The 72,089-nt window shown below is 38.1% G+C and overlaps 1 protein-coding gene across 1 annotated transcript; it reads left to right on the top strand.

The window, feature by feature from the left end:
• The first annotated feature begins 35,816 nt into the window (after positions 1 to 35,816).
• GUCA1C (guanylate cyclase activator 1C) lies at positions 35,817 to 65,758 on the top strand. Its single transcript, XM_009993364.1, has 4 exons — positions 35,817 to 36,020; positions 59,551 to 59,700; positions 62,419 to 62,506; positions 65,628 to 65,758. The coding sequence occupies exons 1-4, from the start codon at positions 35,817 to 35,819 to the stop codon at positions 65,756 to 65,758; spliced, it is 573 nt and encodes a 190-aa protein (XP_009991666.1).
• The last annotated feature ends 6,331 nt before the right edge of the window (positions 65,759 to 72,089 follow it).

The following is a 72,089-nucleotide window of genomic DNA, read 5'->3' as shown; positions in this document are numbered from 1 at the left end:
TTTCCTCATCCTATACTACTATCAGAAGTGTGCTTTTGGGGAGGGGCTTTTGTGTGCCTCAGATGAGATGTCTTTTGTACTTGAGCTTAGGTTTGCCTGATAGCAGTCCCTTTTCTACCTGGGGCACAGAGGTGCCGTTGCAATACTTAAAAGCAGTCTCAAATAGATTAGATGTAAGACAACTCCCCTAGCTCTCTCTAAAAAGCTTTTTGCCCTATTCCCTTCTGAAATATCACTGAAGTGGTGTTTGACAGATTTGTGTAGCTATAAAAGCTCTGAATTGCTATTATTACACAGGTGTCTGGAAATAAATTGATAGGCTTAAGTCTCCGTATTTCTGATTCCACTCAATAAATACTGTCCCAGTCTATATCTCTGGCTAACTGCCATTGTCCTCTTGTCCAGACTCATCTGTTAGTTTGACTTTGGGAAATAATAATTAAAAAAAGAGTTGTTATTGCCTTGGCCTGGGAGAAAGGGTGGAAGGAATTAAATATTTCCAGTGCTCCAGTGTATGAATCATAGAAGCTGAAGCGGGGTACCTGCTTACTTCCTCAGTCATTTTTGAAAACAGGAAGTCATCTGAGCATGAACTGAAGCAGGGAGTTAATCTACTCTATAAAGGGAACCATAGGTTCAATTTCTGATAGTATTTTATGCAGCTTTCCTTCTCTTTCTCATTCCATTGGCCTTTCTTTTTGCTGTGGCATTTAATTTACCAGCAGTTATACACAAATGAACCATTTTTTCTCAGTGGTGATCTTGGGTCTTTGGGATCACTGTGAAGCTTGTGCTCACGTACAGCACGTAAGTACCATCCTCTGGTGACTTTTCCACAGCCCCTGAACTATGTCTGAGAGACTCCATGCCTGGACTGAGGACATGTTGAAATATCAGAGACAGTAATGTGGAACAGAGGAGAACAAGGTGCTTCTCATCCTTTCAGGCCACTAATACCTATAGGTGCAGTACGAAGGCTTGTTAGCTTGTTGCTTTTGGGATTTGGGAAAACTGGTGATAGTTGCTGACTCACATGGATCACCCCAAATGCAATTTGTGTCTGGCAAAGCATAAAATTAAACAAAAGCCCCTGCTTCTAAAGATGCACGGAGGCCCATAGCTAACCTGGTGAGATGTGAGGGGCAGCATCTGAGGATGCTTTAATAGGAGAGGGACTAGGTCAGGGCAACAAACTACCAGTTCTGCAGTCACAAGGAGCAAGGTTGACAATGCCAGGAGAAACAGTTACACAGGGTGTGATGTCCTTGAAGTCTTCTGCCTGTGCACCCCATCATGTCCCTCTCCAATTGTGCACTTTTTGTGCTGAACATAAATTGTACAGGACTACCTAAATCATGACATCCAGATCACTGGGCATTCAGTCCTCAAGTCTGTTCACCAAGGACCAGGACAGCACTGTCAGCAGCTCTCAGGAAGCTTAGGACCTAAGTAAGAAAACTTAGTAAGAGTAAGAAAACAGGTTAGAACTGTGTGTGCCATCTCCTTTTATTAATTCTTCCCATACTGTGTGCTCCACATGTTTTACCAAGACAAAATTGTCGCTCCATTATTCTGAAACAAATTATGCTGAGCACAATGAGAGTACAAGAAATATTTTCTGGAGGTTTACTCAGCTCTATATTTTTGACAACACAGCCATTATACAGAACTGATTTAGCTGGTTTAGCCAGCTCCACATAGCTTCTCTTTTCACTTACCTCTCTGTGCACTGTCATCTCTTCACCATAATCTTTGCCTATGTTGTTTGTTTTCATTGCCCTCAAGCAACATGATTCAACTACAGTATTTACACCTTTAGACCACAATTTGTGGCTACTGCATGCGGCCCAATGAATTTTTGTTCATTTGCTGTTCCTACAGGATACTATAGTGCTGACTGATATTCTGTGATCTCTGTTCTCCTGTTCATGAGCTCTAGTTTCTCATGTATTCAGCAAAAGCAGGGTAATACATTTATTTTGTAAACACTTCTTGTGTGATGTCTTTCATGTATCTCTATTTATGCTGAGAACAGCATCTGGATTTTCTGACTGGTCATACCAGTGGCCAAGAGGGGATGATTAGGGGAAAAAAAAAAAGGGACAGGACAGGACTATAGAATGGCTTTCCCACACCATTCTCCTAGCCTCTGACAACTTACAGCTCAGCTTGATCTTGACCAGGAGCAGTGTATTTGTGTTCAGTGGCCTTTGAGGCAGCTTTTGAACTCTTGCATAGCTTCAGCATCCAAGACAGTCTATGGGAATATCCCAGGCAAACTCTTTGCACAAACGTGTACTTCCTTTATGATTTTTGTCTACCTGCTGCCTCTTGGTTCCATTTGAGGTCCCACGATTCTTGCTGTCTTCTACATGACTCTCATGTTTTCATTATGTTTTTTTCCCCTCACCTCCCTCCCCCTCAGCCCTTAACTTTGTTTGCAGGAAAATAAATGTGGGGACCACTATATGTTCCCCTTATGGTGGTTACCTAGCATTGACCTGGATGAAACAAGCTATAAAATTCACTAGTTCACAGTGTAAAAAACTTTGATACTTAGACCTAAAAGGAGAGGAAACACTATTTGGGGCTTTTTCATAATTAGCTTTGTCACATAACCCATGCCTATTATATGTGCCTGATAGTGACATACCAAAAAAACCCCAGACTGTTCTTATATCAATCCCATGCTGCAATAACCTCTGTAATATCCTCTAGGTTAGAGCTGTGTGTAAGCATCTGTTACTGTCTGCAGCAATTCTGGGAGCTGGAGCTGGATTATCCAGCTTTGGCATCAGGAAAAAAAGGATTGGAGAAAAACCTGGTTAGTCCAGGGATCACGCTACCAAAGGTGAGCAACCTTTCACTGAGCTCTCTATTATAAATGCTGGGTCTATTGAACCAAATCTATGACAAAGATACTATGATGGAAAATTCCAGAATATACAGAAAAGCATGCCAACATTTCCCAGAAACAGAACATGCTATAGGCTTCTTGTCATATACTTCTGGCACTCTGACTTTGTTTCCCTTTGTTATATACAGAGAATAAAAAAATCTTGAGGAGTAAACGTCTTGAAAAATGAACTAAGAAACTCATGGAAATAGATGTGGGTATGTGAATGTTGCTTTCTTTTTTTTTTTTTTTTTCCTTTTTTCCTTTTTTTCTGTTTCTTTTCTTTTTCTTTTTTTTTAAATTCATATGTGACAAAATATGCTTTAAGAAATTTTTGGGAAAAACAACAACAACAAAACCACAACAGAACAACCCCTCTTATTTGCTCTAAGTGTTCTTTTTCTTTTTAGTTACTCTATGTGGATTTCTTTGGATTCTGCTTTATTTTATTCTGCTGTTATATATCCATACACTTCTACTTCTGTGGGAGTGTTGTTCAGAGCTTGAACAAAAGAATGACAAATCAGCTTCCCTGATTTTCTGTTTTCTTTAGATTTTCAACAATTTGTTTTTCAAACCTAAATGCCAGCAGGTAGGTTTATAAATCATTTGAGTTAGAATCTGTAGAATAAAAGCCCCCCTCAAAAAAACATAAAAAGCATCTATATAATTTAAATACTTCATTATTATATGCTTTGATAGAGTCATGCTTATTAAAATAATAAACAGTCCTTAAAATTTTATTTTGAATAAATCAGTAAACTTTTTTTTCAGTAAACTTTCCAGCACCTCAAGAATATACTGCCACACTCTCATTTGCTTCTTTCTAAATATGCTATGTTTTATTTCTTGGTGTTTTCTTGCTTAATTTTTCATCTTTGAATAAAGAATGTATCAACATTTTGTAAGGCCTGATTTGCCAATCTTATTTTTGTCAGTTTTTGTTTGTTCGTGTCTAAAGACATACAAGAGAAAACGCAGCAGTTTGGAACATTGTGGTATCCCAGACTCCATTATTTCAAATAAAGAAGAACAGAGGTGAAGTTTTAAATCTAAGTCTGCCGGTTAACCATCATTTTGAATTAACTCCCTAAACTCTTTTTACAAGTATTATTATACAGTAGTATGTTCCTGTTAAAGTTGGCTCACTCTTCCTACCTTGAGCACAAGGCACATGCAAGGCTGGACTCTTTATGCTTTACAGCCAGGAGAGACCAAGTCTGAAGTAGGTAGGCTTATATGGCTGGTTTTGATTTTGTTGTACTCTTCATATCAGCACTGTGAAGAGAGGTCTTGACAGTATTTTTGCTTGCAGCTTCCAATTATTTCATGGTAACATTTATTTTACAGATGGTCAGCTTGATCTTTTGACTTTATCATAGAAAATGAATCCCATGTCTCATTTTGTCATAATACAGTTAAGCAACTACAGCACAAGTCGTTCTGAAGAACGGAGGAGACATGTTCCAAGTAGAAAGTTTAATAAGAAGTGTCTTTACGGAAAAGCTCCTGTAACAGGGATTCTTTTTCCCCTTCAATGTCTCTGAAATACAGTATTTTCTTGATTTGTCTGTTTTCACAAAGGAGGCTTCAGTAACAACAGTAAGAGCGAAGGACATGGCATTTAAATTACCTTTAGATTTAAAAAGGAAAACAACACCGATGGTGTATCACATTTTAAATTTCTCTATGTTCCCCTGCTTTAGTGCAGAGTTAAAAATACCAAATTATTTTGTTTACCCATATATACATATATCTTCATACAGTGAATATTGCAAAATTGTTACCACAAAACTGAGTATTTCACTTGCATGAGCAATAGCACTTGACACTCAACCTGGATTTGTGCCAGGCAGGCCTGCACTCTGACAGAGAAAAACTTGATAAACATTAAATGAACAAGCCTCACCAAAATTTGCCTTAGATCATCAGAACCTCATGCTGCTTGACATCAAAGCAGCATGCAGGGTACTCATTTTCAGCTTTGGAAATACATCATGTCTTGAATAAATAAATAAAAAGTTCTAAAATATAACATCTGTCTGACTTCCCTAGTGCATTTCAGTTCAAATGTAATTGATCACCTTCTGGAGCAAAACCAGTGGAACAGAAAGGCAGCCAGAGCTGAAGCCATCTAGAGCTGCTTCTTCAACAAAAATGGTACAATTTTTTGTGTATTTCTGTGACTGCTTACAGAGCGTGTTGGAATTCTGTGGGGTGGAAATGAAAGCTAGCAACATGAATTGAATGCAGAGTAATTAGTTGTTTTCTTGCCCACAATATGACATTTTGACAGCTCTTTTACTGCTGGTTACAATCCTTAAGATGCTGGACTGATAATTAGAAAAATATTGACTCCTGTTATATAAGAAGCAACATTTAGAAAACATTCTACCCACTTTATTACTGCTTAGGTCATGCAACCTACTTTATACAAGAACAAACTATCTCAGGTTTGACCAAGTAAGAACCAAACTATTGCTAAATGCTGAGTGAACTTACAGAAATTGTACCAGAAAATAAAAATCACATGATTGAGTCTTTTTGGTTTGTTTTTAAATTTGGATGGGTGAGGGAAGGGAATGATGATTGCTTTGAATAACACACATTAAATTTGTAAAATCCTGACATGAAATGGCTTCTGTAAGCAGAAATGTATCTACATATTATTACCCTCAAATTTTACTATGGGCAATGCAGAGGGGGTGGATCTAGATGATCTTTAAGGTCCCTTCCAACCCTAGCCATTCTGTGATTCTATGATTCTATGTTATATGTAAAGACAAAATTTATTTTAAGTCCAATTGAAATCCTAACAGTCTAATTAAATAATCCTTATTACTCCAGATGAAGTCATTACAGGACCAAAAAAAAACAAAACCACATACTTAACAGAAAAAATGTTATGACATAGAGTTGTCACAGACATACCTCCTAGAATTTGTTACTTTTTCTTATATTGTACTCAGTCTCCCGATGGCCCCTGGGGTCATAGCACTGAAGTTTTGAGAAAGAAGATGGGATAATGCAGCTCAAATCTGTAGCCATGGGGAACCTGATGTTGATTTCTCCTCTTGTCTTAGAGGCACTTGAAGTAATATTTGTTTGCTGGCATGCCATGCACTTTGCTCACTCTATACTATACAACCAAGTGGGCATTTCCTGCAAATTGGGTGATTGTTCTATTCGTACCCTTTAATGTGGTTTTGCTCAGCTCTGAGTCTGCATTTCTTCAATGGGTAATCAAGAAGTTTTTTGTAGTGCTGGGGCCTTCAATGTCAGCCTATGTCCCATCTCTTACCATCCCATGACTGCACTTCTCTAAACCACAATCTGTGTCCCCACTTTTCAAGGCCTCTCCTCTCATTCCACATCTTCTATAGAGAGTATGTTTATAAAAATATGGTTATACCATACAAAGATAAGCAAAAATAAACGAATTAGGCATAGCCACCTAGTGATTAGAAGAATAGCTAAAAGGTGAGTTGGGAAGTTCCAGACAGCTCAAGAGAAGCTGATAAAATAAACTTAACAAGTTGTCCGTAGGCCCTGCAAACTCAGCACTGCTGCTAGCATTGGCAATAGAGTATTTTCTGGGCTACAGGGTTACACTATAACAACTCTGAAATTATATATGTTGTCTTCTTTCGTAATTTGATTCCAGTAAGGCACCTTACTCTTGGAAACATTTTGGAACTACTTCTGATAGTTTTTATATGTCATTTCTACAGTACTGTATTTTCTCTCCTTGTAGGATTTATGGTCCCACTTCCTGCCTTTTAATAAGAAAGCTGACAGCACGTTTAGGTCATTCCTACAGTGGATGTGCCATCTTCTCTTACACTTCAAGCCACTTCATCTACCCTGAGTGCTACCCATTCTGGGATCTGGAGGTAGCTTGGGGAGCATGAAAAGCAGGCTCCTCTGTGATGGCCTACTTCGAAGGTTTGCTTTTTGTTTGAATGAAATATATTTGTGTAAATTTATCTTAATACCTTAAATTGATACAAACTCCAAGAAATGGTTGTGCATGAGGAATGCAGTTATGCATAGTATCCAGAAGAAATGGAAAGATGTGGCACAGAGTTAGACATCAGGTCCCACAGTTATTATTTTGTTTGCTCTCTCTGGGTTGCCTCTAGTTACATGCTTTACATAGAGAGTTTAAACACATTCCTCAAGTGTAGAAACTAGAGGGTCTAAGGACTTGCACAAAAATCCCTAGTGTTTGGGAGGAAAGCAACCCTTCAATTAATCACTCAAGCCCGTTTGATGTCGTTGTTCCTCCATTCGCTACCTTGAATGTTGCTACAGTAATATATCACACCCAGTAGAAGTATGTTTAGAAAGCAAATGTTGAATGACTTCTTGTGTTTGTGATTTGATCTGTTATTTTGTAGATATATTGTTATATATATAGGTAGTTATGGAGAACTAAATATTTAGCATCTTTTTGCAAGCCACAGCTGACAGCTAGTTCCCTAGGATAAGTTCAGTCTTATTAACGTAATAACAGTGCATGGCTTTTGTTCCATCTCTGCAAACATACACCAAACATTGATGGTATGCTCCTACTGAAACCAGCCTAATAGTCAACTTAGCTTTTGAGTCACCCCTCTCTTTGTATCATGTTCGTGGTTTCAGTTCCCAGGGCCTCATCCTGGTAAGAGCACACGGGTGCATGACTGAGAGCCAGGCAGCAATGGGATCTTGGCAAACTCTTGTTCTGTGGGGGAAGCAGTGGAGACATACATTCCCATTTCATGTACGTGGAGAGAGCTGGGGACCCTTTACTCTGGGCAGAGGATACAAACCATACTGGGGACCTGCATGCCAGATGCAGTTTTGCTCTGAAAATTCACTTTTTAAAAGAAATTTCAAATTCAACTTTACTTCTGGTTGCTCTACTAAAATAAATCAAGTGACAAGGAAAAGCTGCTGTACCTGTGATGCTGAATCAGATTCTTCACATTAGTGCTGTGTTCTGGCTGTATGATTTTAGCATAGTCTTTACAAGAAAGTGGCTTTTACCTGTCTTCAGTGCAATTAGCAACTAGCTTTTTTTGCAGATCTAGTAAGCAATGCCACTGCCTTTGTGTGAGTAGTGTATGCTTCCTAGAGGTAACAGCTAAAGTTAAAAATGCCTGTTATGCCATTTGGTGTTAATAGGAGTGATACAGAATGCATTCAGAGAAGGATCTACTGTATAAAACAACGCCTTTCTTAAAGTCACTCCGGAGAACAATGCCATATGAGAACAGTGCTGTACTTGGTATCATTAAAGACAACTTCTTGCCAGGGAATGCAAGATAATGATAGCACACAGTATTCCTCTCTTGATACTTTTTTCTCATTTATTGATTGGTCTGTACTACAGGTGTGACAGACCAGGGTGCTTACCCTCTATTCCTCTGAGCACTCTGAAGATACTACTACATTTGTCAAATGACAAAAAGAATCACCTTGGAGAGTAAATTGAGAGACATCAAAAGCAACTGGGAAATCTGCAGTCCCAGAGGGACTGTTACTTGAAGATTATACAGGTTTCAAGTCATCTGTGGTTTGTCTTTGAAAAGTTCTGATGAACGCAGTCTAGATTTGAGAACTAAACACTGGGGTTTCTGTTTGGTTTTCTGGGCTGCCTTCCCTCCCTATCTCCTGCAGAAAATATATTAAAAAGCAGCATGGTTAAAGGGATTGTGGGCCACATGGTACTTTTCCTATGACAGCTATGGGGTTACTATTGCCTGGTTAATTATTGGTTTATACTTTGAACCCTTTTTATAAAAATAATTTTAACACTCCCCCCCCCAAAAAAAAATAAATGTCAAAATTGGTCTATTTTTGAAATAAAACATTCTCACTGTAAAAACATTGAAACAATCATGCTACATTAGAGTGTTTTTTCAAGTTTGTCTTGACTCAGAATTTGTCAGATAAGTATTAGGATTCTGGAATCTGCTGCTGTTACCTCTTACTCAAACGTGATGGATGATGTACAAGCTAGTAACACCTGAAATAATTATACATTTTTGCTGAACACCAAGCTTGCTGGGAACTGAACAGAGTGATGGTGTTTGAAAGATTTAGACCTTCTTCCTCAAATACCTGGAATAGAGAAATCAATGTTTTGCTTTGAAGTAATAGTACCTTTAGGAATTGTAGGTTGTAAGGAATGGGATATATCAGTAGTTTACAGGCAAGTTGTTTGCTAAATGCTCTTAAGGATTTACCTTACTTAGTCCATGGAACAATGGTCAGCAGGAGTGCAAATGCAAGTAAATCTTTTAGGGTGTTGAGCCTAAGCCCAGCATTTGGTTTCCGAAGAAAATTCCTGCATCAAGTATTGTTGCATTAGGTCAAGGGGCAGAGGGTAAATAAACATCTGCTGTTCACAAGAATTTGCATCACAAAACCATGGTATAGTGCTTCTTCAGATGACAGAGTGCATGTTCTCAGAAACAAACTTCTCATAGTGTGAACAAGGACATCTGGTTGTTATTGCCATGTTTCAGGAACAGAAAATTACTGTTTGGTCAAGTTATCACTTTGTGATACTTAATATCATTCTTTTCATCCTGATTTCCAATTCTGTCTTGTCTTGATGGAAAAAATAAATTGTAAGACTTTCGCTAAATATATCTAATCCCTGTCTTAACAATTGAAACTTTCCTTATCAACTACACTTGCAGTAGTAGCATTGTTCTAAAAATTACTTAGCATTTTCATTTTCAGACTACCTCATTCCATCTTTCTGTCATATGATGCTCTTTATCAAATTATTCTACTATTTTGCAAGAATGGGCTTGGTAGACTTATTACTAATAATCAGAGATGAAAACATAGTGCCTCACATGTAATTTCTACCCTTTGCTGTGTACTGATAAAAGGACAGGAAAATGTTCCATGTTTTATTTTGCTTTATATGGTGCATATTAAGCTGATTTTTGTAATTCCAATTCAATAATTTCTCATATGCCTATTGTGGTGTTTGTTCACAGGCTGTGCAGCATCACAGCCCATATACCCTTCTGCCCCATCCCCAGCATCTGGAGCATGCTGTGACATTTGGGTTCATAGAATCATAGAACATCTTGGGTTGGAAGGGGCCTATAAAGGTCACCTAGTCCAACCCCCCTACAATAAACAGGCACATCTCACACTAGAGTAGATTGGTCAGTGCCCCATCATGCCATGGGACAACCAGCTTCTCAGCTGTACAGGGCTCTGCCTCCATGGGCGTGGATCTCGTGTCTCGGCCAGCTCTGAAACACAAGGCCATCTATTGGAGTTTTCTTCTAAAAGTGTGACCTCTTCCACCCTAGTGTTTCCAGAGTGGTAAGCACTCAGTTTTCAAGAACCCTGTTCCATACCTGAGGCTCCTTTGTGCTTTATCTCCTTGGGCACATGATAGTTGAGATGACAGCTTTTGCGTAAGATGTCTAAAACATTTGTTTTTCTTCCAGTTCACTGATGAAGTGAGAATTAAACAGTGCACCTTCCTGCCATGGCTCCCTCACCACTTACAGTTGTTCTGCCAGGATATAGTTTGGTGTCTTCTCACACTCATTTTCTTTCTTGACTCAATTCACTCCACTATGTATCTCTTTAGAAGATCAGGCTTTTTTTTTCTACATCACAGGGCTTCCTCTGTGTCTCACTGTTAACTGCATCTTTGGCTGACTCTGATTTTTCAAATTCTCCCTTTTTGCCTGTCCCCAGTTTCACAGCCAACGTGCTTTGTATCTCTGTAGTGACATCTGTTTATTCATTGCTTCATTGTATTTTCCATTCAAATAACTACATTTAGGGAAGTGAGGTTTGTTTGGGGTTTCACCTCCACGCTCTGTGTACCATGTGTTTGGTTCATTAAGGATTTCTGACCACAGTTTATGTAAGAATCAGATGCTTGGACTCATCTCAAGTTTTGCAAAACCAACAAGCCGAAGTATGGTAACACATGGATGGTAAATAGTTGTGTGGAGTTTTCAAAATAGGTTTTAATAATAAAACTGAAATCCCTTAAACTTCAGGAAAGCACATCACTCCCACCTCTTGCGATGTTCTTTGCAAGGTTGGTAATACTCTTCTCTCTTTTTCCCCTTCAGCTAGTATTTTTTATGTTTCCCTTTCTTCTCTAGAGATTTGCAATCAAGTTCCTTGATACCAAATATTATTTCTTTCTTTTCTAGAACAAACTGCATCTCCTTACCTAATTGATAAATTAATCAGAAATTGGAACTAAATTAATTTACAAGTTAAGGTTTTTGTGATTCCACCTTTCTCCTTCAGTATGCCCAATGCACACCTCTCTTGTTCTTACTATTATTTTCTAAATTTTCTTCTATGAATGTTGCTTCTCAGCAAGCTAACCAATTGGATTACTCTTGTCTTCAACTAGTTCTCTTTGTTTTCTGGAGTTTGTCTCTTCCACCATTGTTTATGGTTTTTTATCTTCTGTATATCTTCATTATTTTGGTATTTAAATACCTGAAAGTATAACCTGTGTTCTATTTAGCCCAATGCCTGTGGTTCTTACTTGACCCTGCTTCATTTATGTTAAGTTCTAAGTTCTTCTGAAAGGAATATGAGACAAGATTTAGTAAACTTGAGAGTTTAGAACATATGAACTCACCTATGGTTTGTAAATGGAAGAAATAGATTTAATGAGTCACCATGAATTTTATTTTTAAATATAACTTTATAAACTTGAGTTACTACCTTACTGGATAATTGTTTCTTATAATGTCTCTCATTTATCTAAACTATTGGCTTTTCCTCTCTGGCAATCTCTAACCAGCTCCCAGAACTGCCCCTCTGGAAGACAGAAAGGTAACAGGCATTGGAGTCATCTCTGCCAAACTGAATAGCTTCCAATTATGCAGCTTTTCTTTTTGTTCTTCAGACAGCTTTTTTACCCCATATTCTATTGTACCTTCTGCTTCTTCAATTGAAATCACTTGCCAAGTGCTTTGGAAAAATCTAAATATAACTACATCCTCTGAATTTGCCTTTATCTTGGTGGTACCACCTCGAAAGGACTCTTGCAGGTAATATAAATGTTCTTTCCAGGGTATAAATGAATATGGAATAACACTTCAGTTATGCATGGATCCTACAGAATTTTGAAAAATGTACACATCTTATTGTGGCAGCTTTACACTACTTCTTTATACTGCAGTCTTTTCAAGTAAAGCATCCTTGCTAACATTACAGTCCATTTTTCCAAAATTTTCACTCAAACTACAAAATCTTTTGAGGATTTGCAGGTGAAGAGGTGAAGAAGGGATCAGCTCTTTTTGGCTGCTTCTTGAACTTAACTCACCTTCCAGAGAATATTAAAAGAATTCCTAAAAGGTAGAGATATCATGATGCAGAAACGGGACGTATAATACATACCTTTCAAAATATTCTTTAAAAAAATAAAATAAAAAAAGAAGAAAGAGGAAAGTAAAAAAAAAATAATTGCCATTGTTACACTGTTTAAGTGACACTAATAACTTTTCCAAGAAGGATATATAAATGCTTTAATATTTTTGAAAATCTGTATTTGTTTTCATGCATAAACATACTTCGCTATTTGGAGAAAACATACGAAAATTTCATGTAAAAAAATTCAGCTGAAAGTACCTGAAAGCTGTTGCAGAAATATTACATATGGCTTATCCTGTTGCTGCTCTCCCTCAGTATTTTCTTACAGCACTTCTGGGAACAGAATAAGTGGTGAGATGGGCCCTTGCACTGACCTGGGTAGATATTTATGTCATATTTCAACCTCACACTGATGAAATTGATATATCAATTTATTCCATCAAGAAGGTCCAAATGTAATTTGATGCTGAGTCACCACTCTTACAAAGCCCTCATTCCTTGTGCAAAGAATATTCTGTCAATAATTCCTGCATGTAACACATTTTATATGTCAAAAACGTATACAGAATAGCTCTTAAAGAATTACAAGGTGAGCTACAGTTAGGGGTTGAACTGGTGTTGTCTAAGATACTTTTATGCAAACTGCTCCTATTAAAGCATATTACTATTCCTACTTTCTATATATTTTTTTAAATAAATTGCCTTTTCCTTATCTTGCAGTCTTTTGGAGAGTCTAGATAGTGCCCAAAGTCAAGACATTTGAGAAGCAAAGAAATGAATGGTCATTTAATATTCTCATATGTTGAGTTTCCTAAAACCAGAAAATACAGTTCAGATGTTTGGTGATGTTCATTAATGCTACCATGAATTGTCAGCAGATGGTAGAAATTACATGCACTCACTCTGTATGTTTGCTCTGCATGGGGGTGGCAGGAGCTGATATAATGTCCCCTGAGCATGCCTAGAATACATCGTCTCCGAAAGAGCAGGTGCCCATAGTTGAAGTGACATTTTATCTCCACAGGCCTGTAATAGCAGTTAGAAGCAATTTTGAAATGGGGTTTTCAGCTTATTTCTGTAGCTGTTTCTTTGTGCAGCTACATCAGGGGGCAAGCTGAATCTGAGCATTAACTGCAAATGCCAGTTGCTAACCTTTTGAACAGTCATTCAGCAAGCCTTTACCACTCAATGGCAGGCATGTATAATTAAGTGCCTGAGTTTCATGCACCTTTCTCCTAGAGGTCATTTTTAGTAGGACCACAAACAGCTCTTCATTGTGGAGGCAGCACAGCCCCAGGAACAAAGGTATTTCATTGTTTGGTTTCATGCTTTCTAACAAACACCTATGGAACAGCTCTAGAATAGAAATGAAAATACTCCATGCACACAGTCAACTTTTGGCTTTACATCATGCAAAAGCAAAGCTTGCCCCCAGAAAAACGCATTATTTGTCTTACAGAAACAGTCTACCTGCTTGGAAACTCATTTAGAACTAGTGGGGCACTAGAAAAGGTCAAACTTTACACTTATTCATGATTTACACTGTAAAATCAAACACAGACAATTCTTAAATAGATTAACCAAAGCAGGATAAGTACAGGTTTCAACTTAGCTGGCCTCTTCCTTTCTCTAAGGAACAAGTGACTGGTCACAAAAATGTGCACCAAAACTAATTTTCTTAGAGGAATCAGATCTGTCATTTCTATGCCTAGACAACTGCAGGGGGCAAAAAAGGCAACATGCAAAAAAGCAGGCTCTAAAAGGTCCTGTACTTCACAATAGAGAACTGCATCCCCAAAGAAAACTAGGGGACTTAGGTGACAAACACACTCGCTTTCCTTTTTGAACCATGGGGAACATCCCCATGCTCCTGAGATACAGTATTGCCATCTTTCATTCCCCCCCTTACATCAGCTCTGTTTGCAGAGTGCTTATTCTATAACAAGCTATTTTAAATGTGCTTTCAGAAACACCAAAGATTGTGCAAATACTATCAGAAGTGATTCGCCAGACCTAATTTAAAGTAAAATATTTATCCTTTCTCCCCAAGCCCTGTTATCTCTGCATGATGGCTGACACACCTAGTGGGAGTGTGTGTGTGTAGAGAAGAATCACACAAGTGTCCACACAGCAGCTCTGGCTGTCTGCTGTGCTGTCATCCGAGTTGTGGTTTTACACAGCTGCTTGTGGGCTCTCCAGTGACTGGTAGTAACCAGTTTCTTCACTAAAGCTCTGAGGTCTAAATAACAAGAGATTAAGGCAAGACAAATGTCAAAAAGAGGTTTGTTATATAGCAGAGGCATAGCAGAGGCTGATGTGAAGGGACACCAAGTACAGAATCTTGCTTGCTTTAGATACATTACAGAGTTAAGTTTCTTGAGGGAAGGATTGTTCTCAGCCCCCAACCTTAAACGAGTACTTGTCCCAGAAAAACCTGCCTTTAAAATGAACGTTGTTGGAGTGTGTATAGTAAATGATCTTGTGTTTTCCTCTGTGACAACATGAGAAACCTTATTTCAGATGCTGAGGCAGTTTTTAAATAAGTCAAGAATCAAAGATTTTCTCCGGGGGATCTGGCTTTGTGTGCAGAGGCCACAGTGCCACTGAAAAACGAGTTTTCCCTTTGTCATTTGACAGCTGGAGGCACAAAGAAGAGGGGACATGATAAAAAAAAGTCTATTCCGTTAAAACGCCACACTGGGAAGACTCAAAACATGAGATCAAACAAAAAGGAGCCTAAGGTGCAAGGAAGTTACAGAAACTTGGGCACACCCTAAGTGGCACTTCATTGTACAGAAAGAATTAACACATTCGATGTTAAGCTGCTTTGGATAGGTTTTAATGTATACATGTTAGTATTGCTTAGCATTACAATGGTACTAGCTTCCTCAGAACAATGTGCGAGTCTGCCAGCAGTAAGTATATAGTCCTACTGTTGATACACACCTTTTCTCATGTAATTCTCCATTTTTTTTTACTCACATTTACTGCACACCAAAACACAAATGTATGGTTTGTTCTTGTTGGTGATTTTATCATGGTTATGATTCAAGGAACCTGCAATATTTTTCCCACAAGCATACAGAAGTTGCTGAGTTTATTAAAAAGTTACTTTACTAAGATCTTTATCCTTTGGGGGTTTTTTAGAATTGTAAATACGCTGATTAAATTTTACTGTATCTCATTTTTCAGTGAAGGGTTTCCTGGCAATTATACATACTGACTACAGGTTTTAACATCTTCATTTTGAAATCAGTGTAGCAGTTCAGAGCAAGATGATGAATTTTTTTACTGCCCTTGACATTGTCTGTATGAAAACCCAGGTTCAGGAGCATGTTTGGAATATACAGTATAGTTAGCAAGCTCTTTGGAAAAGGACATTCATATGCTCAACCACAAATATTTCCACTCATCTTTTGCTCATGAATGAGGATGAAGCTCATCTTTTATGCTGGTAATTTTATTACAGTGATTGGATCAACTGAGAATTAATGCCTCTTGGATTCAGCAATATCCTCTCACACTGTGATACTGCAGGTCATGCATTTGACAAGAGGACTAATTACATTGCTTCTGTGAAGGTTTGTTTATATTTATGTTTTTTCATTAGAATAGCTCCCAAGCTATTTTTCAGACAGTTAGCTCCTAGTACTTTATTACAATTTTTTATTCAGAATAAAAAAAAAAAAAGTGACTTTTCTTGAATTAGATTGTTCTCACATTCCCTCAAGCATCAAAAAGACAGAACCACTTTTATTTCATATGGCTGAAAATTCCACCCCCATATACATCTTCAAAGATTAAAGGGGAGGGGGAAAAGTCAACTAAATAAATGGCATTGCCTCGGATAAAGACCAGGCCTCTAGCACTACAGATTTAATTCGCAAAAGAAAGGGATCAGAATGTTAATGTATATACAATTGGGAAAATAACATTGTGGTGTTATGGTTCCCGTAAGTCAACTCGTTCAAGATTTCTGTGCTGTGATAGAAGAAATAGAACGTCAGAGAGCAGTAAATAAAGCTGTATGTTAATACAAGTCTAAACTACAAGGCAAGACATGAGTAATGCTTGCAGGTAAACTGCCTGGGATAAAAACTTATTGGTGCTGTCAGTCTTCCTTCTTCAGGATGTACATCAATCTCACAAAAAGGTAGGGAAAAAATTCATCCCCTCACAGCCCATTCTTCCTCCTTTCACTTCAAAGTTGTTGAGTATGAGTGTGTATTATTTGCGTCCTGCTTTATTTTCTTGTCCCTATTGTTGACTTCTGCTGAAGATTACATGAATGTCATATCCCACTAGGTTGGCACGGCTCCCCAGAAGTGGGGGCACCAATTAAATATCACATCCTACCAAGTGGGTATGGCATGTCCCACCAGGTAGGCACTGGTAAAGTTCCCCAGATGTGAGGGTTGATCCAGGGAGATTTGGATTGGACCCCTTTGCTTTCCAAACTCCTTCTCAGAGAGGAGGCTAGGTGCAGCTCCTCCTCTCTTAATTAAGCACTTTTAACAACCCATTCAGCAAGATTAACCTCTGGAATTCTCTGTGCAGTATTCTAAGAGTAAGACCATTACCCAGGAGGCTTATAGAAATCACTACTTTACTTAAAATTGAGTAAGATTATAAAGCTTGTCAAAAAGCACACTACAGTATCATTCTCAAAGAAAGAGACTAAAACTAGCAGAACTTAGCAAAATGGTACTCTCAAAACAACAGTTTACAACTGGAAAAACTTAGTAAAATTAGAAATTATGTTACCTTTATGTACCAGGAATGAGGTTAGAAACAGAAAGAGAGAGATGAAGACAGAGAGAGAGGGATGATAGGAAAGATATCACCACTCTTGGATCTAGCAATGATCTTGGCATGACACTGTGGTCCTTGGATGGCAGGCAAGCATGCAGAGCATTTTGAGTCTGCCCCTTTTGTCTGCCCACCTGGCCCCGCCTCTCCTGGTGAGGCTCAGCCTGCACTGCATGGACTCAGCACTGGACTCAGGAATGTTCTGGCAATGAGTCAGCGGGGCATGGGAATCCAGGTGATCACTTGCACCCTCTCCATCCAGGTTGACCAAGCAATATTATGGTCAATATTAATAGTGCTTATTATTATTATAGGCATAGGCTGAGGGAGCTGGGGTTGTTTAGCCTGGAGAAGAGGAGACTCCAGGGAGACCTTATCACTTTCTTCAGCTACCTGAAGGGAGGTTGTAGACAGGTGGGAGGTGGGCTCTTTTTCCAGGCAACTAGCAACAAGACAAGAGGGCAGGGCCTCAAGCTGCTCCAGGGGAGGTTTATGTTGGATAGTAGGAAGTACTTCCTCATGGAGAGGGTGATTAGACATTGGGATGGACTTCCCAGGGAAGTGGTGGAGGCACCATCCCTGGATGTGTTCAAGGAAAGGGCTGGATGTGGCACTTGGTGCCATGGTCTAGCTGATGTGGTGGTGTTGGGTCTTAGGCTGGACTTGATGATCTTAAAGGTCTTTTCCAGCCTTGGTAATTCTGTGACTCTATGATTCTGTATGTGCTCTGCCCTTAAACTGCAAAATGGTCTTTCGCAGGGTGGCACTGTGCTTCCATGGGGCTCCTCTTGTAGGCACTGTTCCTTAACAAGTAAGGACAGTGTCCCATTTTTAGGGTGACTGTCAAAGGAGGGCTCCCCTTTCAAGGACAGTGTCCAGTTTATCAGGGTGGTTACCAAACGAAGGGCTCTCCTTGCAAGAACAAAGTCCAGGTGTTTATCGAATGATGCTCCCATCTGAGCACAATGGCCAGTTTGTCAGGGCGGTTGTTTTGAGACAATTACTCATTCTGGGACTCTACGATGTGTGTCAGATCTCAGTCTTCAGAAGATGAACCGTTTAAGTGTTTGTCGGTCAATAGGCTATTTATTGAAAACTTGGTTATTTCTATGACAGTAAATCAGAGAAAGGTAAAAGCACCCAAGTTCACCCACATTTTTCTACAAAAACCACAAGCAGGATGTTGCTCAAGAAAGTGGTTCTTTAAAGGCCACTTTCTTGAAAATTTGGCTGAAAAATCTGAACAGTGAACCAGGCTGTTTTAACATGGACGTATGTTTGTAATTTACTCTATGAGTGCAGCAGTTTATGAGCCAATTTAATGATATTTTTTCTAGACAGATGAATCTTTGTGCTGCTAAACAGGTATGAGGCAGGTCTTTGTCTCTGTGGTCCTGCTCAGCTACAGTGGAGCAGGACACAGTCCAGAAAGGCCTGTGCAACACCTCTTCCCTGCACCCCATGCACAGGGATGTAAGTCACATCTGGAGCAAATCATAACCAACTCAAGACCTTTTAAAAAAGAAACATGTTTTGCAGCATGACAGAGGAGACATCCCAGGGAATTATTTCAGAATGTGAAAAATACCTCCAGCCTAGTTGTTGCCTTCATAAATTTTCAGGTAGCCCTTCCCAATCTAAAGAAAAGCATCTGCTTGCTGAACCATGGATGTTGTTGCAATTGGTGCCTGAAAGACAGTGAGCCAGAAATTATATGTGTGAGGAATTTCTTTCAACCAAAACTGTCGTATGAGAAGAGATCATATCAAAGTTGAAAACAGGGGTGATTGTAAAACTCCTGCTGCTTAAAAAACCTGGTGTCTTAAAATATTGTACTATCATTAAGGATTGAAAGTAGTTGTGTATAAATATGAATTTAACACATTTCTTGCAAACCGTGGTAAAAGACCATGCTGTGGCAGGAGAAGTGGCATGGTCAAACTCTAGCATGGATGTGCTTTCAGTGTATTAAAGACAGTAATACTCTTAACACAGTGACTGAGCCCTCCAAATCTCTGGCTTGTGATACCATTTGCCTTAATTAGTTCTGGATCATCTGCCTTAAAGTGCTGATTTGTTCTTGACAATATAACGTTGCTGATGTAGTGAAAGTCAACCTACAAATCTGCTAGGTAATTTCAATTAATATTACCTTATAATTAGTTACATAAATATAATCAACCTAAAATAATAGCAAACCCTTTAAATAGTAAGGTTTGTCTTTCAATCTCTCCCTCTCCCACTCTGAAAGAAAAAGAAAGAACAAAAAGAAAATACAGAAAACCCACTAATACCATACACAGGAGAAGACATTTACTGTGTATTAACTTTCAGAAATGGAAATTTGATAGCCATTGGCTAATTTGCAAAATTATGAAGAATTACAGAAAAAGTGATTTCCTGAAAACAGTGTGAATTGAATGTCCCAGAATCAAGAAGGTGAAGTATCAGTAGAAGATAAACCAGGCAAAACTTAGAAGGTACTAGTAAGTTATTTTAATGAATTTGTTGTAGCACTTCACTGCAGCACACAACAGGCCTTTTAGAGTACAAAGACTATTTTAAAAATTCCTAATGTCATTTTTAATTGAAGAAAATAAATCTGCACTAATTTATGGCACCTCTGGTGGAGAAAGAGAAGGACTTTGAAATTAAGGAGCAGGTTGATAGCAGGCTTGCACTAAGAATTAGCAGTCAATTTAAGAGCAGAATACTCCTGAGCTGATTGAAAGCAAAATAATTTTCTTCCATTAAACTAAATGTCAGTAAAGCTTTCAGTACTTACAGCACACGACTGTTTCTCATAAGGGATACAAAGTCTGGCACTGAGCACAGCACTAAAGGTGTGTGTCATTTATTAATCAGTCAGACCTTGGAATTCATCCATTTGGGGGTGATATCACACAAAGCTGTTTAGGTTGCAGTCCTTTTGCTTACAAGATGAACCACAGTTGTATTGTTTTAACTTACATCGTGTTCCATCTTTTTCCTGCAAATAAATACCTGCCTATATGCAAATAATGTAAATTTTAAGAGGGAGGATGTGTGATAGAACTGGAATATAAGTTAGTATCATCTGGCCTGAGTTCACAGGTCACAGGTCTTACCAAGTCATGTTACAAATGATATTACCTGCAAGCTCCTTCCTCTCTGTAATAGAAGGTCTGTGCTGCTGATGTGCAAACAAAAGTTGAGTCCATACACAGTACTTAATGCTGCTAAGCCAATTACATCTTGTGAGGACACTTACATTGAAATGTGTATTTTATTGACCAAAATTCACCAAGATACAAGTTCTATCCACTTTGTATCATTTGTTCCTAATCTGTCTTTACTGCTTAGATACTAGTCTCATTGTCCTATAAAAGATTAATAGCTATTATCTCCCTACAAATAGTTCTGTTTGAAACATTAACTTTTAAAAATTACTGCATTATTCTCTTCAGGTATGCCACCCACTATAATACTTAACTTTTCTGATTCTTTTTGAGTTTCTTTTAGCTCATATGCCAGTGTCACAGCTTGTTTAAAACAACATATATATGGTTTATACTATGACCTGACCAAGCCACAATTACATGATCACAGCTGACAATCTAGACTCAGATTTCTGCTGAACAAGCAGGTCAGCTGATCACTATCTTATATGCCTGTGGTTGCTTTTCCACTATGCTGTTCTGTGATAGAAAATTAACATAAGATTTAACTGTGTTCCCTTAGCAGCTTCTGTTACCCTAAAGCTGGCAGTTTTCAGCCTGCTTTTTGTTCCTCTTAACCCAACTTTCTCTGCTTAGCTATCTGCACAATCTTTCATTTTTATATTTCAAGCCATGAAAACTCTGACATTTTCACAGATTAAAGGCAGGCAGTCATTTTCATTACTACTAGGCTCAAACTCTTTGCAAAAACTGGCCTGGGTCTTCTTAAGGTGCTGGATATCTGGCAATTTTACATGCACTGAAGATCAGCCATTTAATCTGTCAGATGGAATAATGTAGAATAGGATGATGGATAGTTTGCAGAACACCTGTTTCAGGACTAGCTGAAATGTCTGATAATCATACATTATACCATGGTTTTCCTCATTTTAATGTGTTTGGATGGGTAGTTTGTTATCTTTAAGACTTTTCATCATGCTTGAATATGACATATGTGACAATAATAGCTTCAGTATTTCTTTCTATTTGTAGGAATGTGATGCTTAGAACTGGAGTAAGTTACATGTCTTGATCCGTTGTTTCCTTAGAAAGCATGACATCACTTCCTTTCCTCATCTCTAATAATCTGCCTTGTCATTAGCTGTGTCAACACACTTCAGGGAAATGGAGTAGCTGAGGTTTTTCTAAACTAACCTGGGGACTTACTATGTCCACACCACAGAGATGAACAAGACTGTTTCTCCTGCTGTCCCCTTCTGATCCACTAACAGCACCCTGTACTTCACAAGCTCTTTGTTCTCATTTCTTACATCTTTCTTAATTCTGGGGGTTTTGGGGTATTTGTTTTGCTCTCTCCTATTTCCTCTATAACACAGGTTTGCTATTAGCTCTGTTACAAATCCCCATTCTTCCAAAATTTGTAATAACCCTCAAAGTATACTCCCAGATAAAGCTTGTATAAAAAGCCTAACATCTGACAGCACATGTGAAATTACCCATGCACAGGCAATAAAACAGGGCAGTTGAAGAGATTACATGCTATATATCAGTGATGGGAAATCGTAGGCTGGTACAAATCTTTATATCTGGTCAAACACAAGATTCAGTTTCTGCCTCTGATAGAAAGCCTGCCTCCAGCTGAGTACTTTCCCTTCAAAATCAGTCTTGCTTCTGCTGCTTCCTTTTGGACTTCGCATGTAGAAAGGCAGAGTGAGTGAAGACGCTGACCTGCCGTTGCCTTGGACTGATGGATGGGAGGTTTGGGATCTTTCATCTAGCTTTTCATAGCAGCTGTTAATGGGGTTCTTCCACTAGATCAGCTCAACCACTTCTCTTCAAGGTCTGCATATCTGCTTATTGTGTTATGATGTCAGGATACAGACATATTTAAGATAATTCAGTCAGAGTTACAAAAAGCTTAATGTTTGTCTAGCTCTAGTAAAAATACTTTGTGTGCACACGCATAATTTTTTGTTCTGTATTGTAGCCAGCAACTGAGTGCCCACCAGCCACTTGCTCACACCTCCACCCACCTGCGCCTCCCAAGAGATGAGGGAGAGAATGGCAAGAGCAAAAGTGTGAAAAAAATGTGGTTCAAGATAAAGATAGTTTTATACTTTGTTTCATAATAATGAGCTTGTGTCTGAAAATGTATTGGATTGAAAGGGTGAACAACTAGCAAGGAAGTATTTATAGCTCAGCTCTGCCATTTGAAACCCATTAGCATCAGTGGGCTCATTTCCGATGAAAACAGAAGCTGAGGTAAAGTAGGATGCAATTGCACCTGATGAACCAATAGCATCTGACTCCTGTTAGCTCTATCCATGCTTTTATCAAAAGTTTGGTAGATTAACACATAGAAAACTTGACTTTATTGTGACATTTTATAAACTTCGTTTCAGGATGAGACTAAAGACTTCAGCATGAGGAAAGTTAAGAACAGGCTTTACTGATGACGGGAAAATTTCTACTTTGAGCTTTAATTTGCATCAATGTGATTTTATTGATTTTTAGTGGTTTTTAACAAAACTGTTTATATAACAGGACTAAAACCTTATTTTGCTTTTATGTCATATGGAACAGCAACTAACCAATCCGAATGCCATCTGCCTGTTACAGATTATTTACTTGACAGAAAAATCATCCTGAAGAGCTTTTTGTTCTGCTTGCATTCAGTACATAGCAGTTTGAGTCTTCTATGTAAGCTCTTTTAAAGAAATTATTGCTAGTATTTTTTAACTAATAAACATGTACATCTTTACTAAAGGCGGACATGCAGTACTCATCTTGCACACAGAAACTGTTATCTTTGCTAGCAACCTTTTTCTAGACTTGAGTATGATCTTAATTTAATCATGTATGGGATTTTTTCTTCCATACCCATTGAAATGATTATTTTACCCTTTTAAAATATTTAAATAATAATTACAGTAATTTTTAAGATCTTAATAATAATTTTACATGTAACATTTTCCTGTAAAGAAACACCTCTTGATGTAAATTATATCTATACAGTTCTTATTTATTCTTGTTCTTCTTCATTTCCTGGTACTTTTATTTGATAAATATAAGGTTAACACAATAAACCTGACGTCTTGCTGAAAACACAACCTCTGTTCTTTTCAGAAAGAAGGCTTTAAAAGAAGTGATTAAACACTTATTCCCTATGCTGCCAAAAAAACAGAAGGAGTTACTCTAAGCCCCTGCTGTTCATCCAGTATATTAAAGTCAAGGACTTGTCCAAGTTTTCAGATGGCTTAATCACCATAGCTTAGCTTCAGTTGTTCATTTTTAGCATGTAGTTAGACCAATATAATTACTACTTTATGCAGCTGTGAGAAAATATGTGTACCACTGTAGCTGCTTAGCTACAGCATGCCAAACTCAACACGTAGTCTTGCAAGGCTTCGAGCAACATCTGCTCTCTAAATTTGCTATAATAAGGCTCCCTAGGCTGGGCTCCCTAGTACTGTCAGGAGGGTTAAATGCCATGTAGCATTCAGCCAACTGTCTTGGCTTTGTTGGTTGAATGAGTTTAAAGACATGTAGAGTTTTTGCCACACAGTGGCAAAATAAATGGAAAAAGCACTTCAGTAACAATAATGCAGGTATTAAAATAATGCTGTATCAATATATGGTAGTATCTGAACAAATATTTTTTCTGCAGTACCTCAGTCATGTATTGTTATGTGATTTCTTGGATTTCTGCTGTGTGCAGTATCAATTTCTGCACTTCACAATATGTATCAAAGCTGGGAATTACTGCTGTGAAGGGAATGGAACATCTCCCTGATGAGGAAAGGCTGAGGGAGCTGGGTCTCCTTAGCTTGGAAAAGAGGAGACCGAGGGGCGACCTCATCAATGTTTACAAATATGTTAGGGCGAGTGTGTGGAACATGAAGCCAGGCTTTTTTTCAGTGATGTCTAGTGATAGGACAAGGGGACAAGGGGAATTGGGTGCAAAATGGAACATTCTGTTCTCTGCTTATTTAGTGTACTGAAGAAGTCTGCAGAAGTCTGCAGAATTAGACAGAATGCCGATGCTGATGCTTTTATGGCATCTTCCCTGTGTGTGGAGAAGGGCATTTGAAATGCCAGCCTGTCCATTTACAGTAAGCTTCTCTACAGTGAATAGCTGAGCAGTCCTGCAGTACTCATCTTGCACACAGGCAGGTTTACATACAATTTCAGTCTGTGATTCAGAGCCTTATGCAGAAATAGAAACAAAGTTTTAGCACTGCATAAATATACCCAGAACGTAATGTAGGTCTGATCAAGTTTTAACCAACCTAGGACGTGTGCCTTGCAGTTTTACAGCAAGCAGAAATTCTCAGGTGCACATAGGTGTACAAAGATCACACTTGGAGTGTGTTCTTTTATTAAGACTGTGTGGGTGAAAATTAGTTTTGAGGCTTTGGCTTCTCTGTGTTGTTTCTTCATGCTGCAGCAATGCAATTCAGCTGCTTGAGCAGAGGTTTTAATAAGGCAGGGAAATGAGATTTTTTTTTTTCCCTTTACAAGTTGAATTCCCATTTTATAACATTATGTAACTCTAATCTTGGTTTCAGCACTACTCTTTTCCTGTCACATCACCATAGTGCAATGGTGGATTTAGCAGGGTGAAATGAGGATTTTCATCTCTTACTACCTCTTATGTCTGTCTCTGAAGCCAGTAATAGCCATGCTCCCTGTGGGTGTTCAGGGCTATTTTTCAGGGATTGAAAGACTGTTTCTTCTTCAGGACAGTGAATGGAATTAAAAGTGAAGCTGAAAATAGTTTCTTCTTGGATGAGGGAGGAAAACTTTGGTTTAGTGCTGAACTTCGTGGTCAGGAAATTACATAAACTGAATACATAACTTATTGGCAGATACTTGTTTCTACCAGGTTTGGATGAAGACTGGGGGGATGAGAGTATAACTTTGAAACATCATGCTTAGAATTCAAACTAGATGCATTGTGGCAGCAATGCTATCCAAACCCTTTTGGAGAGACTTTTCCATTTTTTACTGCATTTTTTATCTGGCTCGTCATGTATTATGTGTTTCACATAGAGAGTAAAATACAAAACCAGTTCACTTTTAGATTTGGCTTCTGAGACTGCCAGCTCTGTAGTAAAAAATAAAGTGTTATGTCAGATTCTGAAGACAGAATTGAAAAGAGTTTTAGATATTTTTAGAGCATTTATCTCCTGAAACAAGAAGGAGTGACATACTAAGCAAATGACAGAATTAGGAACATATTCTGTACTCCTGTTACATCGATCATTATAACCAAGAACCTCTAGGTCAGGTATAAAGAGCACCTGGTCCCATAGAAGGCTTCTGCTCTACAGGAGTCTTTTACATTGAGAAACCATCAGATAAAGCATAGCTTAGTAGATTCTTCTCAAATTAAAGAAAAATATATAGGCAGGAACTAAGATTAAATAGACAAAACTTAACCAGATTTCTTATATAAGGATTATCAACTTGTGAAGTGAAAAAGTAAAGTTGTAAAGAATTTTTAAAAATATTTTTTAGCAAAATGACAGCATTTCTCTTTGAGTGAATATAGTTGCTGTGGTCAGCTACATCACTAAGATTGTTATTATAATTGCTCTAAATCAATTTCTGAGAGGAGAAAACTAATTCCTAAATTAGAATACATGTTGAAATGCCTCAAAAAAGTTAACAACTTTGACAGAGGAAAACCTGCTGTGTTCTGTTTTGTTGTTCTTTGATTCAGTAAATGCAGTTTGTAAAAGAGCATGAGCATGCTGCAGTTCAACTATCAGATTTTAGTTCATGCATTAAACAGTATCTTCGAATGTATGTTGTAAGCATGATATAGCAGCCTAATCATTATTATGTGCCTGAAACTGAGAAGATGTCCAATAAAATTGCCAGAAGTACCAGTGGTTCCCTAAGGTGACTTTTCTGCCAACAGGGAGAAATACATTAAACACAGCCTTTCAATGCTGTTACGTGGGAAAGCACAGCTGCCTTAATACTAGAAGAACAGGTAGCTGAAATGCTAGAGGTGTCAGACTTTGCAGTCAGACTTTTTGCAGGGAAAAGTAAGCTGGTAAGAAGACAGCTTCCCTTATTCTCAGTGCAGTGGCACAAAAACTGAACATGCAAGGTAGCGTGTTCAAAAGCTTGCAGTATGGTTTCTAAGTGAGTTGAGCCTCTGTCTGTGATTTTAGGCTGCACTTCATTTATCGAAATAGCATTCATTACTGATTTGCATCCATCTTAAGGCATTCAGTAATTCAGGCAGGGTTTTTAGGCAATGCAGCCTTGGCAACATGAATATTCTACCTGAAAAAAGATCCTCCTTCATCCCCTTTCTCCGTTGGTACTCTTACCTTCCTTACTGAACTCACAACCACTGCACACACAGCTAGAGACATGAGTAAATACTCTGCACGTTGTTGAGTTGAAGCTGTCACATCCCTGCAGCAGAAGGCAGCTTTTCTGCACCTCTCCAAGGACAGAGGGGAGTGGCGTGGGAGGGAACTTCATTGCTGAGATGCCAAGAGACTAAGTCAGGTATCAGATCTGCACGTGCTATTTCTGACCCCAGCACGGTTTCACTGCAAATCTGAGACAAATCTGTTTCTGTGCCGAAATACAAGTAACTATAATACATTTTGTACAATAAATTACTTATAATGTACTTGTGCATTATTTTGATTTTGTAAATCAAAATGTACAAGTAAAATACTTGTAAAAGGATTTTATAAAACATGGACTTTTCCACCATCAATGTAAAAGAGCTTCCTGTTCTTCCACTGGCACTGTGTGGAAAACACACTAATAGCATTGGATAACACAGACACATAGTGAAGACATACTGGATAGCACAAAAAGTTGGCCTACAGTCCAATTCTTTAATTTCAATCACAGTAAATTACACACAATGGCTGCCAGATGGTTTAGAATCATCTTACACAGCTGGTTGAAAAAACATAATTAATATTCATAAAATGGAAATGCTTTCTGTTGCTTAAAAGTCTACTAAATTGGAAACTGCCCACCAAGTAAATCATCTTCACTCTTATCCTCTTTTCTGATGTTTCTTTATTCTAATATCCTGCTCTCTTAAGTACTTCTGAAGCTGTGATACAGAGAGGGTTCCCATTTCAGTGGAAACCGCAGAGACGCCACCTGACATGTAGCCATGTGATGATGTTACAGAATTGATCTCAAGGACTGCAGTGACACAATTTTTCCAATGAGTTTTGTAAGGGAAGTGATTGGCTTCTCCTGTTTTTCAGTGCAGGCCACGTCTGCTTTGTCCCCATACTTAGCTGCACTGAAATTTTGGTTGAAGTAATGCACGGGGTGCTGGTGCCCAGGGGCTGGCTTCCCAGGGCTGAAGGCTCCTCTCTGAGGAGTGGCCAGGTCTGCCCTGTGCCTGTGCCCAGCCAGTTCCAGCCACCTCTGACTGACCCCCCAAGGGGCACAGCTAAGCCAAGATGGTGGCACCTCGGGGAAAGGCTGTGTCAGAAAGAGAAACGGCTGCAGAGCCAGTGAGGGGTGAGGGGATGAGCGTGAGAAACAGCCCTGCAGATACGAAAGTCAGAGAAGGAGGAGAGGAGGAGGTTCTCCAGGAACTGAGAAGAGATTCCTCTGCAGCTCCTGGAAGAGACCACGCTGGAGCAGGTATCCGCACTGCAGCCCAGGAGGAGGGCCATGCTGAAGAAAGGGGATATGCCCTGAAGGAGCTGTTGCCCATGGAGAGCCTGAAGGACTGCAGTCCATGGGCAGGAGCCACCCTGGAGGAGGGGAAAAGAGTGAGAAGGATGGAGGCAGAGAGGAGCTCTTATGGACTGACCACATTCCCCATTCCCCATCCCCTGCATCGTTTGAGGGTGGAGGGAGAGGAGTCAGTATTGAGAGGGTGAAGTTGAGTGTGGAAAAAAAGAAAAAAAGGAGGGCTCCGAGGAAGGTGTTGTTTTTATTTGTTTGTCTTTTTCAGCATGGTGTTCTATTTTAATTGGGATTAAATTACATTAATTTTCTCCAAGTCAACTCTGTTCTGCTCATGCAGAGCAAACAGATCTCTGTGTCTTTTATCTTGATCTGTGAGCTTTTTAATTTCATTATCTCCTCCATCCTGATGAGGAAGCAGAATGAGAGAGTGGCTGGGTGGGCATCTGGCAGCCAGCCACAGCCAGCCCACCACAATAATTTACAACAGAAACTGGTACATTTTAGAAGTCACTCTTGGTAAGTACAGCTACTCATCTTGATTATTTTTACCAGTCCACATTATATGTGCTTAGTTTCTATGTGGACAGCTGTTACCCACTTGTTTCTAAAACTTTGCAGATGTACAATTAACTCAGAAGGCAGGACTACAACATCATTCAGAGAAGCTGCAGTTCACTCTACCCTTGTTAATCAGCTGCTTCCTCTGGCTTCTTCATATTGTTGATCCAATTTAAAAAGGAAACACCTTCCAGACACCTTTAAGGTGAAAGTCAAGATCAGATATTTTCATGCAAAGTTTGACCAGCTTCCCCATCAAGGACCCAAGAAACATACAGATTTGTTCTCAGGGATCTTTTTCCTATTTTGTCTTATGTTGTCTCACAGCATCAGAAAACTTCACTACCTATGCATGTTTATTGGGGGCTTGTGTTACTGGAAGATGTCCAAAGTGTATTTTCACATTCTCTGAGGTTTTTCACAGCAACAGACTTCAGTTTTTCAAACTTTTTCAGGAATTGATCTGCAGAATTAAGCAGCCTGCTATGGTTCTAGTGAGCTTCATTTTATATCAAGGGATTTTAAAAGTATAATAGTATCAGAGGGCAGGTTTAGCCATCCTGGTCTTTATCTCTAGTGCTTCAGACATACTATTTTTAGATACACTAATGTCAGCTTTAAGGCATAGGAGGATAACTCAGGTGGGACTATGTCGCTACTCACTAGCTGATGGTAAAGAGCTCAGCTTTAGCTTTCAGTTATAGTCATAAAATATTGTGTCAGTCAAGACTATAAAAGATTAACACAGAAAAACTTAGTTCACTTAAATGCTTTTGTGAAATTTTAGTGGGGGGAGAGGGTGAATACATTGATTTCTCTGATAACAGGCTAGAAAATTTGTTCTCAAATGTGTTACTGCACAACTAGGATTATTATCTTTGAGAAAATTGTCAAATTTGTAGAAATTGTTCTAGGAGGTGAACCCTGTGTCTCAAACCATATCAATGTGATGAATTTTAAGAACTGTGAGAGAAGAAATATGAGAATATGCAACCCCCACTTCTTAAACTAGAGAGCACTTTTTATTAAATCAAATCTTAAAAAAGCTCTGGAACCCAAACCCCTTTTTCCCCTTTATTTCTTTTCAAATTTTGTTTACAAGGCTGAATCCAGTTTTTCAAGGTTTAGAGTTCAAGTGGTTTACTCTTAATGGTGACATAATAAAAATACATTAATGCAAAAAGAAATCCGTAATACATCAGCAAAAATTCCTGGAAACAGTGATCTTTACTTTCTAAAGACTACCAGATTTTCTGTGCCTTTCTTTTAATTGCATGTGTTGATTAAAAACAAACATTCTGCTTCTAAAAGCATCAAAGCTGTCCTTTTCTGTTCATAGGAGTGCAACTTCTTCGTGAAAAGTAAATTCTTTAACATACTTTCATCAGCTTTTCAGACTGGAACACAGAAGAATACTTGTTGTCAATATTTGGTGAAGAAGCACTTGAATAAATGCTGTGCCTACTGATATTTTTTCGTATCTTAAAATTTGTGAAGAATTACAGTAGTCAGGCACTATCTTAAAGATTGCTGTGGCGGTGTGAGAACTTTGCAGGGCAGACAGTGGTGCATAGCACAGTGGTAATGAAATTCCTTTTGTGGAGTATAAAAGGCTGAAATATTTCCCTGTGTCTTTCTTGTAAACTAAATTTCATGCTGGTTTTATTTTTCTATGTTGCCTCTCAGAATGTAATAACAAATGTTGATAGTAAGATAAAAAGCTACCAGTTGCGTTTTTGTTTTCTTTGTTCTGTCTATTAACAGATCTTGCTCTCAACTCTTTGGGGTTCTTCTGACAGAAAAACAGGAGGAAGAAAACAAAACTTCCAAGCTTTTCAGTCTAACCTCAAGAATGTAAAAAATTGGCATTGTGCCTGTCAACCAGCTGGCAAAAGTTCAGATAAAACTTTTTGGATATGCTATAAATAAGTTACGGCGACCAGCTGAGTTCATGAACAGACATGATAATCCCAGATTCTACCCAAGCAAGGGCTGACGGATTAGATGTGATTACTGCTGTCAAATCAAATTATGACTTATTAAATGTAAGATTTCTTTTCAAGGCTAGCAAGTGATAAACATGTTATGTAGGTTCTTCAGTTTAAGTTTGTATAATCACCTTACAAACAGTAACTGTTATATTGCTATACCATTTGGTGAATTTCATTATATTTAGTAACCTTCTGAAGGAGAAGTAACTTTTATTTTGTCTATCTCTTTTTTCCATATAGGGTGTTATAAAGGACTTTAGTTGCATTAGAATATTACTTTAGTAACTTTGCCAACAAGTTAGAAACAATGTACAAAACTAATTTTGAGGCATCTAAAAAAGTCTGTGAGAACCACTGCAAATTAATAGTAATAATAAAAACAATAGAAGAGGGAAAAACTATAGGTTAATTGCCATCTACTAATCTCCTCAGTGTAGACTGTCACAACTCTTTCTGACTTCTTTTCTCATATTAGCTGCTATCAGTAAAACTCTCTTTTGTCCCTGTATGGGTCATGGCTTTGACAGTAGATTTCTGCATATATATTGTCACTTAAGAAAACAGATACAGAACAAGACACTAATTTACGGGTTTATTACTCTGTCTTGAGATTTGCGTATTTTCACATACAAGCACGCTGAAAATCTTGAAGGTAAATTAAAACAGAAAGGGTTCTAACAAGGAAGCACGAAGCCTGTGTGAAAAAATGATGGGAAGATGCAAATAGAAACTGTATGGAAAAAGTAATTTACATGAATGCTTTAATAATAAATGTGCAAATTACAAATAAACTGGGTTTGCCTGCATTGTACCCAGACATCCATTTCAGACAGGACTGTAGAAATAGAGTAATTTTTTCCAAAATTATTGCTCTTCAGTCATTACATCTGATCACCAGCTGGAGAAAGAGAAACCAATTCAACACTATTTGGATCATGTCTGGCAGATGAAAATAGCCATACTTCACTAGTCAGCTCAAAAGTATTTTTGATCGACTCTCCTGTCTCTGGCAATAACCAGGAGCATGTGCTGAGGGAACAGGTACCCTCTCTCTTTCCAGCAGCCTGTGGCTGTGGCTCAATCAAATAACATGCTCATTAAATGGGTTTTAATGGACTTTTCCTCCATGAAATTGTCTAATTGTTTTTTGAGTTCATGTTTACTTTTAGTCTCCATATGACCTTGTGGTAACCGGTTCAACAGTATACAGACATAAGCATTTTTTTCTTTTTGAAAGAAAACTGAGTCATCTCTGTCTCAGATTATTTTGCAGGAATATTTCAAAGTTTTCCAGAAAGGCCATCTTAAGTTTAAGGCAAAATAAGGCTTTTCACTTCAGAGACCTGTGATTTTTACGGCCGTAGTTAAGCTTGTTGCCTTTCACCATAGCAAAGGTATCAGTTAAAAATTCTAAATTGCAGTGTTTTCCTTGAAGTGCAAGCATCTCACTGTTGTGGATTGCAGACTGGTGGTGCTAATATATAACACTGAAAGAGACTTAACAAGAATTTTGCTACAGGGAAAAAGTTTGGCTAGAGTTTAGTCCCTTAAAGCTTCTGCATAAAATAGCTATTGATTTATGTGTCTTGATATCATCCTCATTGTCTGTGATTTTTATGTTTCAAAGGTCACATTTTACCCTATATTTTATAGCATCATGCACAGAAAACTTAAAAATTTCCTAGATAAATTATTTCAGAGCCTCAAGAGCCTTTATTTTAGAACCTGTGTCAGTACCCTTACCACAAGGGGTAAAACGTGGGGGAAGAAGAGGTCCATGGCTCCTCACAGGACCTGATCCAGTTGGATTCTGGAGCAAGAACGTGGAACCAGCAAGGAACCAGCAGCAGCCCCCTCAAGGGAGAAAATAGCAGGAAGGCAGAAGGGCACAGCTTTCAGCTTTCCTGGCTTTTATAGTTTGTGACAGGAAGTGGAAGGGAATACTGACCTTTCCAGTCTTTCAGTGTCCTAAGGACTCTCTCTCTCTCTAGGGTGTCCAACACTATGTCAGGGACTCCCAACATAACAGTGGGATTTAAGTCTTCAGAATTAAATTCTGGCTTTCACTCTGATTAATAAGTCCTGCTTCTTCTTTTCAGGCTTCACACTTCTTTTATGCTGGAACTTTTGGGGTTTTTTTCATCCTTTCTTCAAGTGCCTTGCATTCAGTCCTGTGAGCCTCTCTGCTCGGTGTTTCTTCTCCACTCCTAGCTGCTTTCCCTCCCCTTTAGAATACATTGTCTCCAATGTCTACAATGCAAGTTCTTCAAAACTTCTGCGTTCTCCCTCATTCTACTTCTGGACTTTGCTTGTAGGGTCATACACATGGAGAAATATACTCCCCAACTACTCTGGATATGCATACACAATAAGCCTGAGAAAATTGTACTTTAACTTGAGAAGTATCTTTTCCTCAGAGTGAAAGCAAGGACAGCATGAAATTGCTAAAAAGAATCGTGTTGCCTGCATAGCCCTTCTAATCTACAAGCATTAATCCCCCAGTTAATCTGTCCTAAAAGGAACATGGCCTACAAACTCCTTTAAAAGCAGTTACTTCTCCTATTTGCACTTAATTCTAGCTTCCATGTTTCCATTTTATTCTGTCCTATTGCACTGCTTCTTTGAGTCTTCTGGGTGTTCTTTTTTTAATTATGACCTTTGCTGATAAGCATTTCATGCTTGTTTAATTGCTTATTTTTCAAATGCTGCAGTATAAAAATCAAGGTTTTTTCAGGTTCCTCAAATAGCTAATACAGAACAGCTTGATGATTATCTAAGTAAACTAAAATTTAGGTAACTAAAGAAATTATCTAAAAAAAATGTGAATTGCTCTGGCATTGTAAACTTGTTTTCTGTAAGTAACAAAAGTTAGGAGATTCTTCCATGCCATATAAAAGAAATATGCATGCTTTCGAGAACTGAAATGGCTTAGTTGTCAATAGTTGTCAATTTAGGCTGTCGCTTTTTTCGGAAGCACATTTAAAAATGAAAATGCACAAGAAATTATTGTAGGCTTCGGTATCTACAGAAATCTAATTATCTATGGCTTCTGAAACCTATGGTTGAAACCTTTGATTAATTCTTTTTTCTTTGAATACTGCTGCTATTTCTGGGGGGAAAAAAAAAAAAAAAAAAAAAAAAAAAAGACATCTGAGAACCATCTGAGGTTTACAGCAGTTCCTCTTTGGCTGAACAAAACGTTTGGTCGGTATACACTTGCAAAACTCTGTGTCAGCATTTTCAGTTACTAGCTATTGAAAATTCACATTTGATGACCAAAGATAAAACACTGAAGATTGCTGCTTCAAGCCACCTTTCTTTTGTTTGCTGTTCTTGGTTATGAAAAATACAGCATTCTTTGTCTGCTAGTGATACCTTGGAGTGTTTCCACATACCACTTCACATGTTTCAGATTTATTCTGGTTTTGTTCAGTATTTTACACAGGTAATCCCAGCTGCTTCTCAGTATTGAAGGCCTCGATCCTATAACTGAGAGCATGTTAGCAGACAGCTATTTTTATGCTGGGGAGATTGTTCAAAGTGGTTCAAGACGAGACTAGAGATTAGAAAAATCACATTTTAATTATAGCTACAATATATGTTGCCATTTACATCCTCCAGGTATCCAGGTGCATTTTTTATCCCTGTCTCTCTGTCCTTAGCAGCATTGTCCTGACAGGCAGGTCAGACATCGGGTTATGCAATGCAGTTAGGAACACGTGCTGAAAGCCTATCCCAGACACAGCCCAGCTTGCTCCAGCCCCATCACTTTTTCAGTGAAAACTTGTACCAATTTCTGAGAAATATGTTGCAATTCTAATTTTACGTGATTAGTGCATCCCAGGTCTTTATTTCCCTAAAGAATTAAACAGAGTGTAGAATAATGCCTAATTACTTGACCATGCATGCTGTGACATAGATCCTGCCCTAATCTTTCTGACACGGGCAGCATGCCCAGGTTTGGTTACATCACCCAAGGAATGCACTCACTGCTCATTCCTTCTGCCACCTGAAAACCAAGTTTTGTGACATATCCAACAGTAGCATTCAGTTTCTTAGCAGTTTTGAGATAAAATTTGTCTCTTGTGGCTGCTGATACCACTTTTGCAGCCTGAAACTTGGCCCAGAGGAACATTCAGCTCATGCTGCTGTCCAGGGGCAGCTGGACTGCATTCTGCTCTGTAGAATGGAGTGGAAATACTGCTCAGATAGTGCTCTCTTCTTGTAAGACCCACCAGAGTGTGATTAGTGAGACAACATCCTTTGGGTATGCTCAAGTATAACATTTGTATTTTTACCGTCTACCAGTTTAGTCTTTAACTGCTGCGTGCCATAGCAAATGCTGTAAGGCTATAAAACATGAACTGCACAGACAATCTGATATTACACTACAAGTTTCCACAAACAATTTAAATCAATAAAAGAAGTAGTCTTACACACCCTCTACTGCTGGGCACCCTTTTCTATCTCTGCTTAATCTGTTTTCTATTGCAACACAATGTTTTGTGAGACCATGCAAGGCAAAATTTAAATAATGTTGTCTAAAGCTAATTATATTTATTACTACTCAATTTTATTACAAACTTTTGGCTGGGTCTGTTCTTACAGTTGTTACCAAGTGCAACCACAAGCATTCATGATGGCCTAAGGGAAGGGGAAGCATGAGACTGAATGAGCAGTGGTCAGTGGGGAAACAGTTTTTAGGACATTGGCTTACATAAGACTCAGATGCTTGTAGAAGTGCTGTCTCATGAAAATAGCAAGATTTTGTGCTTACGGTATAGCTGCTTTCATATTTTTTTCAGGTTATCCAAGTCAGATCGTGTTGCAGTTTTGGCCTATAAGGTAAGATTTAGACCATGGTACCTAACAAAAGTAATAAAAATGAGAAGTCAGTTGCTGCAAGGCAGTTGCACAAAAGGTATCCAAGTATTAAAATGTGGATGAATGCTTAGTTAAAAACTTATGAATTATAAAAACAAAGGTTTAGAAACTACTCTCAAAGTCCCTGTGTGTTGCTTATTCAACATTCATGCAGGTTACATAGCTTTAGCACCACAGATGCCAACACAAGATGAGAATCAGTATAATTGGTCCTGATGACCTGCTGAGGCTCTGCAACCTGACTGTGCACAAAGACCATAATCAGCTGGTAAAACCATGGTGCACTAAAATTGGGCACCAGTAATCTTGCTAGGCTACTATATTTACTTAGACTATATTGGTAGAGAGGTTTAAAGTAGCTCTCAAAGAGACAGTTGTTATTTGCACAATCATTCTTGGGAAGCAAGAGTGAACAATTGGATGAACAAACACTGAGAAAGGTTACCTGTTATGTTTGATATTATGGGTGCTGCTGGATCAGCGGATGACATTAACGCTATGGAAATTCACCATTGGTACACAAAATTTATGAGGGAGTGCCCATCTGGACAGCTTTGTCTGCATGAGTTCAAACATGTCCTGGATCTAAATGGACTTACTCCAGAAGCTAACAGTTATGTTGAACAAGTATTTCACACATTCGACATGAATAAGGTAAGAACTCATTCTTAACTTCCTGGCTTTCTTACAGCTGTATCATTTGATGCATTCAGCAACACGTTTCATTGAGCTGGCAATTCTGACTATTTAGAGGTAACAGAAGCAATTCAGAGATGATTCAGTAGAAAACTACCTGCAAATAAACATGAGTTGCAGGCAAAAAATTTTGGATGTTCTGTTCCCAGTACATTTTGCCATTTTGAGAATCACATATGGCCATTCTAGTACATGTTGAATAGGTTCTCATCTATGAAATCTGGATTTTTATTATTATTTTCAGTGTTTATTAGTATTTGAAAGTTTTATTTGTACAATTCTGCTTGAAGAATCTTTTTTTTTAAGCAGTTGGTGTTTGGCTGGATCCATAGGTATTAACGCCTTAAGAATATGCAACATAGACACAATATGATTCATTCTGTCACTGGATTCATTCTGAGCACCTGCTGTGGCTTATTTGTGTATCAGTCAATTCCCCCCTTCTCAAAGTCTCTTCTGTCTGGTTTTCATCTATCATCCAAATTTTTCTGGTTAACATCCTAGGTCATCCCAAAGGCATCCAGCGGCTGTTGGGTTGCACTGCTGTTCTTCCAACTCTGTGTTAATGCAGGTTCCTTCTAGCCATGAAACCCATCCAGAAGACTGTGCCTTATTTTCCCCTGAAGTGAAAATAACACTTGATATCAAATGCTATGGAAGAAGTGGAAAGTCATATATAATTCATACACAAGTGTCTGTCCTTAACTGAATTAAGATTTAGGCTGAGTTGTCAATACTACACAATTGTCTGCTTCCAGCTAAGAGAACAGATGGGCTCACCATGGTATAAAAACTTATCTTTAAAAAAAATATATAAAATAATAATAATAATTCGTGTTCTCTGCCCATATCATTGATCTCAATGAATTCAGACAATTTCAATTTCCAGAAATGGCCTTTCTGTTCTTTATTATGAAGTTAATTATATCTGTTTCTGAAAATGCTGAAAGTATAAGGTACCTTGTGTGTGGTTTTACATCCAGCCTTTAATTTCTTATATGGTGGCCAGTAGAATAAGAATTCCTGGTTTCGGTACTTTTGTTCACCTTTTTCTTGTTACACATATTTCCACCTCCAATTCAGCTTGCTTTTTTGGGATTATGTAGTTCTTTGCTACATAATCTTCAAGTACTATTCCTGATAAATCAGGCTTATCTCTTTTCTTCTCCCTGCCAATTACCAGATGGTTGAATATACTGGGATTTTATTAAGTAGCATTACCTAACTCAATCAATGTGCTAATTATAGATGATGAGCAAAATTCTAGTCCATAAACATGGAATCTGACTGGCAGAAATTGTCAACTTACTATGTTCTTCTCAATTAACAAATTAATGCATTTAATTCCCCAGTAAAGCTTTACCAATGCTAACTTTATTGGGTAACATACATGGACAGTGTCTGAGCTCATCTAAGAGCTTTTCATCTTAGCTTTAAAGTATACTGCAAAAAGCACTTGAGAATTCATTACTGTTGAAAAATACTTGGAAATATTTCCAAAATTTGCTTTAGACAAATACTTTCAAAGGAACTAGTGAGTTGAGTTGAGGGTGTTTCAGAAAATCAAGTCTGCAGCTGGTTTTAGTTACTTTTAAGAAAACTGGAACACACATGAAATAAACACTTCCTGAAAATCAAGCTTGGGTCAAGGTGATAGCATACCAGTGCAGGACCAGCCATAGGCAGAGCGAAACAGAAGTGTTTGCCCTGAAATAACTGAGGGTATGGAAAGGGGAGAAGAAAGTACCCTTCAAACAGTTTTTTTGCCAAGAGAAATGCCTATCAGAAGTTGCCAGAACTGCTGACATTGTTTTATATATTTTACAATATCTAACAAGTATGACTAACTGGTTGAGGGGGCTGATTCTTCCCCTCTACACTGCCTTGGTGATCCTAGAGAAGAGAAGGCTTGAGGGAGACCTACAGCAGCCTTCCAGTACCTGAAGGGGGTATAGAGAAAAGCAGGGGAGGGACTTTTTACAAGGGCTTGTAGTGATAGGACAAGGGGTAATGGTTTCAAACTGAAAGAGGAAATATTCAAATTGGGTTTTTGGAATAAATTCTTCACTATGATGGTGGGGAGACACTAGAACAGGTTGCTCAGGGAAGCTGGGAACATGTTATGGTTCTGAAGAATACTTTTCCATAACTAGGTTATTCAGAGTACCTTTCTGTAAGGAAATGTAGCCTGTCATTCTGTATGAAGAAAAGCCTTAGGTGAACCCAGAAGCTGTATAAACAAGCAAAGATCTCCAGCTCAAAAAGGCAAGGAGCTTTTTGGGGTTTTGTGTAGGTACAGTGGGTGTCTTTTCATTGGTTGGTTGGGTTTTTACAAATTACTAATTGCAGGGTCTCTCTCCCCATACAAATAACTTGGCACGTGGAAAGTGGAAAGTTCAAGTTATCATCTGATGGATATTAAGATGTATGCATTAAACTTGACAGGTTATACACAGATCAGAGTTAAACTTTTACATAGTCCTATCCATCCATCTCTGATGTCCTTCTCCTGTTTCCCCATTACATAATCAACAGGCTTATTTCAATGAAATTGCAAAGAGCAGGCATTTCAGCTAATTAGCTCTTAAAGTTTTCATAAAACTTGGCAGCTGGGTTGTGGGGACACACCAGCATGAATGCCCCACTCCTGCAGAATTCAGCTTTTATTCATTGTTTAGGGCAACAGCTGTCTGGCAATATAATCAGGCACTTGTTTCCTTTTGCCTAGAGAGGGTAGAGGGTGGAGCTGGGGTACCAGGATGCAGCAAAAGACAGTCTGTATAAATCTACACTATTGTTTTGCTATTCCCAGAAGAGCACGTTTAATTAATGTTCCATGTTAAACACAAAAAGATGTTTCAATGTTTTATCCACTTAGAAGTCCTCCCCCCATTTTAATGAAATTAAACAATGTCTTGGTTTTTAGGGCTTCATAAAATCCATTACAAACCTGCTTATGCTAGGCTCATAACTTCATTATTTAATAATGAGCTCCCACTAAAGATCTGATATTCATTTTTAGTTCTGTAAGAACTCTAACAATCTGTAACAGTTCTGTAGCAATTCTGCATTAGTTACTATAATCTGAGGCATAGATTTTATTGTAGATTTTCTTAGCTGAGTTGCTGCAGCAACAGGCCCAGGCAAATTTATTTCCAAGGCAGGACTAGATTGGCACACTGAGAATAGTCACATACCTGGGATTGTATAGTCTGTATCCTTTTGCAGCTGGAAATGATATTAAGAATGTGGCATCTACTCCCAGATAAAAGGCTGGCAATTTTTTCTTCTTGTCCAATCTATTTGTTTTAATGTAGTAGCTGGAAATGCTTAAATGCTTAGAAGAATTAATCAAATGAACCAGATTGTTTTGCCTGAAGGTTTTACTTTTTCCTTTTAAACACTAGAAAACCTCACTTTTTGATGAAATAATAACAGTATAATTTTTCATGAAACAGTAACTGTATGGATACAAGATTCAAATACAAGACATACTATCTAGATAAGTTGTAGCTCAGTTTTATTTTTCTTTTGCCCTCAATAAAGCCTTGTGAGAACCTCACTTAATAAAACTGTGGCAAATCAGGACCAGGACCTCTCACCCACATGCCAGGATTTCAAAAGCTTCCCCTCTGGGATTCACACCACATCTGTTTAGTTTGATACAATGTGTATATTTATCTGTTGCAATGTATGTTTCCTGTGAAGTCATTCTACAGGACTCCAGGCTCCAGGCTGGCTTAGCAAACGAATTTTCGTGAGAAGAATGAGTTGTTGGTGTACCAGCTTGCCAAGAGTAATGCATATGGGATTTTTATGGTTTGGCACAAGCTTTCTCAGTAATTGTACCCTCATACTGTTCTTGATCATTCTGACTATATCGACACTTCTCTAACAAGAGCATTACTTATGTGTAGCACAATCAAAATACATTTGTCTTCTGGATTCTGGCCTTAATACAGAAATCCAGCTCAAGACTGCTTTGCATGAAAAGCAGAGCAAAACGATTTAATTTCAAGATTACCCAGCTCTTTGCAAGTTAGATTAACCAAGTCTCTTTCCTCTCCATTACACTTCACTGGAATAACAACCTACCTGATTTGGTCAGCTGAATTTGTTTAACTCTTTCTTAACAGAATACACAGACTCTTTTTTAATTGGTTTGTGAAAGAAACTACATGTAAGTCAAGGTTCTGAAGTAACATAACATTTAGATAGGCAAAAAAAGTAATTATTGTTCAGATTTTCTTTCCACTGCAGTGCAATTATATCTCCAAGTAAAAAATTTTATTTTCTTTTATTTTCCTTGATGTCTCTACATTACTTTTCTTCTGTTAGAGGATCAGATTTTGTCTGCTGCTGTGATGGTAAAAATCACTGTCAGATCTTTGACATTACTAGATGAGGAAAGACTTTGGCATCTAATCTTCTGCAGGATATATTTGGCATTTAGGAATTGAGATTCCATGCAAAAACAGACTTCAGTCTGCTGCAAGCTTCTCCCTGAATGTGAATTTGCTGAAGGTGCCTCTATCAGCTTCCCGTTTCTATGATACTGAACGTGTCATTCCTTAAATATTCAGATTTCTGTCACTGTATTATCTGAAAACCCATCACGGAGACTGTGTGAACAGAACGTGTGTTAAGTGGATTATGCAAATGAAGCCATATGACTACTTTTTAGTGCCTCCCCATGCTCTTCCTGTTTCAGAATTGCATAAATATGGACATATTCCTAGTTCTTTTTACCTAAAGATTATATGAAAAACACCTATTACAAGCTTGCTTTAGATGAGAGTCAGATTCAAAGTATGTACTTTAAATCTGAGAGTCATGAAGAGTCTGCCTTCAGTTAAAAAGTCCCTTTCCTGAATTTCAGTAGCTCACTAGATCTTCTCCTCAGGTTCCAGTGTGTGAATTTTACTAGTTTTTGTATTTAAATCACCTGATGTTTCCTGTGAGAGATTATCAGTACATTCATTTTCAATGCTGATGTTGGAAGCTGTCTGGTCTGTTTACATATTATCTTCCTTCACCTGGCACACAACCAAGTCACCATAAATAGCACCAAGCTTGTCTGAGTTCAGGAAGTGTTTGGATGATGCTCTCAGGCACATGGTGTGATTCCTGGGGTGCACTACACAGGGATAGGAATTGGATTAGATGATCCTGATGGGTCCCTCCAACTCAGCATATTCTTTGATCATTAGTATTTTGCAGGATTTATGATTTTACCTGTTTTCCAAAGGGCTGGATGCAAAGTCCTCCAAACAAAGCACTGCTACAGTATTTCACAGTTTGCTAAGCATTCAGTGTCCTCTTAGCCAGCACATGTTTACTGCAAAGCATTTTTAAGCTTCACAAGAGTACCAAGACTGCAAATCTGACATAGGGTATTACACAAAGTGAGCACAAAATTCATGTTTCATCTTCAAGGGAGCCCCTGCAGAAACAGGTTGAGCCCTGGGAACAGATTTAGTTGTCAAGAAAGCTCCAGCCAGAGAGAAGGACCCACCTGTGCAAGCCTGTTTGCATTCAGACAGGTCCTCAGGACCTCAGGAATATCCTGTGGAGTTTCTATTTTTACCTAATCCAGATCTGCTAGGATCTTTAAGAGGTTTATGGTAGTTTTACAGCTTCTGGCTTGTGGTAGAATTCTAGATGGAGGTGAGCCAGGGAACATAGGAGCAAACATTGTGGTGTGGATGGAGAGAAAGGGCAGGTGGTGCTGTAGGTGCTGGGGGACCAGCTGATGATTTTCCTGCAGTAGAAAAGAGTCAGTGGCACTGGAAATTTCTTAATCAATGCCAGTTCTGGGCAAATTGCTCTCCATGAGTTTAAGAAAATCCAGGGTTTAAATGCTACAAAGTAAGTAAACAAGTATAGGCAAACAAGAATATTGAGCAGATTATTTCACATCTTTGCTAAGAATTGGCTAAGAAATTTTATTGGACTATTCTGTCATGAAATGTATGTGTTAGCAATGAACAGTACAGGACTTTAGCCTAGTGATATCAAATTAGAAGCAGTAGGTAACAAGAAATTGTTTCAGTATTTTTCTCATTAATTTCCAGCATCTGTGCAGCATTACTTAATCTGAGAAATATGAATTTGTTTGACTCTTTTTGATGTAATTTAGGTTGTGTAAGAGAAGAGCTCTTAAAAAATCTAGTAAACAAGTTTGATTCCTTGTAGTTGAGACTGGACCAGTCTCAAAATCCTCCTGTTCCCTGCTTTCATGGCTGGAAGGTTGTGTGGGTAGTTCTGTCTTCACTCTCATTTTCAAAAATTATCTTCTCCACCATTTAAATGCAAAATCTCTTAAAGATCCATTGAGCTGCATTTTTTGACAGTTAAAATGAATCTTCTTTATTTTTTTCAATTTTATTATCACCATTTTTATTCTTTTTTGGAAAGTTTGTAAGAGTCATACAGCTGTTTTACTTTCCTACCTAGCCCTTAAAAAAGGCAAGTCTTAAAGCTGAGCTGGGGAAGCAAGGTAGACTTGAAATATTGCATAGATAAGAAATCAGAAGACCATCTTCCAAAAGATAAATGGAAATAAGCAAGAAATGCAGTAGAAAAACTATAGTAAATAATCAGGAATTGGCAGGAATGAAATAAGTAGATACTATCCACAAAGGGGAAGAAATAAGCAAAATGTAAAACAAACAGAAAATCATATTAACAAACAATGCACAAGTACAAAGGGATGGAAATAAATGTTCAAAAAGCAGTAGGACATAGTGTTCCATCCCTTCTTTGAGCATCAGTTGAAACCCTTGTGAAACTGAAATGCAAGGTCTGGAGGAAAAGTGTTGAAAAGTAGTTAAAATCTTAGCAAGAGATTAGTTTTCCAACACAAAGAGAGCTCAGAAAAAACAAAACAAAACAAACAAACAAACAAAAAAAGGGAATAAATGTGGTCTTTTGCTCAGCTGTAATAAGAGGGCGAAGAGGCTCACAGTGGCAGCCACGAGCTCCAGCCCCTTGGGGTGTCTCTCAGCAGGGGTTGCCTCTCCCATAGGCCCAGCAAAGCACTTGGACAAGGATTACTAGACAAAAATATTGCCACACTTTTTAGCAACTGCAACAATAACAAGAGGAACTGGCTTCAAACTGCAACAGGGTAGGTTTAGACTGGACATTAGGAATTTTTTTTTCACAGAAAGAGTGGTTAGACACTGGAATAGGCTGCCCAGGGAGGTAGTTGAGTCACCATCCTTGGATGTGTTTAAGGGTTGTTTGGCTGTGGTGTTGGTGGAGATGGTTTAGGGGAGAACTTTGTAGAGTAGGGATGATCATCACTAGGATATGTATCATTGTGCTATGCTCATCATATCCATGTCAGGAATAATGAAGCAGTTGTACAAAAAGGAATTGGACATAATAGGCTTCTATAGATGTATTTTTTAAAGGTCACTGCTTTCTGTTTTGGTTTTAAATCCATACACAAAGCCAAGGAGAAACACAGTAGCAGGCACACAAGGAATGAGATTATGAATTAACAAAGTTGTGCCAGTATTTGATCAGTGTTTTCAATGAAAGAATAACAAAGTGATTGTATGTATATTCCCACACACATTTTGTATGCCATGGTTAAAATGCCATAGAAAGCAGCAATGAGATCTCTTTTCCTCATCCCCACTCTTGAGTTAGCAAGAATTTGATGAGTGCTCTCCCTTCAGCCAGGAAGATCAGAGGTTGTGTCCTAGTAGAAACTTTCCCCATCAGGACAAAAGCTTTCTGGTTTATGAAGGTGAGGAAAACAATCTTTAAAAGCAAGCTACTATTCTGATGAAGATACAGGAGGAGGAAAGGCTAGCTTGGTCCTCCTCCTTGTAACATGCCTAGGAGGAGAAAAGCAGAATTTAGAAGCTAAACACTCATTTGTATAGTTTTAAAAAGTGTAGAATTGGCCATAGGGAGAAGATGGTGATGCTTGGCACCTCACAGTTTGGGACTTAATTTAAAAAATTAAAGCCTTCATGGGGTAAATTTTCTGACCAAGATAGGCAGTTTATTCTCTTTTAAGAAGATAACCTCACCTTTCTATGATTTTATATCTTGTCCAGATGACTCTCTTTCATTTGGGCAGCCTAGGTAGTCCCTCTGAAAACACTTCACCCAGGTCTGCTTGAGCTGGGAGGAAGGATGCATCTAACTTAAGACACATAAATGGACTCTGAGGCTGTATGTGCATGTGGGGAACTAGCAATGAAGTTAATAGAGAGAGATGACAGGATAGGGAGAAGGAAACTGCTTTTAAGTTGGCTGGCTAGGCTAGAAAATGGGTATGCCTGTAATGATGCTTTCTGTGGTCCTGTCCAGGCACCTCTCCTTTGTAACTGAAATGAGCAGCAGCAGATCTCTGTATGCATTCAGCATCGGAAGGACCCAGCACCTGGTAGCTGCAGGGTGCAGAGAAGAAAGAGGATGGGAGTGAGACAGGGCAAGGTCCAGAAGGACAAGCTGAGTCATGCAGGAGAGAGAAAAACTGCATTTTTCAGTGCAATAGGCAGGTAAAATTGGTGAGGAAAGAGAAAGGGAGCAGGGCTGGAGTGAGCCAGGGTGAGTTAAAAAAAAAATCAAGAGGAAAAGACAAACACTTAATTGGCGAAAATGACACAACTTTAAGATTAAAATATATATATATATATTTAAGTTGTTTTTCTTTATTTGAATGCATTTAAAATTTGGCATTTGACACTTCATGCACTAGCAGTTGTCTTTTTTTATCTTCCATTTCAAACAGGTAGCATTCAGTTGAATCTATCAGAGTGGAAAGATGTGTGACCTTCTTGTTTCACAACACAGAGATTTTAGTTAAAGTTGCCTACAGCCAGGTTACCACTGCTTTCATAATACTTGAGAGAGAGAATGTCATCTTCATTATCTTAGTTTTCTGCTATTTTTAATATCAAAGTAGCTCCTGATCACTGTGCTGTAAATATTTTTTATTATTAAAAAAAAAGCAACTGCTATTTTCAAACTCTTTCAAAAGACTACTTCTTCACTTGTAAAGAAATCTAGATTACATCATCCCTTCCAAAACTGATGAGATTTTATGAGATTTTCAATGTAGGATTAATTAATCAGATTTTTTCTTCATGTTCACGTACAGAGACAGTTCTGCTTTAACTACAGAGTGCATTTTCTATGTGCCCATGTTCTTGTAGTTTAGCAACAGTCTGGCCTTGAACCAGCAACTCCTTTTATTACAGGACTGTCATTTTCAGTGCAAGTTCATAGTCCCACTGTTTCCGGTTTGCATCTTTTTCTGAATTCCCAGAATATTGTACAAACACCAGATAGATTTTTGATATCTCTATTGTAGATCTCAATAGATACTGTAATTTTATCTTCACCTTTTAGCATCAACTCAGTTTGCTACAGGTTACTCATTTGGAATTGCTTCACTGGGCTTCCCATATACAAACTAGTCTCTGTGCTCATTGTTTCAGTGTTCTTTGAAATAACTTTGCTATATTAGTTTCATCAGTTCAGCTCCAGATTGTTATGATTTTTTATATTTTTGGTTAAAATGTAGAAATGTTTCATTACTGTTGTCTTCAGGAACAGGTGATTTCTGTAGAATTTCTACTATCTCAACATGTTTTGTTTGTGAGTTTAAGTGCTGTCAAACTATGCAGCAGGTTGCAAATTTTAGCCTTTGTGTGCTCCATAAACTCACCCTCATTTTTTTGTCATGTGTAACACCAACTATTATATGCTATTCCAGTCCCCCACTATGAGTGAGAAATGCTGTAAGACTGAGGTTTAAATCAGAGCATTTTTACCCCACCCATTTTTGCTGTCTTTTACAGGTTTTTTAGTTATTGTTGGTTAAACTAAAGGGACACTGAAAACAGGTATTCAATTAAATCATAGAATTGCAGAATTCCAGGTTGGATGACACCCCGAGGATCATCTTGTCCAACATTTCTAGGCAAAAGCACCTTGCCTCCCCCCACCCCCAGTAGCTCCCACAGCATCTCCTGAGCTGTGACCAGTCCCAAGAAATCCTGGAGCTGCTGGAGAAAGCACAAAGTGATGAGGGTCAGGAGAGCTCCAGCCTGGGGGTCGACGGTGATGGATGGACAGAGTCCTCCCTGGACACTGGCCATGGACGGAAGAGAAGGGGAGAAGAAGCAGGAAGGGAGTTGTCTTCTGTGATCTCTGACCTTCCTCTGAGCTTACACAGATATATGGAATGGAATATCTTTGGCCAATTTTGCTGTCTGTCTAACTCAGCCTCCTACGGGGGGGTCACAGATCTCCCCGTAGTGATTGAGCCAGCAGAGTTAAGGTGCAACCTTGAAGACCCAGCAGTTACAAAAACATTCAATTGCTATCATTCCTAGCTGGAACACTCTGCTACTAGTTAAAAGAAAGCTTACTGAAGGGAAAAAAAAATAATAAAAATCAGTAAATGGAAAATTTGCTTCATCCTGGCTCAAACCAGGACACAGTCTCTTGTAAGTTTTGGGGATTTTTTTCCAGAATCTGACAAAAATCTATTTTCTAAGGCCCCATCTCTAAGTCTGTTCATCAGTGTCTCTAATTCACCTCAGTCACCATGGGTACACTTCCACAAGACTTGCTCTTTGGAAGCAAGTAGCAGTAGTGTGTTTTTGAGGAGAAGACAGGAAGGAGAGGAGAGGGTCAGTGTATGTGTGCAACTCCCCAGTTGCCTGTGCATAAGTGGGATCCTGTGAACAGAGCTTATGTAAGGTCATGTAAAGAGATCCAAGTGAGCTGTTAGTGTCCAAGTGGAAGTGATGCAAGTGGAAGGCTGCCTAGCACTGGTTGAACTACTGCTGGACAGTTCTTACCTGATCATACAATGTAAAGGTTGCAGTCCACCTAAGTCTCGTGCCTGGTGCACTTTCCCTGGTGTTTGACATAATGACCAATTGCTTTAACAGGAAGGCATGATGGCTGAAAAAGAAAATACAGGATTTTTTATCAGACTGTGCATACCTATTTATCTGCTTATTTCCTTTCACCTCCCTAGTTCTCACTTCCTTTTCCCTCAACCCCACTGCCCCAGCTGGCACTCACCTGCAGATGAAATGGCTACAAGAGATGTGTCCCTGCTCTCCCTCAGTCACTGTAATCACAGAGCAGTTCTAGGGCTCAGAGGTGGTCTCTGGGGGAAAGACAACACACCAACTACAGAGTTTGCTCTATATTATTTGCCTACTGAACCAGCTTTGGCTAAACAGATGGCAATATCTGCATCTTTCTGTTTAACATTCAAAAGGTCATGGGCATTTGCAGAGCATTCAAGCTTTTCTTACTCATATGCTGCATTTGATATTAAACTGATATTAAAGTTAATAGTGTTCTTGTGGAGAGAGCTGTAGCATAGCCTGTTGAGATTACGGTCCTTCTCAAAAACTTGACCTGATTCTATAAGATACTGATTACTCTCTGGCTTAAGTCAGGCTGGAGGGAGGGTGATGTTTTTCATGAGGCACTTAGCACTTCTTACAGGATTGATCTTTATAACTCCACCATGTGATTATGAAGGTTAAGTGAGTAGGAGTGTCTTGTTCCTGCATCTCTAGCATCCTAGTTTGAGATTGGCATTTATTGCTCAAAATTTGTCTATGCAGACTGGCAGACAAGTGTGGGCTATTTTCCAGGCCTGTCTTGAGTGCTGCCTTATGCTCATAAGTTCCTGAAGCTGGCCACCTTGAGCCCTGCATGCATTGTAATGCTGGAGCATTCCAGGGTGCTCCCTGTCAGTACAAGCTTTACAGAACTGTGAAATTGTGAAACCTTCAGACTTGTTAGACCTACAAATTCTGAATTAATGTGAAAGTGAAGAGAGTGGAATAAAAGCAGGTTTCAGGAAGAAAAGTATTTGCTTGCCTTTAGTTGCTGTAGCAGTGGCCAAACAGACTTAAAATGAGAACTCTCTGCTAATTATTGCTTCTCTATCTAGTGTTTCAGAGTTGTGGCACCCTGCCCTGCAGGCTGTCATCATTCTCGTAGGAAGCAGTCAAGTTGTCAGATAGCAAAGCAACTTTTACCATAAGAAGTAGAGGACAGGTTCCTGGGGGAACTTCATATATATGTGTTTTAAACTGAGAGCGACAGTATGCATTTTGTGGAGGACAGAGTGGCAGGAGGAGCCTGACAGAAGGCCAGGAGTGTCAGCTGAAGAATGTGCTGTCTTTTCTCTATGGCTTTCAGGTTCACCATCCTGAAAGATCTCAACTGCTTCATCTGTGTGATTGTACTCCCTCTTTTACCATGAACTTTCTTGCCGCATCTTTCTGAACTTTACCTTATCATTGTCTTCATCCTCACTTTCTTCAGGTGAACCAAAATCAGTCAAAGCTAAAGGATGGAAAACCAGGGTAATTATCAAGAATTCAGTCTCAGGTAAAACTGTTTCATCATCATATTGCTAAGTATCACACCTTCCAGGAACATATCCTTGGGGGACAGCAGGGTATGGCTGTATAGTCAATGCAAGGCAAAGCACTTCCCTCTGCTGTCTTCTTCCATGTCTATATTTTGATAATGCTTGGGGTCATAGATACCAGACCAACAAGGGGTGGCCTACTTGATTACAGCAAACTGCGCAGGTTGGAACAGCAGTCCCTCCACCAGAGAAGACCATGTGTGTCCAGCACCAGCACATCATCATCTGCCAAATAAGGACTAGGCCACTCAAGTACAGCAAATCTATGCATTTGCTAGCCTTCACAGCTAAGGACTTTTCCAAACTATCACACACACATGGCCATTGAGAGACTGTGATCTTTGGACACCTGTTGGAGGCACAAACACTTCTTCCAGCCCCCACAAACATCCCAGGTGTTTCAAGCTAGGTTTGTTGAAAAATTCAGATCTCTGTTTTATTTGGAGCTGAGGTGCGGTTACGCAAGGAGATCCCAACCTGTAGATTAGCTTCCAAGTGGAAAGAAAAATGGGAGGGGGGAAAAGGCCAGAAAAATGAAGTAGGGAAATGGGTATTAAAGCAATACAGTACCTGGGAGTCAAGTTAGAGTGCAGCAAAGCTCAGAAACCTACGCGGATCGCTAGCCTGTAAGCAGCTGTAAAGGTATGTTAGGAATCAAGAGGATCAGCCTTGCTAAAGAAGGATATCAGCTAAGCAAAACTAAATCTGGCATATTTGAGACTAGCAGAGATTTTTATTTGGAATAAATATGGAAAGGAACAATTTAAGATGTAAGATTTATATTCTGAGCCTATAACAACATTTTACAGAGCATGACAGATTTGATTTATTGTAATCTATTCAGTATAATGATAGCATTTCTGTTACCACACAGCCTTTGTTTCTTTTTCTAGCATTGTTAATAGTACTCTGGTTTCATAAGTTAAATTACATTTTATTTTCTTTATTCCCTAGAATAATTACCACTATCTTTAAGGTATACTTTTAGAAATCACAAGCATCAATCAAATAGTTTTCAAGTACACGGCTATGATGCTTTTTATGTGGTTAAACTGTCAATAAAGTCACAACAGCCTCTTAGGGCAGAAGAAAGGAACATTGTTATTGATGAAGTAAAATAAGTGGATCTCCTCATTTCATACACTTTGTCCTATACACTTTCTACAGCTTTTTCTTCTCCCCAGGGTTTTTACCAGAAATATAAGCTTTGATCCTGAAAAGTGCTTTTTAATTAAGTATAGATGTGTGAAGCAATCAATGGATGGCTGACTGGGAATATCACACTGTAGGCTCACAAATGGCAGTTATGATTGTATAAATAAGGGGTCATTATCCTTCCATGACATTACAGAAAATTTGGGCACTGCACAATATTAAACATATGATAATCTTTCAGCTCCAACTTACAGAAGTTAATGGATGTAAATGGTTGCATGCACAAATTCAGAAAAAAAATGGGTCATTCGAGTTTTTGCTTACATTTGGTTTCCTTCAGCACTTTAGCAGCTTGTCAGATTTGTAGCTCAAAATTTCTTCTATTTTGCTACTGTATTTTTGTCTGGTTGTTGCTTTCTAATAAAAGGGCCATTACCCAAGTGAGTGGTGAATTATACAAAACTTCTTCATAGAAATTATTTCCTTAATATTACACTTCTATAGAAGTGCTGTTTAGCTAGACAGCACTAGACATACTCCCCCCAGCTGATTTTTATATATATATGACTTGATTTTTTTTCCTCATCTAACTTCTTGTGGCTGGAAAATACCACTGTTTAATAGTAGAGTTTTATGGTTTACAATTGCTATTGCTTCTGTTGCTGAAGCTTGCACATAAAAAAAGCACATAATTTGGGGACTAGTTTACAGTTGATCTAAATCTAAAGAAACTCGTTCTGGAAAACTTGAGTAATTTAATAAGGTCTTCTATTCTCAGCATAAAATATTTTTCTCATATAGGCTTCTGTTTTCTCAAAAATAGGAATCTGCTCAGATTTACCTGTGCTAAAGTGTTAGGCCAGAGATTATTCTGAAGTTCCAATTATAGCAGCCTAATGCTCCTTGAGTTAAGTTGGTATCTTCCGTGCTTGGAGGTATTCTATCATAGAGTAAGATGGTAAGACACTCTTAAAAAGTACATAGACTTTCTCCTCTGTGTTTCAAGTATGCCCAGTTTATAACCTCTAGGAGGTAAAGTGTGGCTTACTAACCTCATAAGATGCCAATGGCACTTGGGGGTGGGGGGCAGTGATTACAATTGTGAATTGCATCTAATCTTGTTAGCCCTGCTGCTTCCAGGTGAAGTCTGTTACAGATACCCTTCTCATACTTAGGATTTCCATTTTAAACAACTTGTCAGTAGACACATGTTTATACATGGCAGAGCATAGACTTCCACAGGTTTTCATGCCTCTGCCTCAACATATTACAACAGTTCTAGGTATACAAGCCATTATATATACAGCTTTCCAATGAAAACTTTCAAAAATAATATTTTTATTAAAATACAGGTGCAACAGAGTTCACTTTTTGAAATATTTTCTTTATTAGGTCATTTTAGGAAAAAAATAGCTCAGTGTTCTTCACCCTTAAGCTGCTTGTAATACAAAAATGAAAAAGCTGCAACCACATACAAGTAAGCTGGTTTCCTCCTGCTTTATTTTATTCTCTCTGCATCTCAGTCCATGCATAACTGTCATGCAGCCCTAGTTCATGCAGCCTACTGATGATTTTTAGAGAGAAAACAGTTATGTTTATCTAAAATACTTCAGTAGTCACCAAGTATACTGATGTATATTTGTTTATGAGAACATGTAGCATAACTCAGAGAGATTATATCCTACAAAATGAGGTTACATCAATGTTAAAGGAGAGAACAGATAAAAGAAAATAATGTCGGGTGTATCCACAATATATTGGAAGTGTTAGTTGCTCTTAAACAGAATGAAGGAAACATTCTATAGTCAGCACTGCTACTATTTAACGCTTATTCTAAAATATCTTCTTTCTTTAAATCAGAAAACCAGATTGTTGTCATCCACTTCCACTGGCTTGCAGATAGATTTTGCCACCACTAAACATAAAAACTGAACACTGTAAGAACTGATTGATTGGGTTGTTACGACCTGCAAAGGACAATATTTGCATAGCCATTCAACTTGTGAAGCAATGTACTGAAAATGGGATCCTGCTATTGTAGTTCTCTTACTGTTTAATTTGGCATTAATTGAAATTAGCTACAGGAATAAGCATTTGTTGCTTTGTAAGGAAATTGGATTTTGAAAAGTAGGATATACTGTGAAGAGTAAAGAAGATTAATAGGTATCTGGCACAGGAGGAAAATTATGCAAGTTTGAGAATTTTCTGCTAACATTTATAAAGCATTGGATAGTCCTCAACAGAGAACAGTATTTTCTGCTACATTTCTTATGCAGAGATAAAGTTGGTAGATGCAGAAAAATGGACACTCCACATCCAAGAGGTCAAGAAATCTTTAGATAAGGAACCAGTAACTGATGTCAATCTTTAATAATCTTTCTAGTTTGTACTTTTGCATTTAAAATTTAAAGCAGTTCTGTGATAAACTAGAGTTCATCTGGCATCATTATGGATATTAGAACTATAAAAAAGATTTTTAAAAGGAATCCATTTTAAAATCTATAGAAGAAAGTTAAAACAGAATGTTTGATGTAGAATAGATAATAAGAAATGTAAAAATGTGTTACTTCAATAAAACTTTGCTAATTGTCAAAATTACAGCATAGCAATGTAAAGTCAATTTCTTTTTCTCTCTCTCTTCTTTTTTTTTTTTTCCTCCCCTGAAGAATGAGTTTTCCCTCACTCTTTCTACTTTGCACAGGGCTGACAAATGTTGGGAGGCACACCAACATTTCTTTTTTTCCTCACCCCAACTCCTTTCCCACTGTCCTGCTGCGTCTTTACAGTTTCAATTTTCAGGTAGACTTTTCACTATCTCATCCTGTGCTCTGGCTATAAATAGATGTTGTCTTCTCTGGTTTTAGGGACATGAATAGGAGTATATCTTCTCAGGTATTGTAGTAGAAGGAAATGCGTATCATTTGCCCACTAAATTCTCTATGAAAGCAGTGATTGCATCTAATATGCCAAGAAAAGTATACAAATGTTGACAGAAAGATGTAATATTTTTGACATGTTTTGATGATTAATGTAATTCATTCATCCTTTCTTAAGAATTATGAAAGACAGAGGAATATTATTTTCATTGATATGAGGCACTTAGTTGCTAGAGATTCTACTGAAGAATCATTTTGTTAAGGATTGACACGTCCCAGCTATGCAACAGTTACCTAGCACTATGTGGTATCTGCCTTCCATGTTCTTATTGAAGGCATGAAGAGGTCTTAAAAGATAAAATAAAATTACTGGTATGAGAAATACTGCAAACACTACCTGGAACCTAAATATTAAGTGTCTCCACCTCTTGTTGGACAGGTAGGCTCAGGGCATCTTTGCTAACTGTCCTTTGCTGGAAAATTTTATGTTCATTTGGGCTTCCTTTCTGAGATTTCCTTGCTCTGGTGTGTTCTCAGGACCAGAAACAGCTGCTGTGATGTAAATGATCAAGATGCCTAAGGAACTGCCTAGACTGTTACATCTTTTACCAAACTTAACACAAGATAACTAAGTCAAATAGTTAATAGTGTGAGAGAGGATTAGAATTATAGAAACATTTTCCCTAACTTTCCTGAACAACATTCCTCTTCTGTATCCTAAGTCTTCACATAGTTGTGCAAACATAAGTCCAGCTACACATATAACTTTAGGGATGTCTCCGGCTGAAATGGTTCTCTGAACAAGTACTTTTAGTTGACTCTAACCAGCCATCTTAACCAAGGCAGTAAGGCTGCAGCAGCATCATTTGCCTTACACACTACACTGTGAGGCAAAGAGCGATTGTGGTTTGCAAGGCATGCTACATCTTATGTCATTCCTTTTCTGTGGCTCTTGTGCTGGCCCCACACATGTGGATAGCACTACCACTATGCCCAGAGAAGTCTAACTTTTGCTTTTCCTGGTTTTCACCCTCACAAATGCCTCTAATCTGCCTCCACAAGAAGATATACTCAGAAAACTTTCTTTTTATGACAGTCATACCCATCACATTCTAGAACTACCAATAAAAGCCTGTGTGTCAAAAAAAAACCCAATAAACTTCTAAACTAAGGGCTAGAAGAAAATAAGAATCAAGATAACTCTCAGCCAGATAGAATTCTTCTGTTGGAAGTAATGAAAATCTACAGTTCTTTCTTCCTAAAATACTCTGGCTTTTTTGGAGTTGATGTGTATATGTACAAATCCTTTTCCCATTTGTTTCAGACACAATCCAACAACTAGCCCAATTATTGTAAAGGAGGAGGTTAAAGTATACTTTGCTGTGTTAAAGGCAGTGTAGTTATATCATTCTTGTCAACATGCTTAAGTGCCTTTGAAAGGTACTGTACCCATAGAACAGAAACCATGTTCAATGAATATTTTACCTGGTTCCATGAAACACTATTTATTTATAGACTGTCTTAAATATTTTTTTTGTTCTGCTTTTTAACTATCTCCAGAATTTTTTTACATCCAATTTTATATATTGATTCCAAAAAAGGAATCTATTACTTCACAAGCACTTCCCACAATTATTACTGCAATTTCACAATCTTAATTTTGTTTTCTAGTGGTTTGGCACAGGACTTACTACTGTGACAGTACTAGCTTATGCTATAATTATGTGTCATTACCAGCTAAAAGCCTAGGTTAACATTTTCACTAAAATAATTTGCTTAATGTCAGTACAGTTGAATCCTTGACTGTAGGATTTGATGGTACATTTTATGATCTCAAAAAGGTAGCTCCCCTGTAATAGCACAGCACCATCAAGTGTAGAAGGCTAATTCTTCAGATGGGATATTAAAGTGAGGTCTGTGTCAACATTGCAAGAATTCAGTAGGGGTTTTTATTTCACTTTTCTAACAACATATGTAGGGCTTCTTTGAAAATTTCATTTAAGTGTAAACAAATTAACATGTACTCTGCAGCTTCCACTGAGCTTGAAAAGCACTTGGAGCATATTGCTGCCATTACCAGCTAACACTGTAATTTTGTCATGTTAGATGAATAGGCAATGAAGATTAACTTTGTACAATTAATCATAATTACTTTTAAATATTACTTGTTAAACTATAATGTAGATAAATGGGAAAGTAATTTTCATGAGAAACAGTTCAGCAATCTGCTTCTTTTATTTAAATAAATTTTAAGGGTTTTTTTAAGTGCAACTGTCTTTTTTTCTATTTTTTTCCTTATTAATTATGCATAGAGCAGTTAGAGGTGACTCCAGGTCTCTATTTTCTTATTTTTCCCTTTTAAGTGTTGCTTTGAATCATCTGAAACTATGCAATCATTATTCACATTTATTTATTTTTTTTGTGAGAATTGTGTTGGTGACAATGATGTTGGTGAACCACACTTGGGAAGTAATAACTGCAGAAAAAAACGCATCAGAAATTGGATGATCTGTTTTAACTAACTTGGCCACTAACTCATGTAATGACAATATAACAGTTAAACTGTAATTTTACATTTTTTACAGAAATAAAAAAGGCCTACTACATGAAGAAGGTAGAGAGTCCTCGGGTCCTTTATCTGATCGTACCAAGTGGTTTAAGGAATGATAGTATACGTGCTTAACTTTTGGGAGCTTTCTTGTGTACCATCCCTTGAGATTTTAATTCCTAAAAACACTACCTAGGAGCACCCAAGATAATCTGCCAAATAGAGCACCTTTGCCACTATAAGACACTTATGTCTTCAAAGTGCTTTTCCTGGAGATTTGTTCTGCTACATTCTTGGATTTATCAATCAAGAAATATTTCTTTGACTTGTCAGCAAGAGATTTGCCAAGAAAAAAAAAATGCATTATTCATTCATGGCTGTGGTTTTTGTTGGTTTTGTTTTGTTTTTTTCTCTCTTGCTGCTACAGCCTACTGCTGTAAATTGGGAAAGATGCTCCTAAAAGCACAGTCAGAGGTTCAAAACTAGGGGTGCAGAAAGCTGAATCTAATTATTAAGGAGATGATGGCAGAGGGCTAGGTCATTCAGCACATGCTTTTCTTCAGTACAGCCCTCCTGGGCACTGCTGTGCTACAGCCTGAGCAGAGGAATCTGCCCAATGCTCTGGTCTCTGTTTTCCTGCTCCTCTGGTAATCATGAATGAAAATTGTGAGTGATGGCAGGGAGCTGGGGCGGAGGGGGGTGGCGTAGTTGTTTATTCTTGGATGTGGTGTTGGTAGATATGGTTTAGGGGAGAACTTTGTAGAGTAGGGATGATGGTTGGACTCAGTGATCCCAAGGGATCACCAACGTTTTCCAACCTGAATAGTTCTATGATTCTGTGATTCTATGAAAATTGTCTTCTTAATATTTTGGATTTCACCAGGTTTTACCATGGTACCCTACAACCCTGAGAGCCAGAACACGAAGCTGGCTCTGCATTTCCAACTCCTCTAACACAAAGGTCCTGCTGTTGTCTAATTCCCCAGATCTCACAGGTCCTCTTTGTCTGGTCAGAGCAGAACTTTGTGTAACAGTCTGGTAAATATACCCTCATCTCTTCATGTGGGTAAGCTTCTAGTTAATCTGGTCACAAAAAAACAAAACTGTATATACATTTATTAAGCCTACTATGCTAAGCAGAAAGTCCAGAAGACTTTGGGGCATGTAAAAGAAGTTTTGCACCCATTTTTTTGGTGTCTCTCTGGCCCCAGAGTTTCCTGCCCCTCTGTCTTGCATCACACCCAGAGCTCACCCCAGCTTGCTCTGTAGGTACAGACAACAAAGAGAGCAGGACTTCACCCCCCTTCCAGGTGCCCAGAGTATCCCACAGCTGCAGCTGAGGAAGGCAGCTCTACTTAATATGTTATTTGGTGTCTGTACATATTTTTTTGTTTTTTATTTTTTTATTTTTATTTTTACGACAGCCATTTGCTTGTGAATTACTGACTTTCTAACAAGCAACAGATACTTTACTGGGTGTGCTGCACAGAGTGAAATTTTACAGAACCCAGAGACATGTAAGGACCTTATCTAGATACTTGTGTCATGAATGGTTATAGAGCAGTAGGTGGGTAAATCAGCACAGTGTTATTCTTTTAATAACATCATAACACATTATTTGTTGTACGCACAGAACCACTGGATGCTCTCCATAGGTTACTGTTACCTTTTTTTATTATTATTATTTAATGTACTACTCCGAGGCTCTTGGATGCTACTGTAAAAACCATAGTATTTCTCTTCATTTGAGAAGGCTCTATATATGTGTAACAAGATTACCTCAGAATCACGTAAATATTTTATTTTCTACTTAGAATGTAAGATCTTTGGTGTAGAAAGGAAAAATAGTACATTTCTAATCAAGTATTTGTGCAGTGCTTCTCTTTCCATATCTTGTAGACAAACGTCTTCCTTCTCAGCATTTATTTTACTGGTGCACTGAAGTTAATATCACAGAATCATAGAATCATCCTTGTTAGAAAGGACCTCTGAGATCACAACAAAAAAACCCAAAACAAAACCAAACAAACAAACAACCACACACACCCCACCAAAAAAACACCCACAAAAACCCCCTATAACCTCAGCCACTAGAGCATGCCCTGAAGTGCCACACCTACATGCTTCTTGAATACCTCCAAGGATGGTGACTCAACCACCTCTCTGGGCAGGCTGTTCCAGTGCCTGACCACTATTTCATTATTGAAATTCTTCCTAATATCCAATCTAAACCTCCCCCGGCACAGCTTCAGGCCATTTCCTCTAGTCCTGTCATTATTCACTTGAGATAAGGAGCCAACTCTCACCTCCCTACAACCTCCTTTCATGTAGTTGCAGAGAGCAATGAGGTCTCCCCTCAATCTCCTCCAAACTAAACAACCCCAGTTCCCTCAGCTCCTCGTATGACTTATTCTCTAGACCTTTCACCAGCTTGGTATCTCTCCCTTGGACATGCTCCAGCACCTCAATGTACGTCAGTGATGGTCTTTGCATGTCTTGAGAACATGGCTGGGGCTTTCCTGGAAACATTTTGGAGGTGAGACATGTTTTACTTTGACCTTTAGTCCCCTCCTGCTTGGGACAGGCAAAATGATCAGAATTACATACCCAAACACCTTAAGCTGATTATTATGTTGTCCAAACTTCTAGTATTTTGTCAGAGCAACAACAGTAAGACCAAGATGAAGGAAGAAAGTAAACAAAATACTATTTTCCAAATTCCAAAGTGAAATGTAAGGGAGAAGGAAGAAAATTACTCTGATCACGGACATCCAACAAGCCTAAAATTAATCTGTAGTTCAAATAAGTAGTAGGAAATGCAATAAAAATGCAATACGAAGTGCATCTAACTATGTTCTTAATAGATCTATCAAATCAGATGATGGAAACCTAATCAGCAAAATAAACCTTGCCCTCCAGTAAAATACTTGATGAGATGCATCTGGAAATTAGAGTTGCAAAATTGAAATTCAAGCTGGTGTGCCAAAACGAAGCATAAAGTTTCTGGTATGTTATGTGTCATCTTTGGTAAAGTATTTGCTTTTAATACTGAGCCTAATCTTGTTTGAAAATGACATACAGTTACTGCCAAATTTCATTTAATCCCAAACAGTGGTTAAATGTCTCTTTGCCATTGCTGGGTTTGCTGTGATTGCAATTACAGTAAATCCAGCGACCCCATCAGAACCTGCACAGAGCAGCTGTGCAGTACAGGTCAGTCTGCAAAAGTTATGTACGCACCATTTCTGTATGTACATCTAATCCAGCGTGTGAATCTAATCGTGTGTGAAACATTGGCTTTACCTCTTAGGTACCACTCTGCCAAACTGCCTTGCCCAGAAATCAAAACAAGCACTACCAGAACACCAGCACCTTTGCAGGACTTCTTTTCCTTTAGGCCAGTACACTCTCAAGGACAGATTAATGCCAGCTGATTGCAAACCCTCAATGGACAAGACTTGTGTCGATACAGGACAATAAAAACAAGTAACATGCTAAACCTACTAGACACTCATCCAGCCTTTTCAGTCACAGGCCATTTGAAACTGATGACAGTCTTTCCAAGGTTTTCCAAGCAATTGGATTCTGAGCAACGTAAAAATTACAAGATTAAATTTACCAGCTGTTAATTCTTTTTATATGCACATGAAAAACAGGTGTAGCAAGCACTCTAAATTCAACAACTGTTTCTTCCAACCTCACCAGTTTTACAGAAAGAGGAACTGTCACAGTGGGTTAGACCACCTGATTATGGGGTCCTGTCCTTGACAGGTTTCCATCAGTAGCTTCAGAGAAGGAAGCAGAAAATACAGAATTAAATCAATCTGAAATGCTCCTTCCCTATGCATATCCTCACAATCCTCACTATTTAGAAACTAGTTTATGACTTGAAGACTTTATAATGTGTTAGTCAGAGACCTGATGCTTATATGGATAAACCACAGTACCTGGGGTTCATGCCAGGTTATTGGTTACCATGTACAACACTTACTACCATGTTCTATCAGACGAATAACACCTGGAGCAGCACTGCTGCAATGGAAGTCATCCATAGTTCTGCAGTACCCATAAGCATATAAGCAACACCACTGCAGACATCTCATTAGCACCAAATCAGATCTCCCAGACTTCCCTTTTTCACATGTGGAAGTCTACCATAAAACTGCTTCTCATCTTCTCAAAAAATGTCAGTAACAATCGCTCAGAACAGATTTGCCCCCCATCCCTACTGCCCCCAGCTTTCAGGGGAGAACAAAACTGACTGTGCTAACATCCCTTCCTACAGTGTGCTTCCACCTGAGTGCATCCTTTTTTAAAAATGACAGGTGATTTATGTGTTAATGAGCTTTATAAATCTGTGTGCATTATAGGGAATTTGATGACCCATTTCTGTGAAATTGCCAGAATAAACAGAAAACAAATGTTGTTTAAAAGGTCGTTGTTTCTTTCCTCTTTCTCTCTCTCTCTTAGGATGGATTTATAGACTTCTTAGAGTTCATAGCTGCAATAAACCTGGTTATACGAGGGAAAATTGACCAAAAATTGAAATGGTATTTTAAGCTCTACGATGCTGATGGAAACGGATGTATTGACAAACAAGAATTGTTAAGCATATTCTCGGTAAGCAAGTTATGACCAATAGAAATAGCATTTTACATAGTGCATTGCCCCTGAAACAGTGGTTTATCGTGTGTTGCAAATGGATTGTCTGTACTTTACGTAATGTTTTACAGTTGTAAACCCAGAATTGTTCTGGCTAGCAACACTCCTGCCATTATTTTCTTGGTAGTGGATGTAAAGTAGTATTTTACTTTAAATCATTTTTCTACAAATATAATGAAAACTGTAGAAACAGTAGAGACATTATTGTGATAAAATATACTATAAAGCAGGTTAGAACTGAAGGAGCATAATGAATAAATGAGCTGGGCTAAAAGTGTCTGTGCCAGTCTATTACAGAAAACTGGATTCTCAAACTGAACAATATAGATGTCATCAAAATATTGCAATATTTTAATTTTTTAAAATGCTTCTAGATTTGTTTAATATGAGTGCCATCATCTCTACTTTAAAATTAAATAGAGCAAATTTAATGTTACCATTAAATCATGCAGTGACATTTGGATACAAATATTGTAGAAAATTTTCCAGAAAATGGGTCCGTTTCAAACCCATAAAACAAAAGCAGTGCAATTCTTCCTTTAAAATGACTTCTGCATTTTTCATCTTGCTCTAGTGAAATAATATTTTGCACTTCAGTAGCTGCTTTCATCCAAAAGGTATTATAGAGCTCCTTGCAAAAATGAATGACTTATACTGCTCCCTAAATGTACAGGACTTGTTACACATCAAGGTTTTGCTGCAGGGAACATAAAATCTAAATAGGGTTTTAATGTCATAATAAACAAGAAACATATTTTTTCTTGATTTTGTATTACTGCTGGTGCCTGGCTAGACACTCTTAGAGACTTTGAAGAGCTGCTGCCCAAATTAAAAGGAACTGGAGCCAGATGGAGCCACAGGGTCAGACAAATAAAGTTGATGTATCACCTTTTAAAGGTGGGAGAGGCTGCATCCCACAGATATCTCCTTGTTTAAGACTGAAGACATCTTTCTTTTGCAGATATTCTCCATAATTTTTCACCCAGAGGCAATGAGGTGACTGTGTTTTGACTTGAACTTTATTTTTTTAAAAAAAACAAACAACTTAAAATCCTTTTAATGTGAAGATTTCTTTTTCAGCTTACCTGGTTTTAAAACCAGTTTTAATGTCTGTTTGCTTTCTTCTTATTCAGAGTATAATAACTTTAACTTAAACCTGCCTAAGTTATTTGACCTAGGCTAGATCAAAATCAATGGGCTCTAAACAAAAATAAAAATACAGGCTCACTGCCATTAGGGACCCTGCTTATACTAAGCATCAGTAAACAAAACAAAACAAAACAAAAGTCATATCTGAGACATTTAAATCACAGAAGTTCTAATAAAACTTCATCTGTCCCTAAAGCTACACAAACTTTGGACAGGCAGGCCATTATCAACTATCAAGTATCAATTATCAACTATCAAAATTCCTTCCAGACAGCCATGTTCCCTCTCAATGCCTAACACTCCATATATTTTATTTTATTATTTAAGGTGATTCTGTGGTAGTCAGTGATTTAAGTAATTCAGGAACCACTACTTTACTCTTAGCACTACAACAAATTTAACTGTGGTAGTGGTACAACCTTCTGAAGACTGCATCAGGGTCAGACATATAAGACACCAAAAGCATCTAAGTTTGAATTAGTAATACAAACAAGTTTATGCACCTACTTTTGTAAAATTCTTGCTGCCTTTTTGAACTCCTTTGTACAAAGTAAAATTAAGTGGTCAAGAATTCCACATCGGTGCTGAATAGGGTTAACTTACATTTTATTTAAATACAATGAGTTCTAAGATAATATCAGGAATACTCTAAGAAACAGCTGGCACATACAATGAATTACATCACACAACACAGTTCATCTCAAGATAATTCAGGTACAGAAAAACAAACTCTATACTATGTCCATTATAGAACATACAAGCATATGTGTTTACAAATATATATACACGTATCTTCCTAGTCACTAATTGGGAGATTGAGTTTGAATCCAACTCTGTAAGCATATGTTTGTTACTTCTAGACCACTGGCTATTAATATACAGGCTCCTAATTTATTAATCTGAATGATCGCCATAACACAAAAATTACTGCCTCAGTGAATGGGATAAAATTTTGCAAAAATATTCATTTATACCTTTATGCCAGATATTTGGGTCCCTTTATCACAGAGAAAGTAGAAGAGAGATTTCTGTTTTGCTTAATTTCTTTGGAGGACAAGTAAATTCTGCCAAATGCTGGTCTGACTTAATTCGAGATTACTAAATGAAACACATCTTAATAGGAAAATGACTCAGGATTTCTCCTCATGTGCTTTCAGCTGTGAAAAACAATACTAAATTTAAATTACACAGGCCATAGGGCACTCTCAAAAGAGAAGAGAACTCTCCAGGGCCATATAAAAATGCTGATGTGGAATCTGAAGTGTATTGCAGAGCAGAGATGCCACAAGGTTTCAGAAGACCTTCCGAGATATGTAAATTAGTCTGTAATCTTCAGGCCATGTTAGGTTAATTACATTTCCGATCCTCATTACTAAAGATTTACTTGAAGTAGGTATTTATTTAGAAATTTTTGAAAGGGCTTGTGAACTACAGAGCTGCACTGCAACTGCTGCAGTTGCCAGTGTATTGTTTTCACAACTTAATGGAAAAAAAGTCTGAAAGAGCTTTCTGCATTTCTGCCTTCAGGCTATCCAGGCTATAAATGGCTACACCAGTATGTCTGCTGAAGAGTTCGCAAACATCATATTTCAGAAGATAGATGTGAACAATGACGGTAAGAATCTAGGTTTTCTTGGCATTGGCCAGGAGTTTCCTCCATAAGACACTGTGGGATCAAGATGAGAGCTGACCACGCTACTGAAGACCTGAGTGTTTTAGATTAATTAAAAGCCTGAATCTGCTCTTTTCCCCACATCACTTCAGCTTTACGGTGAAGTGTAAATCAACTGACTCTATTAAGCTGACATAGGAATTACATGCAGTAGGGGCTAAAACATGGAGGTCTTGCTCTGTTTATCCAAAATGCAAGTGCTCTGGTTGCACCGCAAAATAAAAGCTTGATGGGGGGGGTGTTAATATATTTGTGTTGGCTTAGTTTATCTAAAACGCTTAAGAGAAACAATTAAGATGCATAGTTGCAAACGATCTAACGTTCTAAAGATCGAACAGCATATTGGGTGTCCCTTAGAAGGCTGGTATTTAACACATGCTAAGAAACCTGCTGCTGTTTTCTCTCAAGCTAGCTAGATTAAGCCAACTGGACTTGAATTTGGAAAACAAAACTTTAATTCACTGCTTAAGAGTTGCTCCTAACAGGGAACTTGTCACATGTGAATGTTTTCTCTCATACTTCTTCCTTCTACTCACAATTACATTGTACATCAATTACTACAATCACTTACAAATTAGGAATATTTGCAGAGCAAAATCAGATCCCAGCCAGGAATCTTAAGCATTTTTTGGTTGCTTTTTCTGGTCTTATTTGTGCAATCAAGTATAATTATTTAATTTTTTTTTTAAAGCTATTTGTGATATGTAATCAGAGTATAAGCAACAATCTTGTCATACATATGAATAACTCATAGAGGATTGTTTGCCTGCCTGCTTGGCCCATCTTTTGGGTGGAGGCAAATTACCAAAGGACTGCAAATAACATATAGTAATATTCTAAAATCTAACCCAAACTCTATTATTATTTGTTCTTTAGCCCCTGATTTGACCATATTGACCATAAACCATATTACTGCAAGTAATAATTGTATCTCAACTAGACCATCAGCTGAAAAAAAAAGCTTATGTTTCTTATACTTTAGCAATGACATGCCAGAACATCAATTATTCCGAATTATCTTCATAAAACTCCCATTTCAAACTGCTTTCCATAGTTATTTTTTAAATAGCTTCAAAGCAGCAGGACTAGCTCCACCTGAGGAATGGGACAAATTTTACCAAGTGTAGCTTAAACTATCCTATTTCCTTGTACCTTCTAATTAGACAGATAGACAAGTTGCAATGCTCTTCCTCACATTAAAAGACAAGAAATAATACCATGGTCGTAAGGCGAAATTCTTAAAACAAATCTGATGGCTTTGCAATTTATTTACATTAGCTCAAATCTGATCTAATGAAAATCTGAGACTTGTCACAGTAAAAATGGGTCTGGCCATGCCAGTGTAACCACATCTCACTGCTAACTAGGGTGGGGTTTGTATGCTTGCACCCTGATATTGGTACTTTGAAAAGCACTGGCGTGGATCAAGAGGAGGGAATTCACAACCATTTGACCTGCATAAGCAAGAGAATGATGCAACATGTCCATCTGACGTCCAGGAATGTTTTTAGGAATGCCATCCAATCAAAGACTTCAGTCAAAGGCAATAAAGAGGGAAGGAGATGGGAAGTAAGAGGAGTGCCAGGGATAGGAGGAGAGATTGGAGGAAGTGAGGGGATGAATGGCAAAGCAGGAGGAGACAGACCAGCGTACAGAGTCAGATTGTTCTGTCTCTGCTCCATAGATTATTTTATAAAGGCAAAGGGGGTGAAAGAGGAGGCAGAAACATTCTCAGGACACTGCACACCAGCCCCTGGAGAGGGTCTTATGCTTCTCACTGAAGCCTAAAAGACAGGACTTCTGTCAAATGACATCTTTCCAATTGAATACTGTTTATATGACCCTGTTCACCAGTGCAGTGAGAACCCATAAGACTAAAGAGGAAGCAGCCTTTACTGCCCATTGGTACAAAGTGGAGTTTGCATTTTTCAAATGCTGATCATTTTCCTTTTTCATATCAGATGAAGTTTTTAAGGTTGCCATGAACAAAAAAAAAACAACAAAACAAAACAACCAAAAAACCATAAAGAAGCCTCCAGGGAGTACTTGAATCCAAAAACAGCCAAAAGTCATTTAGCTAAGCATTCATCAAAACTGCACGCAACTTGAATTGCTGTTCCCCTGTACCCTCGGGCTCTAAGTCATCTAACTATCTTCCTCGTTGCCTGGCCTCTTGTCATTTCTTATTTCAGTGAGAAATCATTCATTGTTGTGATTTTAACAAGAAACTTTAAGCCATTCTCAGAGGAAAGAATCAAGCTCTTCCTATTAAACCAAGCTCCGTTTTTCCTTTCAGAGAAAAATGGTATAACTGGAATAACTTCCAATCAGAGAATTGCATACACTCCTGTGTAACATATGAGAATACACACAGCTAGGACTGGCCTTTGCCTTTGCTGACAGGGAAGAAAGCAGGAAAAGAGGAAGAATGATAAATTATATTCTTGCTCCTCAATAAATAGATTTTAAAGTTGTCTCATAACTTTCAAGGTATTACCTGACTTTCATGTAAGCCCAAAAATATCATTCTCTAGATTACTATTTCAGCTGCTTGGAAGAATTTATGAAAGAATTTATGGAAGAATCAAACCACTTAAACTATTTTTTTACTACATCTTATCATGGCTCTAAAAGATCCTAGTTGTCAACACAGGGAGTATGCCTGGAAATCCTCAGCAAATCACACCCTAATCTCTGTTAAAATCAGCTATAAAATAATTTCAACTCAGCTCAGTGTGAATTAGTCCTGACATCTAAATTCAGCTGTGATACATTTCATGAGCACCCTTTTTTACACATTTCTGTCACCATAGAGCACTCAGAGTTGCCTTAGACTTCTGTGAAAGGTGTATCTCATCTCTTTTAACAGAAAAAAAAAGCAAGTCTGAGTTCTAGGATCTGATACAAAGAGGGAAAACATTAGAAAATATTTTGCATACACTTGCCCATCAGCAGAGCATGAGGAACCTTCCTGAGGGATTCAGTCTGGCATGAATGGCATTTGTTGGGCTGAGAGTGATTACCAAGTTCCTCAATTCCTAAGAAGTATCTGTTTTCTTTTCAGGGGAACTGACTTTAGAAGAATTTATGAATGGTGTGGAAAGTGATGACTACCTAATGGATTTGATTACAAAAAGTTTTGACCTTTCCAACGTACTCAAAGTCATACAGAATGGCAGGAGACACAGCGTTTGAAAGATACAGTGATGGATGTGGCATCTGTCATCATTTCAAGGAAGATAATATTGAATACATTGAGAGCTTGATGTCATCAACGCTTGCTCAGGCAACACTGAGCAACCTGCTTCAAGAGTACCAATTGTATCTCTTGACTCCATATTTCTCCTTTTCTGTATTCTTTCCCTTGCTAATGACTGTGACAGCCACAGAACACAAACCTTTACCCACATATAACAGAAAAGCTATTTGATGCAGTACAAATAATTTATTTCGTCTCTATGAACACTGTTCAGAGAAATCAATAAAACAATGAAAATATTGCAAAATGCAACCTTTCTAGAAGACACAAAGTTAATACATTTCTTCTTGTAAGTACAGACTTTTTAACCTACTATCTTAAGTGTGGACATAAACTTCTACATAGGACTCCATCCAGATCAACTAAAAATGAAGGCTGGTTTGCATTAGCCATTTCCTCTAATGGCTACTCAAAATTGGAGTAGGTTCTCTGGGAAAGACCTCAGTCAACTTAATATTACTGAGACATGCATCCTCCTTAAGAGGCTACTCTTGGTTTTATCACATCTGTAAATCAAAATAATGTGATGTTTTGATGGTTTTGGCAGGGTTCAGCTACTGTTCTTTCAAATTCACTTTTTATAGAAGCACTGGACTGAAATTTTGTTATCTTTGTGGAGTAAAATTAGAAGTTCAAAGAATAGCTAAAACCAAATAATTTCATAAGCACTCTGTTTTCTCAGATTAATGTTCTCTGACTTGTTTGTCCTCCAGAAAACTTGTTCACTGGGCTTTTTGCCACAGTTGCATGAGACAGAAAGAGGTACTGTTACTTTTCCTTGCTGATGGGACTGCTGGCTTCTTCCAAACAGACTGTTCAACACCTGAATTCTTCTTGTCTTTCCCTGACAGGGAGTACAAATTTAGGTGTCTTTGCTCTGCCCAGATACCTGGTCAAAAGCTTTCAATAATTTAATCTCCTTGAGGATTCTACTGTCTCTCAAAATGGATTCCAATTGTTGCTGAATGTTGTATCTGTTAGGAGTGCAGGGAAGGCATTCGCTGATGGCATGATCATATATGCCTCATTTTCTTAGGAAACTAGGCTAAGAACAACTCAACCTTGCTTTATAAATAACAAGATTAATTCTATGAGCTGAAATGGAACTGCATGAACTGTCTGGAAAGGGAAAATTATAGTTCTCTCTGGTTCTTTTGGGATGGATTCTCTCTCAAGTCTGCAAAAAGTTTTAGCAAATTACTACATTATACCGTAAGTTCTCCTTGGCTGGCAGTGCCCTGCAGGCATCACACTAATATATGTTACTGTTAGAAGCATCAACAATTATTAAGACTTCAATATGAAAATATGTTTGTTCCAAATTCATTTCAAATCCATGTCCATTTGCACAAGAAATGTGCTATATCATCTGCAAATATTATCCCAGGTTTTGGGTTGATCAATGGAATACACAAAGAGTATGCAACATGCATCGCTTGACATTATAAACAGTTCTGACATTACAGTTCTGACATTTGAATATTTTATATCCTTTCCAAAAGGTGGTTCAAAATTTTATGTTCTTGCATTTACTCATCATTGACACATCAATATGTCATTGTCAGTATCAATTTTCTCACATCCAGACCTCAAAAAAATCCCTTTTCTTAATCTAACACTTTTGCGTTTAGATCCTATGAGGGTGGTGTCCTTCAGAATTGGCTGCAAAATATTTTTTTAAAAGTTGGCCAATCTAAGCATGGGAACAACTGTGTTTTGGATTTTTGCTTTTAAACTAATGAAGTTAAGGACTTTGAAAAATGACTACCACCTGTGTACCTAGGCTCTTTTTTTTTTTTATAAAGGGATTTTATAGAGAGTATTTCCATTTAAACTTATCTAATTTTCCTGTGTAACTGTAATTAGATGAAAAGAATTACCAATTCAGGAGGAATGTTGTGTTGCATTAAACTAATTATGTCTGTAAATGTAGATTCTTAGTCATTTTTTGCTTCACTACATTTTCAGGGAGTGGCTGATATGCTCATTTTCCAGACTTTATTCTACAATCATTTAGCAGAAACCTGTGTAATTAAGAAGCAAGTATCTTTGCTCTTTAATGTAAACACAATGCACATTTTCTAAAATATTTATCTACAGTAACTCCACAAGTTTAAGACTAGTCATAAGCTTCAAGCTAGTTTTTAAGTTGATTAACATAAATTTCCTTTAACTACTTAAGCACCATTTGATACACAGCTGCTTGAGACAAATGCAAATGTGGTCAAAATTTTCTATATGTCCTGTTCTTGTAAATTTGTCAGCTGCTCATCAAGTGAATCAGTGAAATCAGGTGGCACATGGAAAAACTCTTGAGTGTGACTCCCCAAAACATTGCCCTAAACCAATATGAAGCTGCAATTTGTTGTGGTGGAGGTGCTTTGTGATCATGAAGGTATATTGTAAGTTGACCTGACTATCAGAATGCTTATTGTTAGTTTAATAGGCAGCAGAGAAGGAAAACGAAAGCCCAGTGTTAGCTCATGTTATGTTATACACCTTAGCAAATACACGAGTGGCCACAGGGCAGTGCTGAGCCACTGATCTAGAGGGCTGGCAGAGCCCATGGGAATGCTTTGGCTTCAAAGCCTCACATGGGAAAGAAAAAAAAACCCCAACGTTACAGCACATGCTCTCAAGAAATGTGTTTGTCAATCAGATTGATGCAGATGCCAGCTGTGAGTGCCTAGAGAAGCCGGGCTGCCTACACCATGATCACATGGGGTTAGGTTTTAATTAAGATATACTGAGAATGGCTAATGATTTTGTCACCATACTAACCCTGGAAAGAATCACAGGTTTCAAATTCACTTTGTGCAACTGTATGAGCTTTGTTAATCAATGGGATAACTGGTAGTTTCTCTTGTAATGTAAGTTATTTTGCTGTTAAGAAATCCGTATGACTTTGTCATTTTTATTGCATTCAAACAGCTAGAGGTAATAAGAGTGACAGTTTCCTTTCTCAAACAATTCTTAATCATCTTAGAGTTGTCTCGTTTTCTGGTAGCTCAATATGCTAGGAAAATAAATAGGTACCTTTTTTTTCTCAGAATCTGGGTATTGAAAGCCACAGGCAAAATTGCCTTTTCTTGGAGGTATGAAATTGATTAAGCATTTACAGGTATGCTTAAACCTCCGTCTCAGATTTGGCTTTTCTTGCTGCCCTTATGTAATGTGAAAACTTTTCCAACAATTTCCTGTTGAATGAAAACCCAAAAGAGGTCATATACACTACCCTGTATGTGCGTATCTCTTGCACATAGGTGCAAACCAAAAATGTCTGCTGACATTGTCTAGCATTCAGAAAGAGTTGGATTAGTAATGTTACAAATGCGGAATTTGAAACAGTGATATTCTGCATCTGCTGTTTCTTTCTACCTGAGGATAGTGCTGGGGCACTACTTCTATTGCAGTTTAGTTCTCAAATACCAAGGGAATGAACCACTCAGGATGTCTTCTGTTTCTTCCCAGAGAATGCTCAACAGCAAAACAAATGTGCCTTTTGCCATTCATCTCTATGTTTTTAATTAGCTGTCCAGGTTAGTAAGGTACCAACAGGTGTGTTGGCATGCAGAATTTTGCATGCTGTGGAAATCTGTTTATGTAGGAAACAGTAATTTTTTCCCCTCACAGGCCACTAAACGCCTTCTGAATAACAATAACACTCCAGCGCTCTTCTTCGCAACTGAGTCTGAGCAACTGATCTAAAGAGAAAATCATTAGTATTCCATTCTCCTATCCATGAGCCATCTAGTCTTCTGGGTTTTGAACACATACACAGAATTTTAGACTTTTTTAAACTCCACCTTTTTTAGAAAGTTCAAAGTACACACAGAATGACAAATCAACAGGGTCTTATGGACTGTTTGTGAGCCCATGTAAGTTAATGATCCCACTGACTGCAAACCGAAACAGAATTTCTTCACACTAGCATATAAATAATATATTAAATTATTGATTTATTAAGAATCTTAAAGACCTTTTATGCAGCACAGTATTTCTGTGAGCTACTGCAGAAGGGTGTAAGGAAGGAACAAAATAAGTATTTTGAAATTTTTATTTAAAAAAAAAAAAAAAAAGGTAATATATTAGTGCCATGATAATTTTCCTTTTGAAAACAAATGAAATATTCATTGAAAGGTCTGACACAGTTTTGAGTGTATCAAAAAAACTAAACTCCCATCAGGCTTCAGACAGTTTTTCATTCTTAAGCTCTGTTTACATGTTCCTTCCATCTCTGTCCCCAAAGCAATAAACATTATGGGGTTTTTTACACTGACAGCATACCTCTGGCACACAGCTTTCATGGTTCTGGACAATATGGGAAGCGTTTGCACTTTTCCTTCTATTTTTATTTAAATTGGAAATATTTAACAAATTGTTTCTATCTTGGAAGATTTCAAATCCCCTCAGATTTAAAACACAACTCACTTTTAAAGAGCTGCTAACAGAGGAAAAAGTTTAACATTTACACTTAAACATTTTTAGTTGTTCTTTCATTGTTCCTTTATTACACTAAAGGTGTTTATATCAAGAGGATCTTTATTCCCTTGCCATTTTTTTCATTTTATTTTATTAGGTCAGTCTTCTCTTTGATATCCATTACACCATTTACCATTGTAGGTGCTGGTCTCTTCTCACAAGTAACTGGTGACAGAACAAGAGGAAATGCCCTCAAGCTGCACCAGGGGAGGTTTAGACTAGACACTAAGGGCTTTCTCAGTGACAGGGTTGTCAGACATTGGAACATGCTGCCCAGGGAGGTGGCTGAGTCTAGATGTGGTGCTTGGGAACAGGGCTTAGTGCTGGACTTGGTAGAGTAGGGTTAATGGCTGGACTTGATGATCTTAGAGGTGTTTTCCAACCTAAGTGATTCTGTGATCTCAGCCTCCAATAGCAATGTCACCTAGCAATCAACTTTCTGTGAAGATCATAATAATTGTTATCTTCTAACTAATGCAATGACTTCCAGTAACATTCCATAAACAGTGAATTCAAACAGGTAGCAAAACACAAACTACAACTTTTGACCAGATCTACCTCCAAGCAGAATACTTCTTCAGTTTTCCATGAAAGTTTGGGCTCCTGCCTTAAACTTCAAAGTGATAGGGGGGAAAAAATAAAACAACAAAAGCAAACAAATAAACAAACAAACAAAAAACCTAACAAACAAAACCAAAACCACCACACACAAAAAAATTCAAGATTTTTAATTTCCAGTCAATTTTTTTCTAAGTATCTAAGTTGGTGAGACTCTCAAGCACCCGTCAGGGGCTACCTTTCCTTAGAGAGTCAGTGGCAAGAGGAAGCCCTTGTAGTGGTAGGTCAGCAAATGAGAACTACCATCTGAAGAAGCTGATATGAATAATCAGGCAAAATAAAGGCATAGTGCTATTCCCTAAAAAGGGAAGCTCCAAAAATGATCCGTTCTGCCTGCCTCAGTTAGTAATGCCTAGGAGAACACAATTCTAAATCTTAACTTAGTACTTCCTGGTGGTTTTGTTGCAGAAAGCACACTTGTGCCCACTCAGCTACAGGATGTGTCTGCTGTCACCTTCTCTGCGTCCTGTCCAGAAACTGTCAAATACTGCCACATCACTGAAGAGAAGCCATTTGTCACAATAGTCAAGAAGCTTTTCCCAGGACTAAAGGGAAGTGCTGACCAATGACTTAAGACAGTCCAAAGTAAGGGTGGGCATATATGAAACTACTGTCCTGTAGGTACAAAAGCTAGGGGATAATAGTTCAACAAATAAACTATATCATTGTTGCATACAGAAGATAAATCCTCAAAGTAAAAAAATCCTTCCCGCTCTCCACTTCCCACCCCCAGATTCTCCTGAAAGTTCTCCTGATCTCTTCACTTCTGTGACCAATGACAGGAAAATGTTAGGAAGCTGAAATAGGGGAGGTTTAGGTTAGATACCAGGAAAATGTACTTCACCCAGAGGGTGGCTGAGCACTGGAACAAGCTCCACAGGGTAGTGGTCACAGCACCAATCCTGCCTGAGTTCAAGAAGCATTTGGATGATGCTCTCAGGGACATGGTGTGATACCTGCAGTGCCCTACACAGGGACAGGAGTTGGACTCAATGATCCTGATGGGTCCCTTCCAACTCAGCATATTCTATGATTCTATGATTCTATGATGACGGCAAAGTATGTTTGTGGCAAGACAGTCTGCTGCTGGCATGAATGAGTATTTTATGTGATGAGCAAGCAAATCAGATATGAATGAAGGATGATGAGTTGTTTGTCCCTGTTTTG

Source organism: Chaetura pelagica, unplaced genomic scaffold (assembly GCF_000747805.2).
Source record: "Chaetura pelagica isolate M959 unplaced genomic scaffold, ChaPel_1.0 scaffold101, whole genome shotgun sequence".
Lineage (NCBI taxonomy): Eukaryota > Metazoa > Chordata > Aves > Apodiformes > Apodidae > Chaetura > Chaetura pelagica.
This window is presented reverse-complemented; position numbering and strand designations above follow the sequence as displayed.

What these genes read in the sequence shown, in the direction of transcription:
- GUCA1C (XM_009993364.1), top strand. Translation starts at nt 35,817, where the DNA reads ATGTTTGATATTATGGGTGCTGCTGGATCAGCGGATGACATTAACGCT. An exon ending in AATTGTTAAGCATATTCTCG is followed by an intron (nt 59,701 to 62,418) that starts GTAAGCAAGTTA and finishes TTCTGCCTTCAG; the next exon opens with GCTATCCAGGCTATAAATGG. An exon ending in GATAGATGTGAACAATGACG is followed by an intron (nt 62,507 to 65,627) that starts GTAAGAATCTAG and finishes TTTTCTTTTCAG; the next exon opens with GGGAACTGACTTTAGAAGAA.